Source organism: Helianthus annuus, chromosome 4 (genome assembly GCF_002127325.2).
Source record: "Helianthus annuus cultivar XRQ/B chromosome 4, HanXRQr2.0-SUNRISE, whole genome shotgun sequence".
In the NCBI taxonomy this organism is placed as follows: Eukaryota; Viridiplantae; Streptophyta; class Magnoliopsida; order Asterales; family Asteraceae; genus Helianthus; species Helianthus annuus.
In genome coordinates, this window is record NC_035436.2 from 190,723,353 (window position 1) to 190,794,061 (window position 70,709).

Below are 70,709 nucleotides of genomic sequence, written 5' to 3' on the forward strand. Positions count from 1 at the left end.
ACTCTAAAACTGGATGACGTGATAAATAACTGATTTTAAAATGTATTTATATACCACATAAAAATTTAAATAGTATACTTTTATGTTGTTCGTATTTAAAAAATAAGCAAATGTTGTTCTTTATTTAAAAATAATAATGAAGAGATTTTTATGAATGTGAGTATTTAGTTTCGGCTAACCTTGAATTACAATACTTGCATCTTTCTAAACTTGATATCAAACATTATTTTATTTTAATATTTTTTTTTAGAGAATGACTAATTCACATACCACTAATCGTGTTACAAAATTTATATCATTGTCCACTACACGACTAGAACCCTCAATCCAATAAGGAGGGATACCTTTTTATCGCAATTGGGGTACTACAAGGCTACAATCTCTTTGGTAAACAATATAATTAAAAAAAAACCCTTAAAATCGGATCAATCGTCACTCTTCAATAAAGGGTTGGCCCAACCAATGTCGATTCAACCCATGTTAACCGAACCAGGTGTGTGGCTCAGTTCCTAGTCAGAAATGTAGGAATCCGTTCGTGCAAAAATAAATAAAATATTTTATTAACTTGAATTACAGAACAAGAACATAATGAAATAGAAAATACGATACAATTACAATTAAAATAAAAGAAAACAAGAACACAAATTACAACATAAAAGACGTTCTTGGCTGAGGATCGTGTTAGACACGGGTCCCTTAAAATAAATTTCGAGTCTCCCAGGAGAACTCGTTTGTTTCCAGGATACAACAGCCTCAGCAGTTGTACAACCGGACTTGACTAAAACCCGAAGGTTTACCTTGAAGCAAGACAGAAGAAGAAGATGATTATGTAGAGAGAAATTTGCATGTATTGGTAAATTTCGGTGTGTCTTCTGCAGCAGGGGTAGCTCCTATTTATACTGAAGATCTTGGGATGAAACTAAAAAACGAATTAAATGGGAGAATTAAATTGCATTAAACGTCTTCAATGCACTTTAATTCGTCATTTAATTCTCAGTCAAAACCGTTGACTCGTCATTTTCAAATGCTGAAACGTAACTGCTCTGTCATTAATGTATGGAAGCTTCTGCGCGCGCGCACGCAAGACAGACTGGTGCGCGCACGCCCTTTTGGCTCATGCGCGCGCAGGTCTTGCACACTCATGCGCGCGTGCGCCACATTGGCTCACTTCCATGCGCGAGCTAGGTCCTTGCGCGCGCGCTGGTTTGGCACACTTACATGCGCGCGTGCGCCAGACACCAGTGAACCTATACGAGCACGCCACACAGTCGCGCCGTATTGGCTCACTTTGGTGCGCCGCGCACGTCACATCAGTGCCCATGCTCCATGCGCGCAGACCCACCTGGGCCTGCTCCAAGCGTGTGCCTGCCATGCGCCAATGCGCGCACCCGTGCGCCTACCTGCCACGTCACCATCCAAGGTTAACCTACCACCTGGTTTTTGCAGCCCATGTGCTTCACCACGCGCAAGCGGTCAAAAACACAAAGTACACTTAGTGTCTGCTTCCATGAAACAATAAGGATGGAGAGTTCCCACCTAAATACCCCTTTAGGTTTATCTATCCTCCTATGTGGGACAAGGTGCCACTTTCCCAATTTTTAGCATTCAATGTTTGAAACACCAAACTTTGAGCATTGATATCTCATTCATCTTAGCTCCGTTTTGGACGTGGTTTAGTTCGTTGCGAAGTTCTTCCAACATAGAACACAAACCCACAAATAAATATTAAAATATATAAAAAACCCTCAATTTCTTATTTTCTTCTAGTCCAAAAATAGAAAAAATGCATTTCTATATTTATAAAAATTGCTATTTCCACAAATTTCCAACAACAAAAGCCTAAATAAACTATTTTATGACTAATAGTAGCACATAGCACATGCTATATATTCTTTATTCAAACGCATATGTCAAACATTAAAAAATGGTTGTTTTCCGAAATTGCCCTTTTGTCACGCTCAACACTAGTCTCTAACTAAATCTCACTTCTATAAATAGCAATCTCCCTTTATTCCTTTTACAAACCAACTAGAGAGAGAAATATCAAAGATATATAGTAAGAAGAAGATGATGATGCTTATGAAGATGATCAAAGGGCTTGCAATGATGGTCTTCATAGGCTATCTTTTCCTATGGGTGATCACACCAACCTATGTTTTTAAGAAAAAGTGGATCCTTAGGGTTCGAGCCCACACCACTTCTACTTACTTTGGAACTCAAGGTTTGGTTCCACCTCGCCAACCACCATTATCTGAACCGACTCCGATTAATTTAACTTAGTCTAATTACGCTATAATATAAAAAACAATGCCATTTATCATATGTTAACTAGACCATTTTGTTTGTTTTTATTATAGGTCCAACGATGTTGCTCTACACATTGCCCGTTTTGATCATGGCCGTCTTGGGAAGTGTGTATCTCCATTTAAGAAAAAAGGCGAACCAAAACCGCGACGAAGGGTATAATAATCATTTCAGTTAAATATTTATATTCGTTTGTTTTTATTATTGCATGATATATAACTAATATATGTTATCTTCTTAAACTTTAGAGATAAAGAAGCTACTTCCGATAACTTGAGTATATGGAAAAGGCCAATGATCATCAAAGGTCTCGGAATCGTCTCGATAATCGAGCTCGCTTTCTTCGTTATGTTTATCGCTCTCATTGTCTGGTCTTTCACAACATACTTACATGTCAGTTTTGCCGGTATTAACCATAAAACAGCAGCAAAAAATGGAGAAGAAGTGTAAGTGATCAATCAATATCTTGACATGATCATCGTATTTTTGTTCGACATGGTATAGTTAAGTTGTTAACCATAGATTGTTTTGGTTGACAGTTGGCAATCAAAGTTGAGTTCAGTGGCTCTACGGTTCGGGTTAATTGGTAACTTGTGTCTAGTATTTTTGTTCTTCCCAGTGACTCGAGGATCGTCTATATTGTCGCTGTTCGGGCTAACTTCTGAGGCCAGCATCAAGTATCACATATGGCTGGGCCATATTGTTATGACCCTCTTCACTTCTCATGGTGTTTGTTACATTATTTATTGGATAGTAACCAAGCAGACATCAGAGGTACCATATATTGTTACATTATTAATATTAATTTATATATATTGCTTACAAACTTTATGGCTCAGAAGGCTTGAAAATATTCCAACAGTGAATTCAGAAAATGAAGATAAAGCTCATAATTGTTAGAATATTTTCCACTTCAAAAGTCAACTTCTGTGATGGTCCAAAATAATTGACCAGCACAAAGTTATGTTAATTTACTATTATCATATGATTATATTCATTATGTAATTGAATAGTGTTATATGATGTTTAACTTAGATGGTGAAATGGGCAAAAACCGACATATCAAATGTAGCCGGAGAGTTGGCTTTGGTAGCAGGATTGATTATGTGGGCAACGACGTTTCCTAGGATTAGACGAAAGATGTTTGAGGTTTTCTTCTACACGCATCACTTGTACATCCTATTTGTCGTGTTCTTCGTGTTCCATGTTGGCATAGCATATGCCTCCATGATGCTTCCTGGATTCTACCTTTTCATGATTGATCGGTACTTGAGATTTTTACAATCAAAAGGGAAGGTTCGTTTGGTTTCTTCGCGTGTTCTTCCATGTGAAACTCTCGAGCTCAACTTCTCCAAGAGCCGAGGTAATATTGAGCACCAAAGTTTAAATAACCTAACGTTCTGATTAAGTAATTATTGTTGTCATTGTAACATCTTGACACCTCATACCAACAAATATTTATGGAAAACCGAAAACATAAACGTTCTAATTAAATGATAATATTCAACATCTCATACCAACAAATATTTATGGAAAACCGAAAACATAAACGTTCTAATTAAATGATAATATTCAACATCTCATACCAACAAATATTGTCCGCTTGATATGTCACATTCATGATTTTTTTTTTCAAACAGGTTTGAATTATACACCAACAAGCATCATATTCATCAATATCCCAAGCATTTCAAAGGCTCAATGGCATCCATTCACCATTACTTCAAGTAGCAATTTGGAGCCTGAAAAGCTAAGTGTTATGATCAAAAGTGAAGGGAGTTGGTCTAGGAAACTCTACCAAATGTTATCATCCCCGAATTCTATAGATCGGCTTGATGTGTGCGTTGAAGGACCTTATGGACCCGTTGCAACCAATTTTCTAAGGTAAAATGTTTTTGAGAATGTTTTGTGTTAGGTTAAGTTCAATTTGAATATACTTAAATCAAGTTATGGTTTCAGGCACGATATGCTAGTGATGGTGAGCGGAGGAAGTGGGATAACACCGTTTATCTCGATATTTAGGGAGCTTGTTTACACAACCGAAACCCTAAAATGTAAAGCTCCAAAAATTCTCTTGATAAGTGCGTTTAAAAACTCATCTGATCTTACCATGCTAGAATTGTTATTACCATCATCCGGTTCACCTATAGAGTTTTCAAAACTAGAGTTACAAATCGAGGCCTATGTAACAAGAGAGAAACAACCCGTGACCGATGATAAGAAACTAGTGAATACCCTTTGGCTTAAACCAAACCCCTCCGATGCGCACATAACTCCTGTTTTAGGACAAAATGGTTGGTTATGGCTTGGCGCAATTATTGTATCTTCTTTTGTGGTTTTCCTTGTGTCTATGGGACTTGTAACGCGCTTTTACATCTATCCTATTGATAAGAACACAAACAAAGTGTACTCACTAGGATCGAGGGCCGCGTTAAATATGTTGCTCATTTGTGTGTCGATTATGGTAACATGTTATATGGGTTTTTGGTGGAATAAGAAGAGAAATGCTATGGATTCAAAGCAAATTCAAAACATGGAGGGGGCGACACCCGTTAACTCACCCAACTCATGGTTTTATAACGCGGATAGAGAGCTTGAAAGCATGCCTCAACAATCACTTTATCAGTCTACAAATGTGCATTTTGGCAAAAGGCCGGATCTTAAGAGTAAGACCAAAACTTATCCTTATGCATCAAAAGTTATACATTTTTATTCTTAGTTTTGATCTTATTTTATTTTTTTTCTGTTTTTGTTAGGAATTATGTTTGAGCAAAAAGAATCAAGTGTTGGAGTTCTAGTTTGTGGGCCAAAGAAAATGAGGCATGAGGTTGCAAACATATGTTCATCTGGATTGGCTTCAAACTTGCATTTTGAGTCCATAAGCTTTAGCTGGTGATCGACTGGTCGGCTTTTGCAAATTGCAAAACATGGTGTGCGACGAGTTGGTTTTTCTTTTCATATTCGTCACTTACAAGTTTTGATGATTCAAAGTTCAAGGTTTCAGTTTTGTTCCGATAGAGCGTCCAAAATATAGAAATGTGTGTAAATCGGATACAAGGGTGCCTTATCTTTCCTTTTGCTTGTAAACTTGTAATGCATAAATAAACTGTTTATATATCAAACTTTTTGTATTTAAATTATTTACATTATATGTGGGGCCTTAAGTGTATCCATTGATAAAAATAAAATTATATAACTCGAATTCAGATACTCCGGTTGGATTGGTACGGAAATCACAAATTTGAATTATATTTGCTTTGTATTTTAATTTTTTGAGTACAATACGAATAATGAAGGATGAACTAATTAATTTTTACAAATGATGATGAAATTCTTACATAGTACTAATACTAACATTACTAGTTTATTATTATTGTTATTGTGAGTTGAAGTAATCCATTCTGTCCTTATTCAACTTCTAACAGGATAAAATGGTAATAAAAAAATGTGTATATACTTTGAAATGTGAAACCAAGAAGATGGGAAAAAGAGATATTCCTTGGTGGAAAAGTCAGCTCTATTATTTTTATAGAAAAAGACATCTCCATTCATAGTAGTGTTGGTACAGGACCATACTTGACAGAACCGAAAGTGAAAAGAAAAAAAACAAAAAAGAAAAAGAAAAACAAAATGATCACTCAAACCAAACCACTAAACCAGTTTAAACAACTTGTCACGGCTTCATGTTTCGTTTCAGTTTAGAATACTTTGGTCTAAATTAGACCCTTTACGAAATTAAATCAAATTGAAATTTATGTTTTACAATAAATCTCTTTGAAAATTTTTAAGATCTACTTCATGAGTTCAATCAAAGAATTAGTTACACATACACCCCTCCCTTAACACCACTGTTGTCAACATCACCATTCCCACCCCCACAACAACATTCAAATTATTTTAATAAGTTAAAGATTAAACATATCATTTTATCAACTAAATACATTACATGTGCTAATTTCTATCCAATATTTCAATATAGTTGCTTTCGATTTTAATTTTTATAAACTCAAAAGCAGACTACAAACTAAGCACACCCAAGTTATTCCGCTTTTGAACAAGACGAGGTCAAACTAAGGAGTATCTCATTTGCGATAAGAGGAATAAATATAAACTGATTTAATTAAGTTAAACATAAATCTTTTATCTATGTGGTCAAAGGCGATCGCCTAGTGCACCAACGTGAGTCAACTGGTGGCAAGCAAACTTGGTCTAGTAATGTACCAAAACCCGCATGGAACTAAAGCGAGTTGATCCACCTTATGAACCTTGTTAAAAATTATTTTTTTATTAACAGTAATAGCCTCCATGTCAGTAGGTTCATAAAACCTTTTTTAGGTTACACTGGATGTCTTTTTATTTATCAAATTCTTGGAACTTTTTTTTATTAAATTATCTAATTTACTTTAAGGTTATCTTTTGATTTTTCTTTTCTTTTATTGGTATCTTTAGTTCTTTAACACATTTGCTTGTCTATTTAATTAATTAAGTTTTAAAAATTTATATGCTTATGTATCCTGTTAGCACGCTTTTCTTGTCTCAAACTTCTTGTCTCGAACCATCAAACGTGCGTTTCCTTCTTACGCTTCCTACCTGTGCCTTGCGTCTTTGACTAGCTAATCATAGCCATTCATCCAGAATTTGGTAAGTTTTAAGCAGCACTATGTGTGTCTCATTTGGCATGAGAGGAATCCGGAGTGACCACACAATTATTGTTATTGGGTATCTTTTAGTGCCACTAAAGTGCATAGACAAACCAATTATGTCCAAACACCTTTTTTCCTATCATCTTTTATCCTAGATCAAATTGCATATACAACAATCAAAAGAATCACAAACTTACAATACATTAAACAAGTCCATGAAATATAAACTTTCACATTTGTTTTCCTTCTGGTTATTGAATTTCATAGTTTGAAGAAAAAGTCTTATATACATTATTATATTATCATTTAAAAAAACTACATAAGAGTATTTTATTTGTTCAACTTCTGGTTTACAACCCACCCACCCCCTGATGTTCTTCTCATAGTCAGAAAACCAAGAAAAGAAAAAGAAATACAAAATGATACTACTTATGCAAAAAAAAAAAAAAAAACATGGAACAACAAGCTTGGAGGTAGAAAAGAGACGTTTCGACTCGCTAACGTACGGCCATATAAATTACTTGTTTACCTCATGGACGAACGATTCATCCTTTTCTTCGGGTGGTAAAATCTCCTTTTGGACTGAAGATCTCGCTTAGCTTTTTTGAAGATTTATGGTGCAGTATGTGTTCCCGTCAGGTCTCTTCTGTTATTTCATTGGATGAAAGTTTCTCTCCCAAGTCTCCGAGTAAATCATGGTATTCAGAAAATGATGGATGTGACTGGCCCATGTAATTCAAATTAGTAAGTGTTCAATTAAATGATTAAAGAAATAAAAATACAGGTGCAAAACGGACGGATTGGGCTGATGACTCATAAACACATATAAATAATGTGCTAGATGTGATTAGAAAATATATATTTGTACAAAAATGAAAGTAACATTATTCATTGAAAAACTTCAAGCGACGTTCAACCCATTTAGTTAAATCCTTGAGCTGAACCCATATGACCCGTTAAGAGGATTAAATAACCCTAACCAACCCATTTGTAAGTAATTAGGCTAATACTGCCACCTCTAATTAAAGATAACTGAATGGTAATTTAAAGATACATACCTGCAATGTTGCGCTGTATGCTTGCCAGAGCCGCATATCATGGCGAAATAAATCAATGAGAACCTGTACCAAGATCACGTAAAGTAAAATAGATATTTCCTATGTACATTATTAATTTATAGAAAAGTGCGATACTACTACTATAACAAATGGATTACAAATTACAAGTTTCTATTCTATATATTTGAACATTACAAGTTGTATGTACCTCTGATCGCCTTAAAAGGGTTGCCAAAACTACAATCCACTCTTTAAACTTGACTGAGCACATGTGGGACAAGAGGAATTCTGCATCCAATCGGCTTTGCAAAGTTCCCATTTGAAGCTGAAATGATATAAAAGGTAAATTTCTTAATATGATTAGAGAAGAACTATCATGTTGGAACAGATATAACAATCCAAGAAATGTTATAAAATGTATACTTTCGCAAAATGAAAGGCTAACGCAAAGGATTTTCCAAATTTTAAGCTTTAGAGTACACTTTACAAAAAAAATAATAATAATAAATAAATAAATAAATAAATAAATAATTAATAATAATAATAATAATGATAATAATAATAATAATAATAATAAATCAGACGTCATCAACCTGATTCAAAAATAATATATACAGAAGTTCACAAAATGGTAACTTCCGACTTATAAACTTTTAATGCATACAACATGATAATGTGAAGGAGTACCTTCTGACTTATTAACTGGAGCCCAGAAGCAAAATTCTCCAAACGAGCGCTTCCAAATTTTTCGCGTTGAAGATATTCCTGCCAATATAATTTATAAATGAATAACAAAATAAGATACACATTTTTTTATCAATCTATTTAATGATGCCTTTTTTCTAAAAAAAAAATTAAATAAAAATAAAATAAAAATCGTACCACTAGATCAAACTGTGTGCCTTTAACAAATGCAACAAGCTTGGAAAGTTCTTTCCCAGACATCAAGTAGCTAGCATGACTTTCTAGAATATTCTTTACAGAAGCAACATGTGCATTCTGCTCTTTGAATGAAGGGCTGCTTTGTCAATAAATGAAAAAACAGAAAAGAAAATTACTCAATAGTACACGGGAATCCATCACATGCAAACAAATGATTAATCGGTTACCTTTTTGGCTCTGAAGACTGTCTCCTATAACTAGTAGGAAAAAGGAAATATCCTAGAAATCTGGGAGATAGTTTATCTGAATCTGTAGTTGCGGGTTCATATTCCCTTCCTGATCTCAACAAAAATCTCACCTGGATAACAAACATAATATCTCTATTAATCCGTGCAACATTAAGGTATATTGAATAGAAGTGATAAAAACAGGTGGGTCGGGCAGGTATGATATAGGGTCAAAAGTGAGGTCTGGGTTAGATCACGGGAAGTTCATATACGTACCAGCTCCCCAGCAAGTTCGTATAAAGATTCATCCAGTGTTGCCTGTAATAAGCGTAGAGCGCAGTACTGACTGACAGGTGCTCCTTCCAGTTTTGCTATAACCTAAAATATTGGAAGGTAGAACAAGTTAAGACATTTTCTCAAACTCCTATGAACAAAAACATATTAAGTAAATAAATAGAACTCAAGAGTTACAAAACAAAAGTGTTGAACTCGACACTTACAAGTATATAACAAGCAGCGGTTTGATACCATCTCCTCTGGAAGCATTCTTCAAACAACCTGAATGATAGGCCAGTTCACGTTACAGGTTCAATATCATGACACATTAGAAAACATGTAAGTCATGAACTGACAAATTTATAACTAACATAGTTGGCACACCATACGATATAGACAGAATCCAGTTACTATATATTCTGAAAACTAACACGGGAATAAATGTATATCTTTTTTGCTGTCATTTTAAACCAAAAACAAAAATACATAATATACATTAAACTTAAACTGGCAATTCATCAGTCAACAAAATAGAGCTACACTTTATGTTCAGTTTCTCAAGTATGCTACGTATAGTACATCAACTAAAGTTAGCTCCAGAAGTGAAACTGAAACATAAGTCGTCTTTGAAAGAAGTAAAACTTACTCTGTTGATCTTCCAGCAGCAGAAAACAAATCTGCCCAGTGACGGCCATCTGTCTTTCTTGCCACACTAACCACAACATCAAAATACTCTGAAAAGTGCTTTATCAAATCACAAGTTTTCTCCAAAAGAGAAGGGTTGTCTTTGTTCACATTTTGCCTGTCAAAACAAGTTTCATTAAAAGAAACTATCATAGGAGATATTCTAACATGGAAATAAGGGTAAGATGCTAAACATTTGTACAAATATATGGGAGTACATGAGTAGTGTAATATATGATTTCTCATAAATGAACATGGGAACTCAAACATCCAAATAAGCACATACTGAAACTGGAAGCATGTCAATTTTTATGTAAAATTTACCTGGAAATTTCGGTTTCAAAGACGGTAAAAAGAAGCCACTCTAAGCAATGGGAAAAATGAGGCTTCTCCTCAGACAATCGAGCCAGTTGTAAAGCCTCTTCACTCTTATCTCTCTATATTCAGTATAAAAAACATAAAATAAGTAGATTTCATTTCAAGTAATTGTAGGCTAGTTTTAAAAGTACCAGCAATTGTTGGCTTGTTGCAGCATCCATTTTAGTATAGTATAAATTTGATTTACAATGAAGGGAAATTTGAAAGTGGTGCATTGAAATCTACCTGAAGAAGATGGCGAAGTAGACAATGTAGTATTGTTTGAGCTTGAGGAGATGGCTCGAAACATGGAAACTCTGTGCATGCAGAAAACGATAGTCTTTGGGTAATGCCAACTACAATTCCAGCATTTGGAAGCAGACCAAGTGGATACACCTCACGATCAAATTCAAGCTCAGGGTCCAACTACAAGTATAGATCAGGTTTACTTATTCACTTAATCTTTTGTAAAGTCATCAAATGCGTTGATGAAATATGCATTTAATCTGCTTACCTGCAAGAATTCTTCCTGCTTATAGGGGTCCACACCTGAAGATGGATACCAAACCTGTAACCAACAGCTCATATATACGTTAAGGATAAAATACTAAAAGTAGGAGGTGCCGCTTTTGAACCATTTACTTATAAATGGGTCGATTTGGGCTGTGTTTTTATCTAAAATGAGTCATCAAAAACTTATCTAATATTAGAATGGGTCAAATCCTAAGTAGTTAATGTGGTAAAAAATTGGATATTGGTCAAGGACCGATATTTGAGATATCAGTAATCGTGGTGGGATATCGGTAATATTAATATCATGCTGAATTTATATATATATAGCAATTTAACACTAACAATTCAGTATACTCTCCTATCATTAACAAAACCTTTTGCAACTTGCAAAACGCTAACAAAGTAGGAACTGATTAAGCAACAACAAGAAGAAAGACGAATGCTAGAACTAAGAAGAAAGATCCTGATATTGGGAAAATCGGTGATATATCGGTCAATATCGCCGATAATATCGGTACCAATATTCTGACCAATATCTCACCAGGGGACCGATAACCGATATATCATCGGTGATATATCGCGATATTAACTACATAGGTCAAATCAAACATCTTTAAGTTGCCCTTTTAAAGTCTTTCTATTCTTACAACCTCCTCAATTGTTTAATTCAAGGATTTAGATTTGGATTACTTTTTCCATAATATTTTTTTTGTAATCATAAAACGCATTATATATTTATAGAAAACAGACAACTTATGGTTGTGGGTTAACCCGACCAATACTAAAACTGACCCGTTCGGCCAACCTTGCCACCTTTAACTAAAGCCTTAGAATTTCGTTAGCTAAAGAAACAGTCACCTGCATTCCCCGATGACCGTAGTCTAACCATGATACTTCCTCAATCAAATTTGTCGTCACTGACCGCCCACAGGTAACCCAAAACAACTCTATAGAATCTGTAAGCTCCCTTTCTCGACCATCAATTAAATCAAGTAATGATAGTTCCCCATTTGCTCTTAGTATTAAACATCTGAAATGGGAAAGGCTATAAATAACGATTCAAAGTAGGCAAAAATTATCATTTACATGTTCGAAAAAGGAAACACAAACCTAATGGGCTCTTTTTCTAATGAATTTGGAGATGATGAAGCATCTTTAATGGAAGCATCACTTTCATGTTGATCTGGTATAAAATGCATTGCAGCAGGATGGCATTTTGCAGTCATGATGGATAGCTCTCGTACTGTAGAAAGCTGTTTGTCATTTTATTACTTAAAAATGCAGGACGAAACTTTAACCTACAGTAATCCTCGCTCACCATACGGTGTGCCGGTAAAAACGAATGATCAGAAACAATCTAATCTAACGATTTATTTACCTGTATATCCGGATTACTGGAAGGAGTCAAGTCACCAGATACTTTTACATGATATATATGCACATCAAATGGGTGGTAAGTGACAAGTAAATAGTCGTTATAGACATCCATCACCATGGGTTTTGCAAGCAACGGTTTCTGATAAAGAAGTGAGCTCTGATCAAGATGATATCTTGGGTAGAACAGCAACTCATACCTGCAAAAGGTAGATATGATTTTAATATATCGACTTAAAAATGTTCTATAACTGACAATGTTACGAAAACAATCAGACTCCACAACTCAACAGTTTAAAAGTTGTGACAGGAAATCATTTGTTCACATGAAGGTAGGCCTGTAAACGAACCAACCTTTCACGAACTGTTCGTGAACATGTTCGGCAGGAAGTTCGTTTATTTAATAAATGTATGAATATGGACACAATTTTTTGTTCATTTAACTAAACGAACGAACATGAACACACGTTTGTTCGTTCATTTATGTTCGTGAACGTCCGTTTATGTTCGTTTATTTACATTTGTTTATGTCCGCTTGTTTACATTTGTTTATGTCCGCTTGTTTATGTTCGCTTCAATTTAAATACACAAGTAGTTATATTTATATAAATAGTAAACATAAAAGGAAGTTTCTACTACTTATATAAGTATAAATAATTGATAATTGAGCTTTTTAGTAATAACAACGGGTTTTCCAATGGAATTTATCGTAATTAATCACTAATTTGTATAAAAATTTACTTTATGTTCGTTTATGTATAGTCAATTATGTTCATTTGTGTTCATTTATGTTTGTTTAATTATGTTCATTTGTGTTGTTTATTGTTTGTTAAATTTCTTTTGTCTACAACTTACCCTCCTCAGACCCTACCTTAGCCTTGCTATTGGTGGGATTTACTGAGTATAATGATGATGATGAAATTATGTTCGTTTAAGTTTTTTGTTTATGTTCGTTTACGTTCGTCAACTGTCCATTTAGGTTTTAAATGAACGAACAAAAACGAACACGAACATGACCATTTTCTTAATAAACGAACATGAACAAAAAAAATGTGTTCGTTTGTATGTTCGTGTTCGGTTAAAGTTAAACGAACAAGCACCAACATGCCTATGTTCGTGTTCGTTGGATTCTTTACAGGTCTACATGAAAGGATATAGCCGTATATGTAAAACAATTATCATTTATCAATTAGACATGAACCACGAAAAAAGTCTAAATGCGTATGAATAACTCACGTGTTGGATGACTCGATGTAGTTGCAAACAACAACGATTTTCCCCATCCATAATAATCCTGTGCATTGAATCTTTTGTTCCTGAGTAACATCACCAAAAAACCTCCATCTACTTAATCGAATGTCATATAAAATCAACCCATGAAGACCAGCAACGGCTAAATACATTCCATCCTCACTAGCTGCCACATGAAGAACAGGCCAATTTTGGGAGATATAGGAAACCTGCATAAGACAAGGACAGTTGTAAAAAGAATATCATTACATATCTAATTGGTGATTTCGACCCATTTACTTATGGACAGGTCAACTCATGTTAAAATTCAATTTCCAACTGGTAAAATAAAAATGGTAATCTAATAAGGAAACGAGTCAAATGGGTCGAATCTAAAGTCACCCAGTTTTTATTTATTTTACATTCGTGAAACCTCCTTAAATATCATTCTATTCAAGAAAATAAACTACAATGAAATTAAATTCTTGTAATATTAGTTGACACACCAACTAGGCAACTATTTATAAAAAAAAAAAACAAAAAATTAAATGACAATAAAGTGTTTCAGGGCAATCCAACCCGACCTAAACTGTTTTGACACATACAAAAGATTACATGTTGTGACCGGAACCAGTTTTAACCCGTTACCCGCCGATGTTGCTACCTATGATTGATATTACACTTAACTGGAAGGTTAAGATGTGTTAATTTCAGTTCATCTGTATCCTCAGACTGCACAACAAGTAACCGATCTTCACCATATATAACTTGACGGACATGAGTTTTGCCAGAAACCCCTCTGTTTAGACAACATTTTCCGAAAGAGAATGCAAGTATTCTTTCTGAAGAACCTGCTTCAATTGCATAAAGTCTATAACCATATTCATCCCACTGCATAAATGAAGTGCCACTCATCAACGGTTCATAATTGCCATCTTGGTTTTGCTTAACCACTGGAGCAGATGCAGAATTTATACCAATCTGACGTATTGTAGACATTAATCGACAACCGGATATAGACCACACCGTAAGTCCTCTTAACTTCCACCCAACTGCAAAAGCAGAGCTATCGGGGGTCCATGCAATAGAACTAACCGCACCAGTGTCATCCATTGAATATCTACAGTATATACTATGAGTTATTTGACCCATTTAAGATTAAAAGATATAACCCAAATTGACCCATTCACAAGTAAAGGGTCAAAATTGCCACTTCTACCAATAGGGCGTCAAACGAACCAAACGTTCAGCGAACAGTTCGTGAACCGTTTGGCGGGAAGTTCGTTTGTGTTCTTTCGTTTATTAAACAAACGAACACGAACAAGAAATTTTGTTCTTTTAGTTAAATTAACAAACATGAACAGAGGCCGCGTTCGTTCATTTATGTTCGGTAACGTGTTCGTTTATGTTCGATAGTTCATTAGTGATTTTAAGTTTTATATTTATTTAAATAAATACTTCTAAATTCTGACAAATAAAATATTTAGTAAGTGTCAGTGTATTATACATTTTGTTCATGAACGCTTGTTTGTGTTCGTTTGTTTCCGTTTGTGTTCATGAACATTAGTTTGTGTTCATCAACGCTCGTTTTCGTTCGTTACCTAAATTTAACAAACGAACACGACACGTTCATTTCCTTAACAAACGAACAGGAACATAAAATCTCGTTTGGTAAGTGTTCATGAACAGTTCATGAACAAATATATTTCCTAACAAACGAGCACGAACAAGGCCTTCTTCGTGTTCGTTCAGTTCATTTGCAGCCCTATCTACCAAGCATGACTGATTTTCTGGAAGTGTCATAAGAAAAAGCAAAGCTTACCCCCAGTCATGTAATGATACGGACCGAATAAGTGCTACAGGTTCACTAATTTCATACAACTCTACGACACCTCTTCTGGTGCCAACGGCAAGGATTTGTTGGTCTGGTGAAACTGAAGCACATACTGCATCATCAGATCCTAACCGATATTCAGGTTTAACAGAATCTGGTTGCTTTAAACCTCTTTTACTAACAGAACATAACACCAACTGTCCATCAGAGAATAGAACAAATAACAGCCTCAACGGAAAGCTAAAGTACAAATAAGTGATTGCTGGCTTTTTATACGAAGAATGACTAGATGATATAACACCTTGAGTCCCTCCAGAAGCTACACCATTGGACAATTTTGTATGGCCATTTTCATTATATGAATTGAAGTCCAGATCCAAGGATCCATTAAACTGTGCAACAGTAAATCAAAAATAGAAGTTATAACTAACTAGAACATTTATAATCTATTTTACTCAGCAACACTGTATATTTGGCTTGCATTACCTCACCCTTCCAAGACATATTATACAAAGTTCCGTTAGAGAGTCCAACCAGCAAGTTTTTGTTGTCGCAAATGATATTGCTCCTGTCATAAAGGTAAAAGAAGAGTTAGATTATACTATGACGAATGAATATGAGTAAGTGGAGAACATTATATAGATTATTTTTCCTTGACAAAGTCGATCTAACACTTCTAAATAGAGTTAAGAAAAAATTTACTTTAAAAATCATTAGTGACCACAAAGATGATAATATAAGGTTGATATAGGATAATAACATTATTAGCAACAATGTCCTACTTCAAATTTTAGGGCATAGTTGTTAATAGCGAATAGCGACAAGGGACCTATATGCTACATAGCGAATAGCAACCGCTAGAAAAAGAATTTTGAAAATTTTTATATGTATATTATATCAAAATACCCTGGTATATATGCTATTTTACACGTATATTTAACAAAAACCTATAAATCCAGCTATTTTATAGCTATATCTAATTGCTATTTACATAAAAAAAAAGTCAACTGTCGCTATTGGTCGCTATAACCCATATAGCGACACTTCATCGATTCGCTACATAGCGCGCTATAGCGATCGCTATAGACGCTAATGACAACTATGTTTTAGGGCATGTGGGTCCACCAGAAAAGATTAACAAAACAGAGCACATTCAATAGTGAATATTTGAAAATTTAAAAGGATCATAAAGTTGTGGAGCTGAAGCAAAACTGGAAAACATGATGACAACTAAAAGACGGGGCACCCTCGTTACAGGCCTTAACTCAAAGAGTACTGATGTGATCTTTTTGTGGTAATCAAATTATACTGACAGTTATTACAGTCAGATTATATTATATTCAGTAATTATGCGGATAATGGATGTGGAGGCCACCCAAGTATTCAGATTTGTTTATTAGGTTCATCCATCTGGTTGCAATCTTCATAATGCGATAGCTCGGTGGGATACACAGTGTCAGACTGGTGCTGAAACGGTCTTGTTGCATCCGTTTTCGCCAATTTTGATTGCTTCAGATGACGGTGGAGGATGCATCAGGTATACGAATTCTCTTTCCTGATTAATAATAATTATGAATTTATGATATCTTTGTTTTCAATGTTTTTTTAGATTCTAGTTTGATATTGTTGGAATAGCAGTCATCGTGTTTAACAGGTTAGAGACAACGCGATTAACACAAATATTAAACATGATTATGGCTTGTTTAACTACTTTATATGTTTATAACACAGTTGTATGTTTTATGTACCAAGAAGGAGAAATGATAAAAAAAAATATATGTAAAATTACACAATATATGTACTTTTTATTACGCCCCGCTGGCGGTATTCACATATAATGTATATATGTGTGGGCGCTCGGGGGGGGCAAAAGTGAAAGTGCACTAATTTTAACGTTATTTTACTAATTTCGTGAAAATAACGTTAAAAGAGGGGGATGGTTAATCATGCATCATGTGGTGGCGTTGATAGCCGAAAGACAAGGGACTACATGCACTAATCGGTCTTTGTCTTAATTGCTGAGTGTTATGTGCCTTATGTCCAAGGCTTGATGCAAAACTACTATCGAGCTGGGGGTCTCACTGGAAGCAGCCTCTCTATTCCTAACGGGTAGAGGTAAGATTGTCTACATCTTACCCTACCTTAGCTTTGCTATTGGTGGGATTTACTGAGTATGATGATGATGATGATGATGATGCTCATCCATCTATTAGAACTATCATACAAGCCACCCAAGCATGTATCTGAGTCGCATACCAATTTCAACCACAGACATGCATGAATGACAAGTACGACCATACGTTGTTTTTGATGCATTACTATATTTGATAAGTTGTTTAACGTATTTTATGTTAAATTGTTGTCTTTTCTAAAACTAACCAGCATTTTCATCATTTAACTTGTTTATGGTCAAAATTGACATAAGTGACAAAAGACACATGCTTGGGTGGCCATCACATTATCACGTAACATTTTCCCTTATAATTCTAATATAAAACTTGTACAGAGGCAACCCTACTACCAGTTTGTGCAAGGTACTCAAATATAACATGAGAACTAAAAACATAATCAAAACCTTTAAGAAGTTAAAGATGGTACTTACAACGCTAAATCCTTGCCTGAAAAAGGGACCTCCTCGCTCATAAGTAGAGAAATAGTAGCAAGAGACAGATTGGACGGTTGCTTGCCTCCTATGTGTAATTTTTTCTCAGAAAATTGGACTTTAAAAATGTGAAGAAAGAATGAAGATGTCTGCAAGCAAAGGCAAACGTATAGAACTTACATTACTCCTCACTTGAATCAAAATCAAACAATGCAGAGGTTTGCCAATTTCATACTTACCATAACAGCGATTAATTTAGTATCAGGGCTCCAGATAGCCTGCAAGTTCTCTCCCTCTCTTGCTATTGAATCCGGATCTCTCTTGTACTTCCCTAATCTTACCCTATGCTGCACCAAATCATTATACCGAAAAAAGTCAGCTTTGATAATACAAATCTCAATTTAACCCTACGGCCTACACAAACATATAATGCACTTGACCAGCCTCAAGTAAACAGTAAATGCACTTGTATTTATCTTGAACCAACTCAAACACAGGCATGAACTAAAATTTCATCCAGTAACACTCATTAACAAATACCAGCTTCAGTCTAAGAATATGAATTGATAATTCATATGCACACATGATTATACATACATGTGAATACCCTACTGCAATTAACGTTGAAGTACAAAATAAATGCCTTCAGCTATACACTCCTTCCATTCACAATCTATCAAATAACAAGCACAAATTTTTTATCTATGCATACATTATTCAGTTGTTTGTAGTACTTCATTCCTAATGCTTCTAAAAGAATATCAACTACAGTTTAACACTCAACTGTCAACAATATTCCTGTGCATAAAGCATACCCATCGATAATGTGAATCAAAGGCCTCAGTCTTCCCTAAAACGCATCACTGTTTTCAGTCAGGCACTCAGGCCAATTGAAAACCAACTTAAATCTGGTTTGATGATGTGTTGCATCTTCTAAATCTTTAGCTATACACTCCTTCCATTCAAAATTTACCAAATAAAATTTATAAATTTTATCCAAGCATACATTATTAGTTGTTTGTAGTACCTCATTCCTAATGCTTCTAATACAAACTCAACTACAGTTTCACACTCACCTGTCAACAAAATTCATGTGCATAACCATCAATAATGTGAATCAAAGGCATCAATCTTCCCTAAAACGCATCGCAGTTTTCAATAAGACCAACTAAAAAGCAACTTAAACCTGGCTTGATGAAGCATCATAGTTGTCAATAGCGATCAGTACGCTCGCTATAGCGAATAATGTAGCGTATAGACCTAGTCTCGCTATAGCCTCTGTAGCGATAGATAGCGATGGTAGTGACCTTTAATTTTTTTTGTTTTCGTAATATAAATAGCTATTAAATATAGCTATAAAATAGCTGGATTTTAGGTTTTTGTTAAATATACATGTAAAATAGCGTATATACCAGGGTATTTTGATATAATATACATATAAAAGTTTTTTTTAAATTTTTTTCTATTGAATCACTGTTTATAAAATAGCCGCCCACCATTTATCGCTATTCGCTATGTGGCATATAAAAACCTTATCGCCATGGTTGTAAAAATCCCTACTAGTCTCCGATTAGTCGCCGATTAATCATTAATCGGAGGTTCACCGATTAATGTCCGATTAATCACTAGGCGGTCAATGGCGGTTCTATTCTGGCCAAATTTTGGCCAGATCATGGCCAAATTTCGACCAAACCTTATAAATTCCCGTCAATTACTTGAGAAAATGGGTCAATGAGGGGTTAAAACATCTCTACTTTAAAAACTTACATATAAAAATGTGTGTGTGGTGTATAACTAAAAAATATATATAAAAATCCCGATCCGATTAATCCCGGTTAATCGCTAGTCGGTACCCCACCGACTGACTAGCGCCTAGCGACTCTTAGAACACTTTTATCGCTATTCGCCATTCACAACTATGTGAAGTATTGCATCTTCTAAAGCTTATACCGGAAACTTAACTACAATTCGTTAAACAAACGCATCAATCGTTCCTAAAATACAACGATTTTTTAGTAATACCGATTGAAACAACAGCTCGTTAAACAAATGCATCAATCGTTCCTAATATAGATCGATGTTTTTAGTAATACTGATTGAAACAAGTAACTCAACTACAGTTCCACACACAAACATCAACAAAATTAAACTTAATTACTCATAATCATCAATTCCTATAATATACATCAATAATTGTAAACAAGTGACAGACATTAGTGACTACTAGTGTGTAATTTCAACAAACATCAAACAATATATACACATAATAATAATCGAAATAGACCTGAGAAGAGCTCCATAGCTCAAAATGAGAAGGACAAACAACGAGCAATAATCGATCGACAACTTTGAGGTAGATGATCTGCTGCGAAGTAGGACACAGGCCTGATTCCAGAGGGATCACCTGAGGCCAGCCGTACGCCATATACATCTTCGATTGTGGTTGTGATTGCAAGTATGATAGTATCAGAAATTGAGTTGATCTATGGAGAAGATGAAATGCTAGGGTTTTACGAATGAATTAGGAATCATTGGGGGAGACGACGAGCATGATTCGGGAGAAATAGAGTGCGGATCTGAGATTTTGAAAGAGAGAAAATCTGGATGAAACCGAATTTGAACCTCTTTTGTGGCCGGATTGAAAGTTTTGTTACTAAGAGGGTTAATTTAATAATCTCAAAGATATCCATATTTATTTACAACTAGCTTTATGCCCGCCTGCGTTGAATGTTTATTAGTTTGATAACATGTATGTATGTTTTTCGGATACTTGTACATATTATTCATAACACAATCTCAATAAAAATTTCATCGAGACATAGATAAAAATACGATTGTTAAAGAAGTTTTCTTACTAAGTTTACGAATTGTAGAGTAACTTTATTAAAGTCCAGGAGTAGCAGGGTTTGTCCATTAATAGGAAACGGTCACTATTCTCCAAGGTTGGTTCGTCACGTAGTAAGGGGAAAATGCTAAAAGATGAAATACTAAGAGGATTAAAAGTAGAGGGATTAAACATGTATACTATCAAAATTAAAGCAGATGGACTAAACACGCAACGCGCGTTGCTATGCCGGTTTTTACATTTAGTTTTTGCATTTTTCATTATTGATTTAGTGTATTACGGTGTTGGTATGGTACATCCAAAGTTTGTTAAAGTTTGTAAAATGTTAAAAAAAAAAAAAAAAAACAAAGCAAAATCAAGAAAAGAATTACTTTATTAAGCTTTGAGAATTATAAAGTAAACTCTAAAGTTTAATGGTAGTTAAGGTAAATTATTAGTTTTGATTGTGTTCATATTTGTTCCCGTGGTTCTCGTCATAAATACTAGTTTCTAACGGATCTTCACCCTATATACACATATATAATTATCAAGTTCTATACTTCACTACTAGTTCCTAACAGATCTTCACCTTATATACATATACACACACACACACATATATATATATATGGTAAGGTTCATGTGAGAACCACCTTTATTGCGAGAACCAATGTGAACACAACAAAAAATAGCTAAAAAACCTAACCCCCCCCCCCAAACAGAAAAAAAAAAAAAAACCTAAACCCCCACCCCCCTAAAAAAAAACCTACCCCCCACCCCCAAGCTAAAATGGTAAAAACTAAACCCCCCAAAAAAACCTAAAAAAAAAAAACACACACACAATTTTTTTTAATATTTTTTACATTAAAATACCTACTTTTAGTAGCCAAAAATTTTTTTAACTTTTTTTTTGCTACTAAAAATAACGATTTTTTTATAAAAAATATTAAAAAAAATTGTGTGTTTTTTAGCTATTTTTGGTTGTGTGCACATTGGTTCTCGCGGTTCTCGCAATAAAGGGTGGTTCCTAACGAATCTTTCTCCTATATATATATATAGGGTAGGGATATGGTAAAAAGTGTCTAAAATGTAAGAAGGGTAAGAAGTGTTTTAAACCATTGGATATTTGATCTAATGGTTGAGATCAATAGGGTATAAAATGTAAATTGTGTTTTAATTAGAAGGACCTTATGTAAAAATTGAAGGGCAATAGTGACTTTTCCAATATTTCAAATATGGTAACCGTTTCAAAACCACCCATCAAACTCCTAAAGATCAGCGAATTATATGTAACCGCCATCAATCTCCAAAAAAAATCAGCGAATTTCTTCATACTTTAAAACATTCCCAGATTTTTAAAACGTAATCGCAGATTCAAGTCATGGTGTTTTATCTGGAGACATTGTTGATGGCGTGGTGTTTTATCTGGAGACATTGTTCATAGCGTAGTGTTTTATAAATACAAAACATTCCCAGATTTTAAAACACCAAGACTAGGATTCAAGTCATGGTGTTTTATCTGGAGACCTTGTTCATAGTGTGGTGTTTTAAACATCTATGATTCAAGTCATGGTGTTTTATCAGGAGACATTATTCATGGCGTGGTGTTTTATCTGGAGACATTGTTCATAGCGTGGTGTTTTATCTGGAGACATTGTTCATAGCGTGGTGTTTTATCTGGAGACATTGTTCATGGTGTGGTGTTTTATCTGGAGACATTATTCATGCCGTGGTGTTTTATCTGGAGACATTGTTCATGGCGTGGTGTTTTGTCTCCGGATGTTTAAAACACTATGCCATGAACAATGTCACCAGATAAAACACCACGCCATGATTCAAGTCATGGTGTTTTATCTGGAATCCCCAGCAACCTTCTATGAATATAACACCATACAACTTAATAGAACACCAGAATAAAACACTATGATACACATTAACCTGCATCGCTGGACTCCATTGAAATTGATATAAAATACCAGAATCGAAAAAAGGCGCAGACGTTAAACAACTGGAGTGGGGATATCGATTTGATAATCCTTTATGTATTTATAATTAATGATGATTGAAAGATACGTATAACACAATCGTATTGTATCTTGCAGGAAATTACAAAATTCGTTCAAATCCCTAAACAATCTCATGGACGGTTATTTTTGGATCAGTTATGTTGAATTTGAATTAAATGACAAAAATGTACAATTACAAAACTACCCTTTTGAATTAATTAAGAGGATGGACACTTGTCATTCCAGGAATATTTCTTACACTTCTTACAAATTAAGCACTTTGTACAGGATCCTAAACCTATATATATATACACATATATAATATTATCAACTTTTGTACTTCACTACATATGTTGATTCAAGTATTTTTCTATCTTCAACTTCTATTGCAAATATTATGTGTCTACTCAAGCTAAAGGGTGTGTGCATGACTCATGACTCTCCACATAGGCGTCATGTCACCCACCTCTAATATATCATCCAAAACCATTACCTTAAGTGTGTGGTTATGACCCAAACCACTATCTCCTTTATTATTTTAATATATTTTTGTCTCAAGGTCATCAAACGGAGGGCCGTCAGCCCCAGGTAATCGTGGCTTAATTCATGCCAACCACCATCAATCAAAAGAGGGAATGATGTAGCCTTTCATTCATGTTCATGCGTGGTGAATCATATTCCAACCATAACCCAACACCCTTTAGCCTCATAGTGGATGTCCAAACCACTACAACAAACCCATTTAAGCAGCCCAATCATGATTTAGCTAAGGCCCAACATGTGAAAAGGTTTGTGAGAAAAACTATCACTGGAACATAAGCAAATGGAGAAGAAGGTCATGGTAGTTTTTATGAATATTGAAAGTGTGAATGTTCTTTTCCCATCTAATTCTATCTTTATTCCCATCTATTCTTCTTGTGGCTTGACACAAGCTACCGGTTGCAGCCATGATTCTGAGCCACTTTAACAACAATTTAATGTTTTGGGGTATCTTTGTTTTTAATCAAGAGACTTATTTTTTCTTGTATATTGTTTCAGTTTGTAACAAAATGTCGTCTACAAGCGAAGACATTAACATGTTTCAAAAACTTCAAAAAATGTCTCAGGATATAATCAATCTAATCGTAGCTAACAGAAAAAATTAACGACCTGACGGAAAGAGTGGCTAACATACGAAAAACTCAAGCAAAGTTACAACTTTCAAATGGAAGGCCAAAAGAATAGGAAAACCTAGATTCAGGATTAGCATGTTGTGCCTTCGGATAATTGATTGTCGCTTTTGTATTATGTTAGCATACAATCAATGTGAAGGCCTATAGGCTATAGGTTAGGTTTTATTATGGGTTATTGTAAATTTTGTATCGGGAAGGTAACATACCCACGGGGCAACACCGCGCGTGTAATATACTAGTATATGTTAAAGCAATAACCTTTGCTAACCCAAAACGATTTTCATAATTTGGTATTTTTTTCGACTAAAACTTGAAAAAATGGTGTACATGATATATGATCATTATATGTTTAGTAATTACATGATAGGAAACAAATTATATTTTAATGATTGTATACTTACAATGTACATAATTTTTAATAATCATCTTTTCTCCAACATGTAACTGAAAATAGAATATAAACATGGCATTTTTATATATATATATGCTTCAATTAAAAGCTCATCCTCCGTTTATAACACTAACTTCCATAAAACAAACACTTCTTTAATCATATTCATTTCTTATTTTAAAAAACAAAACATTGTTAACAAACATAAGGATTTCACTAATAAACATCATCACAATATACATACATCCATATGTATGTATGTATATTCACTTGGTACCATTTGTGGATCTTAAAAAGGTTGAGCATAATTGCAAGTTATAAAAATCCCATCATTTTTCAGGCAGTGAGACAAGGCACACCCAAGGCGGATCGAGGTTTTCCCAATAATTTGAGTATAATGCCCACACACCTTTCCAGGTGCGCATGAGTCCGTCTCGTAATTGTAATCAGCCTTCTCGCTAACCCACATGTTTATAGCATCTAAAATGGTCATCGCGCCAGCCCCTGTAGCAATATTCTCACCATATAATGGTGTATTCGAGTGTTCGAGTGCACAATCTTTCTTCCTTTCATTCGCATATTCTTTTGCAAATTTGGCGACAGTAGTATTCCATACCATAGGCTCGAGACCAGGTATCTCTTTACGAACCTTATTATGGGCATCCACAATGTCTTGTGGCGAAGGGTCTGTCGAACGAGGCGCGCTCAATACCCTTCTGATACCACTATGTGCGTTAATACTGTATTCTTCTGGTTGGTTGCCTGGTTGTTCATCCTCATGAGAGAAATGTAGGATTGCCATGCATAAAACAAGAACGAGCGCAATTTTACGCGAAAATCCCATGGTGCTAGTTATTTGATTGATCGATATCGTTTAAATCACATGAAGGGTATTTATAGGGAGGAGGAATAAAAAATAGATACTCATATTGACTTGGTCCAACAAACATTATGAGCCTCTTGCTAGGAAAGGAAATGAATGGAAAAATGATTGTTTAGCCGTTACAAAAAAGTGGATGAATAGAGGCATAATAACTGTAATTAATTTGTTGGTTAAAATCATTAAAATTTTCTATACTAGGAAGATTGTTTATCCATCGCTATGAAAGGAAATGAATGGAAAAAAGATTATTTATCAGTTACAAAAAAGGTGGGAAAGGTGAGTGAATGGAGCCATATAAACTGTAATTAATTTGTTGGTCAAAGTCATCAAATTTTTTTCTATACTAAAAGATTATCTATCCATCGATATGAAAGGAAATGAATGGAAAAAAAAGATTGTTTAGCCGTTACAAAAAAGGTGGATGAATAGAGGCACAATAACTGTAATTAATTTGTTGGTTAAAATCATTAAAATTTTCTATACTAGGAAGATTGTTTATCCATCGAAAGGAAATGAATGGAAAAAAGACTATTTATCAGTTACAAAAAAGGTGGGTGAATGGAGCCACGTAAACTGTAATTAATTTGTTGGTCAAAGTCATTAAAATTTTCTATACTAAAAGATTGTTTATCCATCAGTACGAAAGGAAATGAATGGAAAAAAGATTGTTTATCCGTTACAAAAAAGGTTGGTGAATGAAGCCACATAAATTTTAATTAATTTGTTGGTCAAAGCCATTAAAATTTTCTACACTAAAAACCGAATAACCAAATTTGTCACATGTATATATACTAGTATATGCCCCGCCCGCGTTGCGGGGTGCATATTTCTCAACCAATTAAAACAAAAAAAACTATCATAGTTTTGCTAAAAGAAAAACAAAAGTGATGAAAAATTTGTAATTTTAAACTGTGGGCCAAACTGTAATTTGTCACGACTAAAGAGCGAGCGCTAGCGAATAAAATTACATCGAGTCAACCAATTAAAACAAAACAGTACCATAGGTTGGGAAAAAAAATGATTGCAAGAATGTAATTTTGAACCGGAGGAAATCGCAAGGTTGAGTGGGGTTAAAATCGTTATTTGTCAAAAGCTACTATAATGACAATAATGTAATTTTGAACTGGGGGTAAACTCGTAAATTTGGTTGAGGTAAAATCGTAATTTGTAAAAATCTATAACGATGGCAAGACTGTAATTTTTAACTGGGCAAAAACTTAATTTTGAGGTGGGGTAAGATCGTAATTCGTCAAAATCTACAACAATGACAAAACGGTAATTTTGAACCTGGGGGAAGAAACGTAATTTTTAACAGAGGTTAAAATCTTAATTCTAAAATGGGTTAAAATTGTAATTTGTGCGGATCAATGGGAAATGGTAGGTTGCCAGGCACTATTCCCCTCCATAGATTTTGCGTGCGTTGTGTCGGCGTCAAAATATACACTAACAAATTTACATAGTCGATCGAAAACAAATTATATTTTCAACTGGTTTCCTAAACAAAGACTAAAAATTAATAATAATAATAATAATAATAATAATAATAATAATAATTATAATTATAATTATAATAATAATAATATTTCTTATTGTAAACAAAAATAGTTAAATGTGAGTGAAGATAAAATTTTGTTTAGAAGAAATATTTCTTAGCATTTATTTTGGCGTGTAAATGTAAATTTACAAAAGTTATTTATAAACCACTTTTAGACCATAGGTAATTGTTAATGCCTACTAAGGGGTATTTTTCACCACATCGTCATCATAATGTCCTTTTAAAAAAGGTGTAATGGTTAATGCCCATTTCATTTATTACTTTCCATTATTTTTCTTCTCTTTGGGCATTATTATAGAAATGCCCCTCACTCTTCATGCCCCTATAATGCCTATGAGTAATGGTGTAAGGGCATTATTAAAATCTTTCATGCCCTTATAAAGCCCCATTAGATATGGTCTTATAAGATTAAAAAATGTTTATTAAAAGGATGAAAATAATTGGAATCATTCCTGTATGAGTTTATAAACCTTATTAATGGAGCTTCTTCAACCCTTTTTCACTCTCTCTGTTCGGAGAAACCTCCGACCACCTGACCGTCACCACAACGCCCGTGCACCACCACAACACTACCACCAAACCGCAAGCTCCACAACACACGACCTGACCCCCTCTCTCTCATCATCAACGCTCGAGTGGCCAGAAACGTATTCAAACAGCCACATGGTCACCGTCGAGGCCGAATCTTGTCTAGATGGCAACATGCAGTCCCATATCTATATGGTAGTCGTCGAATCTTCCGCTCATCCGCAGCAACCACGGTGTTGGTGGCGCTTGTATAGGGACTGCAGCGGAGACAGTTGTGGTAGCGGCATGTGGTTAGCGGGGGAGGGAAAACCCTTCGTCGGCGGCCGAAGGTTGAGCGGTGGAGCCATAGTCACAGGAAACGTAGATCCCCCCTCGAATCTCGAATTGGTTCGGCCGTACCAGAATCGGGTACAAAATCGTACCATTTGGCCTGGGTTCGCGAACCAGATCGGAAAAAAGACCGTACCCGATTAACACAATACTCGTTCCGAATCACTGAAAAACGTGTTTCCGATTGAAAAAATCGCCGTTTCAGAACGATTCGATTCGCGTACCAGGCTATAGATGCACGAATTGCAAACCTGACATTTTTCCCGCCTTTTTAATGCAGCCTATACGCCGACCTGTAACTGATTGCATTATTTTAGGAGATATATTTGTATTTGATATTATTATTTAGAAGATATATCTAACAGATTTTAGGATAGGTATTAGGGATTATAATTATACGCTATAGATTATTAATATATATTGTAAACTATATTGTAATAATTGTTTTATATACGATATGACGTACCAAACTATATGGTACGCCGTACCGCGTACCAAATTGGCGTTCCGAATGAACCTACCCCTCGTACCGAATTTTAAAATTTCACGAACTACGTACCCGTTTTTGTTCCCCCGTACCGAATTTTAAAATTTCACGAACTACGTACACGTTTTCGTTCCCCGTACTGGACCGAACCGCGATCCATGTGACTATGGGTGGAGCGATGACCAAAGAAAAAAAGGGGAGAAAACAGAATTGGTGGCTCATGGGTTTCGAAACCGGCTCTTTTGATCTGCTTGATAACCAATAAACCACTGCGTCAAAAGCCTTTTTGATATTGCAATTTGATTTCAATTCTTTATATGCTTTCGGGGACCGCCTTTTTTGACCAATTAGAACCGCTTACTATTCCCGGCCATAAGAAGTGTATATTCTGAATTCTGAATTTGAATATGCTTCAATTAAAAGCTCATCCTCTGTTTATAACACTAACTTCCATAAAACACTTCTTTAATAATAATCATTTCTTATTTTAAAAAACAAAACATTGTTAACAAACAGACAATTTGATTTCACAAATAAACATCATCACAATATACATACATCCATATGTATGTATATTCAGTTGGTACCATTTGTGGATCTTAATAAGGTTTCGTGTCAATATAGTTTCCTGGAGGATAATAATTGCAAATTATAAAAATCCCATCATTTTTCACGCAGTGAGACAAGGCACACCCAACGGTGGTCGAGTTTTTCCAAATCACTTGAGTATAATGCCCACACGCCTTTCCAGGTCCGCATGTGTTCGTCTCGTAATCGTAATTGTCCTTTTCGCTACACCACATGTTTATAGCATCTAAAATGGTCATCTTGCCAGCCCCTGTAGCAATATTCTCGCCATATATTTGTGTATCCGAGTGTTGGAGTGCACAATCTTTCTTCCTTTCACTCGCATATTCTTCTGCAAATTTGGCGACAGTAGCATTCCATGTCATTGGCTCAAGACTAGGTATCTCTTTACGAACCTTATTATGGGCATCCAAAATAGCTTGCTGTGAGGTGGTGCCTGTCGAAGGAGCCGCGCTCAATACCCTTCTGATACCACTATGCGCGTTAATACTGTAGTCTTCTGGTTGGTTGCATGACTGTTCATCCTCGTGAGAGAAATGTAGGATTGCCATGCATAAAGCAAGAACCAGCGCAATTTTACGCGAAAATCCCATGGTGCTAGCTATTTGATTGATCAATATTGTTTAAACCACATGAAGGGTATTTATAGGGAGGAGGAACAAAAAACACAACCGCTATACTAAATACTAAAAATAGATATTTACTCATATTGACTTGGTCCAACGAACATCATGAGCCTCTAGCTATCATAGGAAATGAATGAAGAAAAAGATTGTTTGTCCGTTATAAAAAGGCGGATGAATGGAGCCACATAAATTTTAATTAATTTGTTGGTCAAAGTCATTAAAATTTTCTATACTAAAAGATTGTTTATCCATCGCTACGAAAGGAAATGAATGAAAAAAAGATTGTTTATCCGTTACAAAAAAAGGTGGGTGAATGAAGCCACATAAGGCCATCCGTAGTCATAAAGCCCTTTGTGGGGCGTTATGCGACACGTGTCGTGCCACGTCACACATGGGCTTTATGGGACGTTATATCACTAGAGCCCGTAGTCATAAAGCCCCTACCCATCATAATTTTCGTTTTTATTAATTAATTATAAAAACCCATGTTTTTTTGTGATTGGTCCAATTTTGAAAAGCATCTCCAAAACGCCGTGATAATAATGGCGCCTCCCCCAAATTTCTTAAACATGGCGCCCCTCGTTTTGGTGTTCGGGGCGCTATGGGGGCTTTATGAAGGAAAAGGGCGGTATATGGAGCCCCATTACACATGCTCTAAACTGTAATTAATTTGTTGGTTAAAGTCATTAAAATTTTCTATACTAATTTGGCTAAGCTTATTTAAAGTCCTTTTAGGTTTGCCAAACACAAAATCTCCTTATTAGCTTTTTGAAAAAGCTAATAAGTCAATAAGTTGGTTCAAAAAGCTTAGCCAAACATGCCCTAAAAGATTGTTTATCCATCGCTGTGAAGGGAAATGAATGAAAAAAAAGATTGTTTATCCGTTACAAAAAAGATGGGTGAATGGAGCCACATAAACTTTAATTAGTTTGTTGGTCAAAGTCATTAAAATTTTCTATACTCAAATCAATAGCGAAGGTAGCTCATTAACTTAGGGGTATCACAAAAATAAAGCATGCAATCATACAGTAATAAAATAAACGATAATAAATAAAGTAAAACAAATACGAAATAGATTTTAACTTATCTAAACATTTAAAGTCTTAACTCTTAAACCTTAACAAATACAAAAAGTAGAATTCTACGTAAACAATAACACCAAACAAGAAATCATAAAAGGTAGAATTCTACATAAACTATAACACCAAACAAGAAATTCAAAGGACAAGAAAACTCACAAATCACAATAGCACCCCATTCAAACGCATTCGGTCAACGCCGACGATTTCAGCAGGGACGATCAGCACCGGCATTTGTTCGACGTTTGGTTTCCAATTGCCACCCATAATCAAAAGGATTATTTTATTGTTTTGGGTTTTGGGCTAAGCTTTGTCATTTACCAATTGGGTCTCCTTTCAATTATATTATTGTTAACTTGGGCTTACTTTATCATTTGGGCTTAATTATTCTACAAGTTTTGGGTTGTAAATGGTTTGTGCTTATAAAAAATTGGGATTTTAATAATATAAAGCATCATATTTTTTTGTCAAGGTATACTCGTATTCATTTAGTGTATTGAGTCATAGCCCGTACTACCCCTCTTATAACACTAGCTCTGCCCCTGACTCAAATAGTCAAAAGCATATGCCATTGTATGTATTTCCCCTTGTTGGTAAAAGTCATTAAAATTTGCTATACTCAAATTTTCAATTAAGTTTTTCTTCAACGATCGATTGATCAACACGGAAGATGTCTTCTTGTTTTACAGAAACTCTAGTTCTAGACCTATATTGATCGGTCGATTTTTGAATCGAAAAAGAAATGATTTAGACTATCTGGCTGATTGATTGAAACTGAAATTTACCAAACTTGGTCTCAGATAGTTAAACGTTTTTAGTTCCGACCCATTGCACACCCCTAGCAGCACAAGTGTGAGAACCGTGCGGAAAAACATTAACATCATACAAATCAAAGGAACAAATGACATTTAAAAACTACATGAAGTACAACAAAGCTATGTGGCGCTAAAAAACCGAAGAACCAAATTTGTCACGTGTATATATGCAATAAAAAGCTCACATACTTGTCATGAAGAAAATAGCCAGGCATTGCCTTTGGTGTCGCCAGAATAACAAGTATGTTTGGCGCAAAGCAAGGACTAAAGACTAGACTAGCGCGTCTTCTTTTTGGGACTGAGTTTTGCTTTGGTTAGCAAGGGCATCCGATATGGCCTTTGGGAGCAAAAAGCCAGGTCTTTCAAGAAACGGTGCACGATCAAGTACTAAGGGTTCTCGAGTTGTTATCTCAATGCCATCAAACGTCCACAATGTTAAGGTAGCTTCACCTTTTAAACCCAAAGAAAACCATCCAAGACCCGCAGCCGATAAGTCAACACTGTTCACGTCCCAACTTGTTCCAGACACTTTGACTTCCCTTGACTCCCATTTCCCTAACTCAGATAAGCGATCTACACCAATCGGTGGCTGAAACAAAAAAAAAAAAAAACACACATTATTTTTCATAAATGCATAAAAGGTGGTATTTCTTACAGAAATTTAGCGTTTTGATACATGTTTTCTCAAATAACATGAAATGAAGCAAGAACGAAACACGTACTTGTAATCTAACACCGGCATGTTTGTTCCAAATTTCGTCTGCATTTTCAATCTTCCCAAGATGTAGAGAAACATTCGGGGAGGCCCAAACTGTAACATATATTGTCTGCACGGATGCTTCATTTAGGTCCAGTCTCATTAGACCACCAACGTGTATCGCCTGCCCTTGCTGCAATATACCAACACCATACATCAGATACCAGATACAGTCTGTTTCTTCATAGGTAAAGTTAAAAACTTATGCCAACAGAAACGGGTTGAAAGTCACCCACAGTGTATTCAAATTCATAAAACAACAATAAAAAGTACTTGCCTTGATTCTATAAGTTCGAGGGCGTAACTCCTTTCGTATCTCAACCATCTTTTGCTCCTCTCGAGTCAATCTCATAGACATCAAATACGGATGCAACAACCCCGGTGTATCATACATTTTCGCTTTAGCAGATAATACCCCTCCAATTCTCAAAATACCAAGAGTCGTCCCAGGAACCGCAGCTTCAGTAAGCTTAGTCGCTTTCACCCCTCCTTTCTTAGCAAACGCATTAATCAATGTCGATTTACCAGCATTTTGTGCCCCAATCACCCACACATGCCCTCGAGGTCCAGCCAAATCCTTAACAAAAGTCAGCAAATTTCTAACACCTAAATCCTTACGCGAACTAACCAGATACACCCCGTTTAACCTAGGTGCACCATGAGCCCTAGCACGGTGCCGAACCCATCTGTCTAATCTAGTGGGCGATATCTGCGAAGGCAAGAGATCGACTTTCGTAGCCACAAGAACCAGTTTAGGCAACTTTTTGCTTCTCTGCAAACCGTCACGACCACCTTCTAATGACTCAAACAAAGACTTAGCAGCTCGTTTCGGAAACGAACCGTCAAAATCCACACAATCAACCACCATTACCACAACTGTGGAATCTGCATTTCCTGTCGGTTTCATCAACCGGGTACTAATCAATTTGTCGAAATCAAAATCGGGTATTAAGTTCTCAGCAAGTTGATTCTTAATCTGACCATAATTTCTCAAAGAATGACATCTTGCACAAACTGTAACCTCCTCTTTCTCCATCTGAGCTTCTCTAGCCAATCTTTTCCTCTCTGATTTTGATACCCTTTTCTTTTTCGCCTTTTCGAGTACTTCCTCAGTGATATTACCATACCCGACACCCGGAGCCGTAAACCCATCTAATTCCTTCAAATCATCTTCGTCATCTTCAAAATCTGATTCCCAGTCAATCTCATCATCAATCTCCCAATCATCATCAGAAATATCATCAAATTTACTCTCGATTTCGGTTTCCCCTTCATCAATATCTTCTAACTCACCTTCTATATCATCCAAAACAAACTCATCTTCAAACACATCTGTTGGTTCTACTTTCTTTTTCTGATAATACCCAGGTTGAGTAGGATCATCGTCTTGCATAAAAACACCACATCCCGGACAAACAAGCCCTAAAGCTTCGTCATCGTCTCTTCCCTCGCTTAAAAGTGGTTGCTTTTTATGTCTTTTTCTTGAACTTTTACCTGAATCGTTGATTGTTTGTGTTGCTGATGAACTAGAGTTTGCTGATAATGTAACATATGGGTTTTTGTTGTTGAAGGGTTTATTGTTTAAACCTTTAAGAGGAGTTGAACGAATAGAGGGCAAGTGTGTTGTTTGATTACCAGTAGAATTGAGCGGAATTGATGCGTGGGATTGTGAAGTGTGTAGGTTTAGAATGAGGGTTTGAGTTCTTGAAGAAAGAAGTGGTGAAGCAGATAAGAAAACTGACATTTTCTTTCTCAGTTGCAGTGTAGCTCTGCTGAACCCTGTAGGAGCAAACCAAAGGGGTTAGCCACTAATGTAAATATAAAAATAAACAAAAGTTGTAATATAAAAATAAAAAGTACCTATTATTGTAACAAAGTTGTAATTTGTTTTAAAGAATCTCTCGTATATCTATGGATTTTAAGGGTAGATGCACGATACCCCTGACCGCGGAAGGGATCCCCCTTCCCAAGCTAGCGACCCGACAACGCTGCCTGGCGGTGAAACCCCTGCCAACTCAAGGGGAACTGAAGAGCCTGTAGCCAGGATTCGAACCCGAGACCTCATGGATCCTTGAGCCGGTTTAAGGTGGGGGTCGGTGGCCACTGGGCTGACACCCAATGGTTTATATCTATGGATTATAGTTAACTAGGAATTTTGGACGGAGTTAGACAGTTGGACCAAAATGACAAAAAAATGAAAACGTTAGGGACCCAGGGCAGAAAAAACTATTTGCACTAGAGTGACATTTCTGATGAAACATCAGGAACTAAAATAGCAATTTATTCATACAAAAACCATCATACAAGTTTGAAACCTCAACATACATCATAAAACAAATACCAAAATTAAAAAAAAAATGTATTATGTTAACATAAAATCCTGACGAACCAAACTCTCTTCGTATTTCTTTTCTAAGGTTTTCTTTATCTATAATCACGAGCAGAAAAGTCTTGAAAACAGGTAACTATGGCAACCCTGCACGGTATCAAGCAGCGGGCATGTTTGGCATGCCTCGTCCACTCCTCTGTTCTTCCATTTTGTCAACAGTTCCTCTGCAACAAACGAAACCTGGTGTTGCAATACAGCAGCACCAAGGGGTCCCACCAGGTTGAGTCGGGTTGCAGCTGATATAATATCTCTCATTGTTATATACATGAACGCCCTCTGGCAAGTTTCACTATCCAACCCGACTAGTCCACAAACGAGCCCAAAAACCGGTGCATGGTGGAAGCATACATCCCCATTGCTCAAAGACGCGTTTCTCATCATCTTTAAAGACGGAATCTCTGAGAAAACAGAAGAAGATACCCTCATTAATGCAGATCCTTGTGAAACCGACGCCTTACGGCTTACTTCATTTGTTAGTGTTGCATCTAGAATCATATCGAGGTGTTGCCATGTTTGGAGATCGGGTGATGTGGCTGCTGAGTAGACAAAAGGAAGAAGCAGGCTTCCTGTATTCTCCAAGGTATGGATGATGTATGATTGAAGGTCTTGAGGTTGAGAGACTATGTGTGCTTGCATTGCAGCCTCTAAACCGAAGGAATGAGCAAAGCCGCCTGTTGGAAGTATGGAATCGAGCAATTGCCATTTGCTCCATTGAAGGAAATGCTCTGATTCTCGTGATGGAAACCGACTGGTCACGTCTTTTACCTCTTCCATCGCGGTGAAAAAAGCACTTTAAATCTGGCATACACGGTTGAACAGATACTAAATAATCGGTGTCAAATAATGGTCACATGTTCATGTGCTTGACAAATTCATCAAATGGATAAATAGGTTAGCCAAGGTAATACATAAGTAATATATAAGAATTCTATTAATATATAATTTATCTATACGTACAACCTAAAATGCTATATGTAGAGCCTAAAATGCATGGAAACTCCTCATGTACATAAGGCGTGCCTCAAGCCGCTTTTCTGTGCGCCTCATCAAGTCAGAAGGTGAACCAACTTGCGCTCGTGCCTCATGCACGCTTTTTAAAACCCAGACTAAAATATGGACATAACAATAGTCCTAAACTCCTAATTCATTCAAATTTGACACACGACTCTTCTATTTTCCTTCCTCTCATATTTATTTACTTTTGATTTAAACATGTCTCGGTCTCTTTGTTACGTTCATTATTAGGTCCACTTAGTCATGCATGAGTACACAAACCCGGTCCAAAATGTTGATTAGCATGATTTCTCATCTATTTTCTGCCTTCTAGCCGCCATCATATCACCGAGTATCAGAAGCTTTGCCTCCTTACTCAGTCATCTGCTGCTCTGTGCCACGCAAACTCTTTTTTTGGCAACAGCAAATTCTCTGTAGCTATGTATGTGTTTACTTTTGTTACACGTTTCCTCTGTTTTTCGCTTCTAAAGAAAATAAATTGCAATGAAGATTTATTAAAAAGGAGGGTAGTTTAAACTTAGTATGGGCTCAAAATTCTAAAGATGTAACACAATGTATGTTTATCGTTGTGACATACGAACAATTATAAAAAAAAAAAAGAACTCCTCAAACAAAAAATAAACATTGGAGAGTAACCCCCCCCCCCCCAAAAAAAAAAAAAAAAAAAAAAAAAAAAAAAAACAGAGTGTAAAGAAAACATTCGGATCAAAATGTATAGTATGAGTACCAAATAGGTAAAATTGGTACAAGTACCAATACGATACGGGTACAAAATAGGCAAAATCAATACGAATACCATAAATACCTTAATACAAAATAAAACATAATTAAAAAAAACTTTTAAAGGTCTATCTAAAATTCGGTACTAGTACCTGTTTTTACCCGTACCTGCACCAATACCGAATACCAAAATCAATAAAACTGGGTACCGATACATGTACCGAATACCTAAAATCGGAACGGGTACATGTACATGTACTGGTACACGTACGGTACGGGTATTTGGGAAAAAAAGCTCATCCTACTCCAACCTATAGTCAAAAAAATATAATTCTAAGCTATATATTCTATTCTATATAGTTGTCAGGAATTAACGGTAAAAAATAAAAGAAGCTTGAATGGTAAATGAAAAAATAAATAAACCCCAAATTGTTGACTTTATCTTGTATTCAATTTACATATAAGTTATTAATCAACTCTAATAAAAAACGTAATGCTTGCACCCGAATCAAATTGTAATTATATTAAATTTAACCAAAATGATTGAGAAATTCTATCTCTCATCTCTTTCTCAAACAATGTAACGCCCCAAATTCCAGTAACACTTGGTTGTACAAGTTGCATATTACGTAAATATAAGGAAACGAGTTGTCAAGAAACTTTGAGACTTTATTACATTAAGATAGAAACATGGAGGTCCTTTATGTGTATTGTCACAAAGACAAGTTGGGGTTGTGGTCACTTCAGTGACTTCACGATCGAACGTGCAATTAACTCAACTTGTCGTCATACATATTATAAGTCAAAAAAGAGGACCTAATTGAGTTTATTTCAGTTTAGAGTGTTTTTGTAACTTGTTGTTTTGTTGTTGTTTCAGCTTATATTTCCAAACGTAGATTTGGATATTAAGTATTATGATTTAGGAATTCAGAATCGTGATGCTACTGATGATGAAGTTACTGTTGAAAGTGCTCATGCTGCTTTGAAGTAAGTGATGGTTGTTTGCTTTCGGTTTGTGTTCTGTGTGAGTGCGATCTGTTTGTTGCTTGTTAAAATCTATACCTATTATATATGTGAATGATTATTGTACCAGCTTACAATTTCCACTGCATGGTTGTTTTAGAGGCTGATAATTAAGTTGAAGCTAAATATAAGATCTAACTTGGCTCACAGTGCTAATGCCTAGAGTAACAAGCTTGGTTTTAAAAGTGCGCCTTAGGCGCGCTGTGCACACCCTAGGGCTTTTTTGCTCAGCGCCTAGGGTAATTACAAGAAGCGCCATAAAGGCGCGCCTTTTTGGGATTTTTCTGGGCTTTTTTGGTTATTGAGAATCCTTAATTTCAGTTTACTGTCTTTCACTATGCTAGTTAAATATCAGATTTTGTAACATGTTTCTAGTGTTGCAGACGAGTCCTAACATGTCTCTACAATCATTGTATAGAGAAACACAAAACAAAGGAATAATCATACATGTTTGTCTACTTCTTTAGCAGCCCTTCGAAATCTAAAACCTGAGTTTTATATGATGAATTAAGACTCTAAACTCAAAGATAAAAAAATTTGAATAGGAAAAAACTTACAGCAAGCAGAGGGATGGAGATGTGAAGGATGAATCGATTGATAATAGCAAAATCCTTTTCAAATCGGAACCCTAGTTTCCAATATCATCGCATATGTTTACAAATCCGAACCTGTAAAGTGGGAATTTGTTGCTGGTAGTCAGTGTATGAGAAGATGAGATAAGACGTGGTTGATGGAAATGGAGAGGGTAGCAAGCCAGAGCTTGATTAGGCTTGAGTTCGAGATGCTTGAGCTCTCGATCTCGGCTTTTAGATAGTTTTTCAAGCTTGACTCGACTCGTTTAATAATTATTAATAACTAGAATTACGACCTGTCGCAATGCGACGGAGATTTTTTAGTTATAACTAAGTCGATTTATGACGCGCACGTTATGTTGAACCTGTCAAACGGGAAAAAATAGACGAAACGTAAAAACGTTAAACAAAAGACGCACGTTGCGATGTGTTAAGTCACAAAATTTAGAACGAAGTATAAAGCGAAAAAATTGCGGAAAACAAAAGCTATAAAGGACCAAAGCTGAAAGTAAAAAAAAGTTGTGATGATAGATTGCAAAAGATAAAAAGTTTTGTGTTAAAAGTAAAAAAAACAAATAGTTTTGGGTTAAAAGTAATTTATGAAATACTTTTGGGTGAAAAGTAAAAAAATCAGTTTTTTTAAAAAACCCCCAAAAGCCAACGTTTTAACAACCATATGCATAACCATTTTTTGTTTGAAAAACCCCCAAAACGAATATTACCACACATAAGTAAAAAAAATCGAAGTGGTTAAATTGCAAAAGATGGAAACTTTTAAATTAAAAGTGAAAAATCAAATTAATCAAACGGGTTGAATCGTATAAGATAGAAACTTTTGAATTAGAAGGGAAAAATCAAATTAATAAAAAGGGTTAAATTACCAAAGATTAAAACTTTAAACTTAAATTATCAAAGATTAAAAGTTTAGGGTTAAAAAGGAAACAAAGATTAAACTTAAAACTTAAATTGTTAGAGATTAAAAGTTGAAGGTTAAAAAGGAAAATTCTAGTTTTTTTTTTTAAAAACTCCCTAAACACATGTTACAACACATGTATGCATATTGAACTTGCTTCTTTATAAGAATAAAAATATTGATTTTATTAAAATATATTTAATTTAATATATTAATTAAAAATTATATAAATAGTGAGTTTATTTAGATTCGTGACTGAGTTGGCTCGATAAGTGCTTAGGCTCGTTTCCTAAACGAGCTTATTTTTAAACTCGGGCTCGATTTTGTTTATGCTTGGCTCGTTTTAACTTTTTTTCGAGGTGTGCTCGAGTAGCTCGGCTCATTTGAACCCCTCCTTTTTATGTATAATAAGTTACTGTAGCATTTTTTAAGATTATGGTAGAGATATTGTGAAAAGGCTGGAGTAGGTTTTTAAAAGGTTTTTATATATTTTAAAGGTAGGGGTTTTTTTGATGGAGTGGATGAGAATGCTCTAAATGTTAGTTTTGAGAGCTATAAATTTGTTGTATTTGAACCGAGATAAACCTATTTATAAAAAGCTATAATGGTCATTAAAAAAACAAAAAGAAAAGTTGATCCGATGTTAATGGTCAAAAAGTTACCAGTAAAAAAAGTATCACTCTAACTTATAGTTAAAAAAAAGAGAAAATGCCCGGATAGTTCCTGTGGTTTTGCATTTTTTCACCTATAGTGCCCAACTTTCTAAAACTACCTGAATAGTCCCCAACTTTTCATTTTTTGTTCCCAGATAGTCCCTGGGTCTAACTTCAGTTTGTTTTCTCTGTTAAGTGGGTGTGAAATGACCAATTTACCCTTTCCTTTAAAAGACCAAACCACAGGGACTATCCGAGCATCTTCTTCAAATGGCCTTAGTTCTCTAACCCTAATCTAAATACACACATACATCCACAGACACACCACAACTCAGCCAAACACACCTGCTCCCCTCGAGTTTCTCCGACAAACCCCTCCCCTCTCTGGTGGAATCGAAGACGATGCAGGTGGATTCTCCGACGAAACACCCCTGTTACTCTGACGACCTCACCACCCACAGCCACACCCCCTTTTCCCTCGAATTTGCTGGACGGCCGACCACCACCACTGTCCGGTGGCGGCAGCGGCGACGCTACGAGGCAGAGAGAGACACATGGCGAAGCGAGAAGGAATCACGGCGGCGGCAACGACGGTGGTCGCACGGACGGCAGCGACGGCAGTGGTGGCCGCCTCATTTCAATTTGGTTCGACCCGATTCCGGTGCGGTTCAAGTTCCAGTTTTGATTCGGGCTCTAGCTCAGTGCAGGTCTGATTTAACCCCTGTTTCAGTCAAACCACCACCACGATTTAACCCTTCACCAGTTCCACCCCTGTTAACTGTTGTCGGATTGCACTACCATTAACCTAAAACAAATTAAAAACGAAAATAACCGGATTAAGTTTTCTTCTCTTTGTTGAATGCAACTAGTCGCCAATTAAGAGCAAAAATGCTCTTTTGCCTTCGAAATGAGACTTCAAAGTTCAGATCATGCTAATTTAATTCTTTTTTCTTTTTAGCCCATAACTACCTTCAAAATGAGACTTCAAAGTTCATGTAGTGGGGTGCTCAATACATGTATTTGCATTTAATTCCCAGCTCAAGATTTAAATAAGTTTAGCCCAAAGGAAATTTGTAAGTCTTCTGCGATGACCAAATTAACTCGGGGCTGCTAATTAATTTGATTTGTCTAAAATGGTGGTGGTGTTGAATGGTAGTGGTGGTGATAGACGACGCATGTGGATTTTGACCGGATCACCGGAAAAGCAAAGATGGTCGGTGATGTCGTAGGACTGTCACATCATTGACGGAGATGAAGATTTTGGTTGATTCACCGACAACAATATCAAATTTGCGATCCACTTTTTAGTTTACACAGAGAGATAGGATTGGAGGGAGAAGAAGACAAGAAGTCCCTGTGGTTTGGCCTTTTAAAGGAAAGGGTAAATTTGTTATTTCACACCCACTTAACAGAGAAAACAAACTGAAGTTAGACCCAGGGACTATCCGGGAACAAAAAATGAAAAGTTGGGGGCTATTCAGGTAGTTTTAGAAAGTTGGGGACTATAGGTGAAAAAATGTGAAACCACAGGGACTATCCGGGCATTTTTCTCTAAAAAAGTTTATAATTCTAAGCTATATATTTTATTCTATATAGCTGTTGAGAATTAACATTAAGAAAATAAAAGAAGGTTGAATGGTAAATGAAAAATAAATAAATCCCAAATTGTTAACTTTATCTTATATTCAATTTACATATAAGTTATTAATCAACTCTAATAAAAAAACGTAATGCTTGCATCCAAATCAAATTGTAATTATATTCAACTTAACCAAAATGATTGAGAACTCGTCTCTTTCTCAAACAATGTAACGCCCCCAAATTCCAGTAAACACTTGATTGTACAAGTTGCATTATAAGGCCATGTGTAGTCATAAAGCCCCTTGTGGGGCGTTATGCGACACGTGTCGTGCCACGTCATACGGGGGCTTTATGGGGCGTTATATCATTAGAGCCCGTAGTCATAAAGCCCCTACCCATCATTACCTATCTAATACTTTTCAATTTTATTAATTAATTATAAAAAACCCTGCTTAAATTTGATTGGTCCAAATTTTGAAAATTTCCCCATACCAGCGCTATATAGATCACGTTCCCCCACTTTTTTTGCCTCATAACGCCGCCCGTAATGGTGTGCCAGGCGTTATGAGGGCGTTATAAGAGAAAAGGGCGCCATATAAAGCCCCAATACGCATTACCTAACTAACTACATATAGCAGCATAAGGCACCATTGCTATGCATGATGTAAGAGTAGCGATGTCGCTCGTGACATCGGCAACAAGAAAACCATCGAAGGAGCTAGCGTTACTAAATATATTGGCATTTAGGACACATGGCATGATTTTATTTAATCTAGATATGGGCGGACGACTATAAAACATGGGCTTTGTTGCCCATGTTTGAGATGACATCTTGTTTCATTGAAAACTAAGGGACATTTTTAACCCACCGGGACATATTTTAATTAACTAAGTTTTAAATAAGTTAAAAAGTAAATAAGTTATTTACAAAACTATTTTAGTTAATTAATAAAATAGAACTTTAGTTAAGTAACATAAGAAATAAAAAAAAAAAACTAAAATTAAAATATTGTAAAGTTTTCTTTAAATAATTTTAATAAATTAGGATAGTTCACACTTTTACATGGTTTTAAATTAAGATTTATTAAAATAGGACGTAACTTTTTCATAACTTTCAATATATCATCACCTTGTGTTCTTTATTTACGTTTCAAAGTGTAAAACTGAGACATTGCAAAATCTTTTTCATGGTTCAACGGCCCCACCACAATATGGGAGTTTGCTTTCACTAGTAACAAACTACATATGTGTACGTTTAATTTGCGAGTTTGCGTTTGCTAGCTCAACCGTGACCCACTGAGTGGTGTTTTATACACGATTTATTAGATTTATTAACTAAAGTGATGTATTTGTATCTTTGGTTGAACGGCACAACCTTATCGTTTCGTTTGAGGGTGAATCTGTATACAAACAAGCCATAGAACTATCCTTAAATTTTATCATTTGTTTTAAACATGCGTTGTTAGGGCCTGGTTATTACAATAAATTAATCCGTTTAAGTTCCCTGAATGTTTCCTTCATTTTATAAACCTGAATACCTATTAGAGTAAATTACAACTTTTGTCCTTTATGTTTACACCAAATTGAAGCCGCTATCCTTTAGCGCAAAAGTTTACGAGTTTTGTCCTTAACATTTCAAAATCCTGCACGTTATGTCCTTTAGGCCAAACCCAATTAGATTTTTTTGTTAAATCTGGTCATATGTGTTGCACATGAGGGTATTGTTGTCATTTCATCTTCTAAAGGGCTATTGTGTAAAAAACTTTTATTGAAGGACTATTTTGTAACAAATTAAAAAAATAAAAGGGTTATATAATCGCTATCTCATCTGAAATCTCTCTTTATCTAATGCTTGTGGATAGATCTCTCCATTTCTCTTATTCATCTCTCTCTATAGCAAACACCGCCACCTCAAACCGCCATGACCAGCAACCACCGCCTAAAACCGACACCATTTCCGGCCACAATGGACCAACCGATGTTTTCCAACGATCCAAATCTCCTACATCTCCTGATTTAGCTAGATCTTTGATGAACAAACATCATCCAACCGAGTGTCATTACGGTATTGATATTGTCGCAACGCACATGATAAATACTAAAGTTATCACACAGTCCTTAAACTTAAATAAAGTTAATTTTTTTTCTTCTTTTACAACTATACCGAGTGCCGGTGTGAACTATACCGATACCACATAACGCATGAGATAAAATAACTAGGTGAACACTTGATCGGTTTGTTTACCCGTAATCGGTTATGATTAATAATGGGATCTTTTTAATCGGGTTCGGGTAGATTCGGGATACCCGCTTGACCTTGTTACTCGTTTGTCAAACAGGCCTTCTAAAACCCGGAAACATGATTAAAAAAAATAACGTTAGGGTTTAGGAACCGTTTTCTCGCTCATCTACTGATTTATTCTAACGAAGAGCTTGCAGTTTGCAGATATGGAGAGAACACCAGCAGCTTGTGCCATGAATTGGAGCATTCAGCTTGACAAAGCCATACGCTCCAACAACACCCGTGAGCCCCTTCCTTTTACTTTCTTAATTATCGTTTTGTTTCAGTTTATTCGAATTCCGTTATGAGTTTCTTGCAAATTCAACACCTATTGTTGTCATACCCTTGTTAGTATTTCGTTGAATAATTAAGGAGATTTTAAATAGTTAGTAATGAAGATTTAGGAATTATAAAACCATATTATTTAAATTAAGAAATAAAATACTATCAAGAATTATAAAGGGAAAAATAATTTTGGGCTCAAATCATAGTTATTAAAGGCGTTAGGCGCACTCAAGGTGCATAGGTCTCGCCTGGGGCCAAGGCGCAAGGCGCAAAAAAGCGCGGGCCTGAGAAAAAAAAGCGTACAACAAAAAAACTAAAATATTTTTATATATTAGAAAATTAATACTATTCTTCAAAAAAATGAAACTAAAGCTATCATATAACATTTAATATTGTCTATTTAGTACCAAAAGTTATAAAATGCTAGTTTATTAGTGTAGAAAAATAGTTTCCGTTGGATAAAAGTAGAAATCTAGCTGGAATCTTGCCAGAATTTAGAGAATTTGGCCGGAAACTCTCCAAAATCTAGGAATCTCGTTAGAATATGCGCATGAACCATCACTCGGAGAATTAAACCGCAATTGTCTTGACTTAAGGCGCAATTGCCTCGCCTTGCTAGGAAATTGGGCCTAAGCGCAAGAGGCGATGGCTTTTAACAACTGTGGCTCATATAATTGTGACTTGTGCTAACCCAGTTGCTTATTTATTAGGTATATATTTGGTGTAATGTTGAAAGAATAACATGTTTTGTGAAGGAGTATGTATGATGACTCTGAAGCTTCCTCACTAATTGGATGCAGTTTTAAGGGTGCTTTTTTTTAACTATAACTAGATTCTTGTGGGTCCTGTAGAGAAAATCAAGAAGTAAGTCCAATGCACTAACACTCACCCTTTTTTTCTTACATTTGCAAAGCGATTGAAAGACGACTCAATTAGCTAAAATATGCCTCTTTTCAAATGCTGAATGAATAACCTAGGGGTGACACAGTGTTAAGTGCATAGCTTCCACATTTTTTTGCCTTCTACCCCTTGAAAGCGACCGACCCATTCGTGCATTTTACTTGGTCTTATTGGTTTGCAATGGTATTGGTGGGGAGTCACTTGAGTTTTCTAATGACGGGTTCTCATTGATGGATATGTTTTTGTCTCCTTGTCCAATTTAGTTGTGGAATTTATATTTTAAACAAAGAATAAATCATCAATGAGATGTTGATGGAATTTTTTAATTTTGTTCGAGTTGATAATTTGATATTCATAATTAAGTAAAAATGAAGTAGGTTGTATTTGTAGGACCATTTATTAAGGTTAGTTATTTTTGTTAATCCCATAAGTCTAAAAGAATGATCATCAAATCATCTGTTTTCAGGGAAACGCACAGAAGCTATTAAAGAAACCGGGGCCAGGCTGGAGTGGTGGAGCACGGAACCCGAGCTTTCTATGGCTGAATATGACATGTTTGGCTTAATCCCTGGTGAGGATAAGCTATTCGCAAACGCCATTCTTTTGCGGCTCGCTGACACGTTTGTGTCAGGTGACAAACACACCAAACTTTGTGTCGTAAAGATGTTCTTGTCTGAGTTGAAGCACAGGAAAACTAAAAGTTCCAATAGGAACAGCAAAGGTTTTTTCTCGAAGCATAATATACCAAACCACTTGGAACTATTGAGGAGAATAAAGTTGTGTTTCAACTCTGGTGACGAGGAAGTTAGAGCGATGTCATTAGTACTTTTTGGCTGCTGGTCTGATTTTTCTAAAGATAATGCGGAGATTCGATATCTGGTGTTTTCTTGTATTGTATCATGCCGTGTTCTAGAGGTAATAGACTAATAGTTAAGACCGTTGTTTATTCTATAACATAAACTAAAGATTTGATGTATGATTAAAGTTTTATATAAATCTTTATTTAGGTCAAGGCCTCATTATTTGCGGCTGGATGCTTTTGTGAGTTTTCCGATGACTTTGCGTGTGTATTCCTCGAGATGTTAGTAAAAGTGGTTTCGTGTTCTGACATGCCATTTTCCGGTAGGCTAGCGGGAGTTCGCGCGTTTGCAAAACTAGGAAGATCTTCGGCACTATCTAGTAGGGCTTACAAGGTTTTATATATTTTCTTTTTATTTTTTTATTGAAAAAAACTGGCATGATATACGGTTATACATCACTGTTGTCAATAGCGATAATAGCGTTCGCTGTAGCGCACTTCATAGCGGAGTAACCCTATCTTGCAATCTGATTGTTAGCGACTCCATAGCGTGAAAATAGCGGAATTTCAGTTTATTTTTGGTTTTAAATCTTTTAATATATATAGCGGAATTTTAGGCTTTTTCTTGTATTAATCTAAATATTTATATAAATTGCGTATTTAGATGGAAAAACAACGTATTTTGATAAAATATACATATAAAATATTTCTAAAATCGTCTTCTAGTGTATCGCTAAACATAAAATCGGACCTGCTATTTTCATCGCTATCGCACGTAGCATATAGGTAGTTAGTCGCATCGTCCGCTATTCGCTATTGACAACTATGATATACATTAACATTTTTTCTGATATGATTGTTAGCTATATATGACATTTATAATACGCTCCAAAACTCATTATTAATCACTGCAGGAGGGAACAAATCTGATTTTAGGTTCAGTGGACGATGATATTGTGACAACTATGCTGATTTCACTCTCTATAATTGCGTCCAGATCAGCACTCTTGATTTCTAGGCAGGTATTACTCTGTTCCTCGTATTATTTTACATGTCTTTTAAAATTGTTTTAGTTTACTCGATAAAGTTAATGTCTATTTTGCTTCCTGGTTCAGGTAGATCTGCTTCTAACGTTTTTAAGCGAAGATAAGTCATTGTCACTAAGAGCAACATCATTAAGATGTTTAAACATCGTTTTATCAAGAAGTCGGTTTCGTTTTTCTCCTCCTACAAAGCTGATGACTGCAATGTTCAACACATTAAATGAAGAACTTCAACCAGTGATGCAACACGATGCTGTTCATATTTTGTATGAGGTTGGTATTGTACTTTTGAATTGATCGATTCGGGTTATGTTTATTAGCTTAGAAGGAAACGGGTCAAACAAGTCAAACGTCGGATAAAGTGTATTGTTAATGCATAAAACTTTCTTAAAGTTTTAATTCTAGGATTGAGATTATTGTAATTGAATTACATTAGTTTTGGTCAAAAAGTGTTGTTAGTCAACTCGACCCGTTTTGAAATGTACAAAAGTTTACCCGTTAAGCCATTGCCATCATTAATATAAAGTACACGGATGGTCCTTGTGGTTTACCAAAAATTTGGATTTAGTCCCTAGCTTTCCAAAAGTACACGGAAGGTCCCTGTGGTTTGCACATTGTAACACAATTAGTCCCCAGCCAACAAATCTAAAGGTTTCAATGTGCAAACCACAGGGACCATCCGTGTACTTTTGGCAAAGTTGGGGACTAAATGTGTTACAAAGTGCAAACCACAGGGACCATCTGTGTACTTTACCCAAAATATTTATTGCTATTGTATTCATTTTATATGTATTTGAGGAAATTTGCAGATCCTGATGTCCAAGGTGTTAAGCATCAATAATTCGGAAATAAATGAATGTTTTACCAAGATATTAACCATCGTCGAGACTGTAATGCAATCTCCATCAATATCAAATCGAATCTTTGCCGTTCATTTTCTAGCAAATATATCTGTAAAGTTCACTAGAAAAATAGACATGACATACGATGGAAATGATAAAACTCTCGCAACCCAAGCGATTTCATTTCTCGTGGATCGCATCACTTTGCTGACAAACTCGGTTTTAAACCGTAATCAACCCAACTTAGAAACGGAGCAAGAAATTCAGAGCTTATTTAGAACCATCAAACTTTTGCTTCACAAATGCCCTAATCTCGGTGAGTTTGCGTTAACTAAGCTACATCTTTTTGTCAAATGCCTGTTGCATAACGATAATGGAACGATCGGGTCAAAGCTCGCGGTCTGTGTATCAAAAGTGGTCAACTTGTGTCTAAAAAACACGGTGACATATGGAGCTTCGAGTAGCGAAATCCGGAATGTTGCGAGGCTTATGATTGAAGATGTATGTGGATGCGGTTATTTCAATCACTATGTGCACGTTATCTATCATCTCCTGTTACTTAAAAAAACAGAAGAATGCAATACAGATCATGCGTACGTTATCGAAAATGAAATTTTTGCACTTGAGAAAGCGAAGAAGCTTATGGAAGTGAAAGACTATTGGTCTGCTTACAAAGCTGGAAAAACCGCGTGTGTTCACGGGGCGTGGTTTACGGCGGCGTTTATTTTTGGCGAATTATTGACAATAGTTCGTTCTGATTCCTGCCATCAATGGTTAACATCTTTGACTTTATTTGCGTATTCAGAAATAAAAATCGTGTATTGCAGCTCACCGAAAGAGCGGTCAACTTTGTTAAATTGGTTAGTTGGTAACCGATCTTCTTCTTTACCGATAATAGGAGTTTTAGGTGAAATAAGCAAAACGACAGATAACGAGATAGAAAACCTCGATGCGATTCGTAAAATTCTTCAGGTTTCAAAGGAAATGCTGTCAGCGAATGACGTCACGTCAAGTGGCCGACACTACTTCCAGATTCAGTTCCTGGCTCTAAGGGCAAATGTTATAGAAATTGCAGTTCACGTCTTTAATGAAATTAGCAAAGGGCAAATCAGTCATTTGCAACATGGTGCATCGTTGGTTCAACCACTTACACAACTATCCACACGGTTAATGAAATTGGCACATGGGTATGATTTAGTTGCCACATCATTTATGAACATGGACCCCACAAGTACAACCATCATTTCTGCTCATGCGCTAAGTTGTTCAGTTTTGGCCTTTATTACCAGATTCTCGCTTTTCTTTCAGTTCGAAAATGTTGATTTACAGAGCGATTTACACGCTATGCTTATAAACGATCTAGTGGGTCGGCTTTGGTGTATAGACCGGGAGACTAGCAAAGAGCTTTTGTTGCTTTTAAAGACTTGTATTGGTCAACCTAATAGCTGCGTTGGTCAACTGTCCAAAACTCAGAGGCTGGAAAATACATATGAAGTAACAAGTATTATAAAGAGTTGTCGTATTGCTGTCGAGAGAGTTGTTGACATTCAAAATGCGGCAAAAAGAATGCATGAAAATGACGATGAGATTCAATCGCAAATAGTTAACGATGGATTGGAGCTTCTGCTAGATGTTTTAAAGAAGTGGTTAAATGTCTCTTTCATGACGCCAACATATTTTTTCAGTTTAAGGTATGTCCAATGATTACATCATGATATTACTTGATACGTGTGATTCTAACAGAGCGTGTTTAGGTTTTGAGAGACCATAATCGTGACCCGGTTTGACCCTAAAACCTACTGACCCGCAGCAAATGAACCAAACGTTTAGCGAACAGTTCGTGAACCGTTCGGCGGGAAGTTCGTTTGTTTATTATTAGACAAACGATCACGAACAAGAATTTTCGTTCATTTAGTTAAATAAACGAACATGAACAGAGGTCACGGTCGTTCATTTATGTTCGTGAATGTTCGTTAACGTGTTCGTTTATGTTCGATTGTGTTCGATAGTTCATTTGTGTTTTTAGTTTTTGTATTTTATATTTTATTTAAATACTTCAATATTCCGACAAATAAAGTATTTAATAAGTGTCAGTGTATTGTATATTCTGTTCATGAACATTCGCTTTCGTTCGTTGCCTAAATTTAACAAACGAACACGAACAATTTCGTATCCTTAACAAACGAACACGGACATAAAATTTCTCGTTCGGTAAGTTTAAATGAACAGTTCGTGAACACATATATTACTTAACAAACTAACACGAACAAGGTCTTGTTACCAAAGAACCTCCCGGTTGATACTGGATATTTCGTTTTTTTTAAAGTTTAAATCCTGTACTAATTAAATTTACATACAATTTACAGGCCTTGTGTATCTTGCCAGCTGTTTGCCATGAATCGAGACTCTCAAAACGGTGCAAAGATCTCTGTTCTGCTAGGACATCAACTTCATCTAGATCTATGTCTTCAATTAAACGACGTTTTACCAGAATCCCGAGCTAGGATCACCAAACTTTATTGCATCCTTCAGTGTAAAATATCCTATCGGCAACCTAGTCAAAGTCAAGACTGTAAAAGTCAAACAAAGATCAAAATTCATGATTGGGCAGATGATACCGTTTTAGAACTAAACGACAAGCTAATCAAGTATGTCAACAAGTGTGAGAAAGATATTACAGAATCAGTAGTTTGCTTTAGACCTAATGAAAAAGGCCAAGGGTACTCGACGTGCATGCTTAATGTTTCTATGTTTCCTTTGGGTTCGTATGAGATTAAGTGGCGTGCTGGTTGTTTGGATATTGATGGTTGTTATTGGAGTCTGAATTCTTCGAGTTCTGGTCCAGTTTTTACTGTACAAAAACCTTGTTAAATGAGGTGATTTGGGGGGGGGGGGGGGATATATACTCAAAAATTTGTATACGAAAATTACATACTCTCCGCTACTTAAAAGCTTCGCCCATGCGTCTAGTAAGTGAAAAGTTCCGGGGGGGGGGGGGGTCCCTTCCCACCCTATAAAAGCTTCGCCCATGTGTGTAGCAATTGACGTAGATTAGGACCCTTATGGTCTTTGAAGATCGGTTCACCAATGGTGACAAGGGCATTTTCATACTCTGGAGTGCATTGTTTTTAAGAAGTTGCGTTTTTAGGGTATATACTCTGTAAGAATGTGATGTAACATCTTGAATTTTTATATATTATTTTGGGACTACTGTATATGTTAGAATACTGATAAATTTTGTGTTCATGATGTATTGACAAGGTTTCGTTTTATTTAATTGTGGAAACCTGGACTAAAATGTTGATAAATGTCAAAGCTAAGGTTAAAAAAGAAACTCTTTATTTTGGTGTTTAAAGTCTTGAGTTTGGGCAGTTGACTATCTATTACGTTTAGTATTTAATATAAAATATATACATGAACAGTAATAATAAATAGAAAATGTTATATAAAAAACATTGCATTGCTAAAAACTAATAAATGTTAGAATAACTATGAACACGAACTTATAAGGGTGATCGGGGCACTCGCGGGGAGTGGGTGCGGTGACCCAATTCACCGCTTGGGAACAGCGGCGCCATCGGTGCGGAGAGGGGGTGCGGGGAGGGAGATCGAGGAGGTTTCACCGAAGAAGGAGAGAGGAGATGGTGGGGTCACCCTCATTTTCAACCAATCAATTATTTTTTTTTTAATAAAAAAACAAGTCACCTAAGAGGGGAGTGCCGCCATCAAATTGGGCTGTGAGGGGAGTTGACATGGCATCCTGATTGGGTGTGCGTAGGGGAGTGCCCCTCTCACCCTAAAAGTGGGTAATCTAGTTGTTACCTATTAGTCATACTCCCAACTATGGGTGATGAGAAGGGTAAGCACCTATACTACACACATTTCCTTAATCGTCGCTTAATATATAGTATTTAGGAATTGTCAGAAACATTCCCTCATCAGACGAAGCTCGATATATATTTTGCAATACTGGGATATATCAATTAAAACTTAGAATGTTATACTTAATATAAACTTGTTTCTCCCTGCGTAAGATCTTTGGTTTGTTGTTGGCTGACTTAGGGGTGGGTAAAATTCATTTCGAATTCGAAAAATTCGAAATTCGTTTAAATTCGATTAGATTATCAAGAATTCGTTTTGATTATAAGAATTCGAATTCGATTCAATTCGAGTCAAGTAAATCGAATACGAATTTATAATTTCAAATTCGATTCGATTCGAAATTCGAATAAAAATTATACATTTTTATTTATTATTTTTATATATAATACATCTATAACTTTTATTAGGCTATACTATAAATTATTTTCAAATTTTTTCCAAGTATTAAAATTACCCATTACCAAACCCCAAACCCACTACATGACCAATAATTAAAACCTAAGTAACAAATCTATCAATAGATTTCTAAGCGTAAAAATATTAACTTGTAATGTGGAGTGGTTATTCCCGACTTCTCGTTTTGAATTTTAGACTTGTGGTACTCTATTTGGAACTTTTTAATGTAATATCGTGGTTTATGGCTGCTTTAAAATTTATGTTTCATTTTCAAAGTTTTTTTTACATGTTTTTAAGGAATCTGAATTAAATCGAATTTATTCGAATTCGATTCGAATTTTTAATCGAATACGAATCGAATATGAAGTGGGTTTTTTATTCAAATACGAATTCAATTCGAATTCGTTAGGTTTTAATCGAATTCGAACCGAATACGAATTCAAGGAAAAATAAAAATTATTCGAACAATTCGATTCGAATAATTCAAAAATTCGATATTTGATTCGATGAACACCCCTAGGCTGACTGGCTCTTTGCTAGCAGTTTTTATATAACTTAAGTCATTAAAAATGTTATACTCAACATAGAAATTTGATTCTAAAAATGTGCATTGTTATGGCATCGTCATATATATGAAACTAAATGATCCAATAAAAACCATCCTCCACGAAGACAGTGTCGTAGCCAACAATAAGGGATTCAGCATGGTCCCGGTCGCTGCAAAAAAAAAAAATAAAAATAAATAAATAATAAATAAATAAATAAAGCTGATTAGTTATTTTAAACAATAAGAAAGATTAATGTGGCGTTGTCCATGTAGTTATAAATATATGCATGCATGACGGTTTTTATATGATAAAAAACATGGATGAAAATTGAAAACAGAAAGAGAATAAAAAAAAAAACATACTATTTCCAGCCTATTGGCATACTTTCGCTGAAGCAGCGACACATCGTACTAATACCACCCTCAGCATGTAAAATAGCACGACGAGCCGTGCTATCACTGTGCCAGTTAGGATCTTTCTTGATGTCAACAACATCTTTAACCAGTAGATATAGTATTTTTGGAATTGCAGGTGGAAACACTATATATACACAGATTTCAAATATTAGAAAAAGTGAATCATCCTTCTTGCAGCAAGGAAGCATTATTTGTAACATTTAGCAAGCATGGCCAAAATAAAAAAAAATGGAAATTACCCTACCATCAGCATGAGAATGAGAAGCTCCTGTCTTGGCCACCTGTAATTGGGCAAATACAGTGGAATTATAACATTCATTTATGTGCTTAAATAAAATTAAAAAAAAAGTAAATGTATAGCAGCATGCTAATGCGATAAAATATCGGATATCGGTCAAGGAAAGATATTTAAGATATAGGTTATATCGGTGGGATATCGTTAATTTTAATACTGTATCAAGTAAATTTATATAAATAGCAATTTAACACTAATAGTTAAGTGATATATCGGTCAAATATCGCCGATAATATCGATACCGATATTTGACACCAATATTTGACTAGGGGACAGATATATTGCATAGGCAGCATGAGCATGCACTGATATGGAAAGGTGTTCTTACGTCCTCCTTGGATGTGATCTTTGGACTCCTCTGCTTAGTAAGTGATGATGCCTTCTTACAACTGTTCCCCAATATTTGGATAGCCTCACTTTGGGATGCTGTAAGACGCATCTGGGCAAACCTGTCCGATAGCTGAAGAAGAATTTGGCGAATGAATAACAACAACTAAAGTCCAAAATCTACTTGAGAATTTTGTTAAAAACTTTTCTTTGACAGAAAAAAAAAAAATCTGTGTCGGACGGATGGATCGAAAATCAATAACCCTAAGCTAACCCTAACAAGCGACGTGCGTATTATATATGTTAAAAACAAAACGATGATATAAGCTTTCGTATGATGATGATGATGTTCTTACATCCTGAGATGAGATTTTCACATCCGGCCTGCGAGGGCGATAAGTGGATGCCGGTATACCCTTCTTCCTGTTCGCCAACAAAAAAAAAAAAAAAAAAAAAAAAAAAAAACCAAATCGCAATTAGTGCGAAATCAATCAATAAAATACAAACACGCGTTTGAACATGCACATCACGTACCTGATGTTCTTGGGACGAGCCATGGCATGGACCAAAGAAAGGGAAGGGGAATCTTGATCTTCTTGAGAAAGAAAAAAAAACCTAGTTGGAATTTATTATTTATACTCCCTAGATAAAGCTACCCGAATATACACATCCGGTTTTATTTCCGATTATATTTCTCTATGATATTAAGCTATACTGTGTGAGGATGAGTAATGATTTGCTACATAGTTCTATTATTTATGCCCTATACCACCTCTCATTAAATCATGATGATTCGTATGGATTAAATCACGACAACCACGTCCCTCTTTTTTTTTTCCATTATTCACGCAAACCCTAACCCCAACATTAAAAAAACAATAGCAACAACAAATTATTTCAGCTATTCATGGCCATCGGAGATCTTGGGATTTTCTCCCAGTTAGGGCTTCGTTGGGAGGGGTTTGGTGTAACATTGCTAAGGTGGTTTCGAGTCCTATTGTCTCCGGAGTTCGGTTCCGTGATTTAGTGTGTGGGGAGGTCGGTAACGGTCGTGACATTTCTTTTTGGCTGGATCCGTGGCTTGATGTGGAGCCTCTGAGGTATCGCTATCCTAATCTTTTTAGTATTGAGCAGGATAAGAAGTGTGTTGTTCGGGAGAGGATTATCAGCCCGTTTTCCAACCCGGGTGCGGCCTGGCAGTGGTGTCGGCCGCCTTCCTCTAATGATGAGATGGCAGAGTGGTTGGATTTGAACCTGAGGTTACGTGATGTGATCCTTTCAGGCGACAGTGATAAATGGAGGTGGAGGGGCGATGAGTCGGGGGTGTTCACCGTGAAGTCGGTTAAGCAAGTTATCGACTCGGATAAAGATTTTAGTGACAGGTTCGTTTGGGATTGGTGCAAGTGGATTCCGCTGAAGTGTAATTTGTTTGCTTGGAGGGCCGAACAAGAGAGGTTACCAACCAAAGTGGAACTTAACAAGAGAAATATTCCGGTCGGGGATGTCGAGTGTCCTCTGTGTTCGTCGGCTAGTGAGACGGCTATGCATTTATTTACGGCTTGTCATTTCGCTACTTCGGTTTGGTTGAAAGTTAGCCAATGGTGCAAGGTGCCGTTTCCGGTGGCGTTTTCGTTTAGGGACATTTTGGAGGGTGACTTGTTCAGTGGTTTAAAAGGAAAGGCGTTGGTGTGTTATAAAGGTATCGTGATTGTTACTTGTTGGCAAATTTGGAAGGCTAGGAACGAGCTTGTTTTTTCGGGAAAGACCCCGAAGGCGGAGGAGGTGTTTAGTGAGATTAAATCTATAGGTTTTCTTTGGTTTAGAAGTAGATCGATGTATAAAGATTTGTCTTGGGGCGAATGGTGTAAATTTGTGTAGTTTCTTGTAGTTGGTTTGGCCGCCCTTCGGTTTTTTTTTCGTCGGGTTGGCTGTTTTTAATGAAGTTTTCCTTTCAAAAAAAAAAAAAACAACAAATTCTTTTTCTTTGTTTGTGATAATCAAGTTGCACAAGAGAAGAATAGCATATATTTTGTTACATCTCAATCCACAGGTACTTGTTTTGCTTTGATCTATAAATTTTTAATTCACAATCCTAATAATAAAGGTATAGGGTGTGGTCATGACCCTCATGACCACCATGATCCTTCACGTGAGCGCCATGTCGTCGCCCTCTAATTCACCATCCAAAATCACTATCCTAAGGGTGTGGTCATGACCCAAACCACTATCCACCATTCTTTTGTATGAAATATATTTTATTTATTTTAAATAAACAACAAATAAAATTAAATAAATTTTAGTAATAAAACTACATAACATTCAAATTAATAAAAAAATAACATCCAAATTTAAACTACATATTATAAATTAAGAAAAAAAACTGCTCGTTGTTGTTAACCAGACCAAATTGCCAAACATATTCAATCAAATCCGAACGAAGATGGTTAGGCGTAGTCTTGTTGTATAACGCCCACATGTTAGATTTTTGTTGCCCTTCATCAACTGGTACAACATTCTCATGAATGTCGTTAGAATCATATTCACATATGGCGTTACCTTCGTCTTCGATAATCATGTTATGCAGCAAGATACAAGCATACATACAATATCTCAATGTTTTGAGTTCAAGTGCTCGTGCTGGGTTTGCAACTATGTGCCATTTTTCTTGAAGAACCTCAAATAGACGCTCAACATCTTTCCTAGCAGATTCTTGACATTTTGTAAATTTCTTTCTTTTTTCATCTTCTAGATACGGTATAGTTTTAACAATAGCTGTGTATGTTGGGTATATTCCATCAGTTAGATAATACCCATGCTTGTATTCTCTCCTGAAACCGAAAACCTAGAATCAGGCCCCGTACCGTTAATGATATCACTGACAATTCGTTGATCTCGTCGGAAGAAGTTGGTGACGCCATGGTGGTGGGATAACATGTTTCTTCTTTTTCTTTGCTACTGTAGGTACAAATAATATAACCGATTTAACCCAAATTACATGAGAGATCTATAACAAAGTTGTCCAAAAATTGAAAAAAAAGTAATTTAATCCATAAAATATAAAACTGAATCAATTTCGTTACAACTATAAAATATAAAAAACGATAGCGACATAAATTAAAGACGAAACTAGAAAATATAAAAAATGATAACAACATAATTTAAAGACCCCATTTTGAGCAATTTTCGCCTTCATTTTTTGCAACACTTCTTTATCTTTTTCCGGGAACGAGTCGATGCTTGTCGCCATTAGCTTAAAGTCTTCACGATCGGCCGCTTCTTGCATTTCTTTTTCTTTCAACTTAAGTCTCGCCGCTAGTATATCAGACAAGTTAAAAGAGGGGAGATTGAGATGGTTTGGGCATGTGAAGAGGAGGCAGTTAACAGAACCAGTTAGAGCAGTGGAAACCATAACAGTGGAAGGAAGGAGGGGTAGAGGCAGGCCCAAGTTGACTTGGGATGAAAGACTTAGGAAAGATTTGGTAGAGTTGCACCTCTCTGAGGACATGGTTCAGGATAGGAGTTCGTGGAGACGTAGGATTAAGTTTAAGGACTTGTAGGTGAGGGTATAGACATGCCCTAGCATTGCTTTGGGAAGGGGTGTTACTTTTCTTTTACACTTTAGGTAGGTTAACATATGATGATTTTCTTGTCTCTATACCTATGTTTGACCTCTACCGGTGGTTAAATTATCTTGTTCCGGCCTCTTTGAACGCTTTTTTAGATGTTTTCTTAGAACTTTGAGGTTGGGTTTCGGGTACAACGTCAATGACATCCAAATCGTCTAACGAAGGGGTATCGGGTGTCAGTTGCGATTGGACTTTCGTATGAATAGGCCGACTTTGGCTTTGTTGGAGCGTTTTAAGTTGTTGCTGATATTGTTGTTGAAATTGGATTTGTTGAAGTTGAAATAAACTAGTAGGTTGCAGGGTTTGAGTGTAACAACCCGCACTTCCGCGCTTGTTACTATCGTTACTCTCGTTACGCCCAGCACCAGAGATTTGGATCATAATGTAACTATATCGCTTACTACGCTACTTCACATATTTTCGCATTACAACGCATACTTTCAACACGCTATATCGCACATCACAATGCATACACTAACGCTAACGATGACATCGCGTGAGTACTTAAGCTACTCCCCTCGCTCGTCGTGATGCGACGCAAACGCAACGGAAACTCGAAACGCAGTTACTTATGCTATGAACAATTATATATATATATATATATATATATATATATATATATATATATATATATATATATATATATATATATATATATATATATATATATATATATATATATGTATAAATATCAAGTGTTAAAACTTGGTTGAAACGCGCACTCGTGGACACGCGCAATTCGACTTAACGCACTGAAACGCAACATAACACAATGCTACTTATCTCGCTAAAACGCTTAAAGTATCCACAATGGGTAACGCAACAAAATGCACCAGACGAAACGAAAGTCGGAAAACTAACGAACGTAACTAGGCTGATCAGATGAACAACCGACCGAATGGACAACCGTCCGGATGACCATCGCTCGGATGGCCATTCGGCCGGCGGGCCATCCGACACCTCGCATTCTTGCACCGCCTTAACTTTCACCCTCACCTATAAATAAGGCCATTGTGTCTCATTTCAACACTTTGGTACTCCCATCCGACCAACTCGCTCCTAAGTCATTCACAGCCACTCTTCTCTCGATTCTAGACTATTTCGTAAGTATTTCTCCTCAAATCTTGTACAATCATCATCTCCAAATCACTTCTACATCATTTTCTCCATCAACATCACACACAAACACTAGTTTTCTGTAACACCCCGAAAACGGGTTGGTAATCAAACCACGTTAACACTAAAAGACGGGTAAATTACCGTCAATGGTAAAAGTAACCCGATGAATATTAGGATTTTTAAATAAATAAGCCTAATATTTATTAAAAGCTGAACGAAAGCTTTTGAAGAAATAAAGTTTGTAAAAAGGCCCGAGTTAACGGGACTTAAAATAAACTGAGTCGTAATTTCCCCGAACCCACTAATTTAACTAGGAATGTTTAACCTAGTTAATGAGTAGAAATATTGTTAGAAATAAGTAGGTTGTAGCCTACTTAATAACTAACCAAACAAGAGGGGCCAGATTCGGATAAATGGAAAGTTTAATTATAAAAAGAAACTTAAAACAAAACACACACATTTAGTGTGTGTTCTGTGATCGACCAGGAAGCTCCTAGGAGCTTCAAAACCCTAGTTTCAACATAATCATCAAATTGAAGGCTCAATTGATGCTCAAATTCATAATTGAACGTGAATTAACGATCACCCAAGCTAGGGGATCATAAGGTATATGTCAAATTTTGATGCTTTATGAAGTTGTGAAATTTGAATAATCATCATAATCATGAATTATGAATGATTTATTGAAGCTATGATTGAATTAGTGATGTATATGTGCTTAGGAATCAAACCCTAAGTGAAAATTTTACATATGATGAATTTGATGATATAATTATGATTAGAATCATCATATCTGATAGGAATCAGGAAATACTTGAACAAATTATGTGTTTGAGTATATAATCATACTTACTAGGATATGAGTTTAGTAGGATATGATAAAAATTGATGATATGTTCATGTTAAATGATGTTTAAGATCATCAATTATTAATTCAGTAACTTATAGTTACAAGAACTTGGTAAATACGTGATTAAAACGGTAACATATGAATGATGCTTATCGGATAGTTGGCCAAGTAATTAAACGAGTAGTTAAGCTACTTCGTATAATTAATTATGCCAATAGGCAGTTGACTTTTAAAAGTCAAACTGACCAACGATATGATCAAATGATAAATTCGACATAAGAATCATAGGATGGAATAGTCGTGAATGATCATGACTAATCTAACCATCTTACAACTTACAATGATAGTTTGACGCTTGACAAGCTAGGTGAAAGCTTGGGAAGGAAGCGGGTCGAATGAATCCAGAATGACGGAAAAGCATAACCTGGATGCTAGGTAAGTACAACTTACACTCTTTGTATTAAATATCTATTGCTGTTATAGGTTACGAATAATATAAAGTCTTGTTTGAATTATGATGTTCCGACACGATATGTGCGGTTCGGAACAAAAGATAATGATAATAAACCATGTTTAATGGTTAAAAAGAGTTAATACGGTTATTTAGTCATGAAATGACTAAAAGATAATGAGTTTTGAATGATTACCTTATAAGTTAAACTAATGCAAATAATAATGGTAAAACGGTAATTTGGTCACTCGTTGACTAAAAACGTTAGTTTTGAAAGACACTTTATGGCATAAGTCATAATGGGTCAAAAGAGTTAAGAAAATTGTTTATAAGTAAATTAACCATACGGTGTAAACCGGTGCGAGTTATGTAGACGAGATGATAATAAATCCATCTCGCAAAAATATACGGTCATTTATACCAAACGGGTCAAAGGGGGAATTATCACCCTTTGACAATATCGACTAATGGTTTGTCGAGTTGTATGATTATAGGAATAAATATCAAATGGATATTTACATCGCTATTACTTAGCGGCCACTAAGGCAAGGTATCGAAACGGGTCAATATATTGATCCGAGCCAGGTATGTATAATAGGTTAACTACTCAAATTGAAACTAGAGGTTCATTGAAATGTAAATGAAGTCAAATAGACATTTGGTTACTTTGATAAGCAAACCGAATGATTCATATGATGGTTATTGTGTTTTGAAAACAGAATGACTTTTCAAATTAAAATCATAGTTTAAAAGAGGGATTTTGGGTCGAGAATGCGTTTAGAAGTCCTTCATTTTAATGAAAGGTGAAAATGGACCAAAATGCCCTTGTAAGCTAAATCGAGCGAACGACCTTTAAAGGTAGTTCGGAAACGAGTTTTATGATTAAATAAATACTTAGAATAAGTATCAAAAGCGAAAGATGACAATCTACGCTCAAATGACTCTATATGAGTCTTTGTCGCAAAATGATAATCCGAGTGGTAAAACTCGGAATGTATAAAGCACCACATTAAATCCGCCACAAATATAGTTGTGGAGGAATATTACTTGATAAGAAATGTGGTAATATAATGCTAGAAACGAATGAAAGTGATTCGTGTCAAAAATATGCTTAAAATCCCTTAACGGGTCAAAATAAGCATATGAATGAAAACGGGTTTAAAATACTTAGGAAACCCATGATTTGAATCTAATATGTTAGAAAATATCGAAAATATAAGGTTCGTGATAAATTGGGGTTCAAACAAACATGTTTGTTTGACAAACACATGAACGGGTCAAATTTTGATAAAAAGATAATAAGCCGAAGGCTTAAAAGTCTCAAATTTATTTGATCCGGATGTCGGATTTTATCTCCATATGATGGAGAATTAAATTACGATCACGTAGGAGGAAACGTGACTCAAATCGGATAAAAAAACGAGCAAGTTATGCTCGTTTCCGAAAAATTTGGGTTGGCTGAAAATATGCAGCTTTTAGCTGCAAACATTCTGAGAAAAAGAGGGGGTCGCGCCACACGACGACAAAGGCAAGGAGCCGTCGCGCGACGCGACGGTGTCCAATCATGGCGAAAATTATTTATTTGATTTGTTTGGCGCTACGATCTCGTTTAAACTCGTTTTAAACGTTATACGACTGAAACGTTTCATGTTTTTAGAAATGTAGGTATAATAGATGTACCGGAGGACGATCAAGCTCATCAAGAAACCGAAACACGATCAGAATCAAGCTTCCGCGAAAAAGTTTCGTCGTCACTTTTAAACGACGAATTTATATATGTGCTGTTAAAATGTTTTTAAAGTTTAAAATGTTTTTACAAATGAGTATTTTAAGTATATGTTTAACTGTAGTACACTATTAAAGTTGGATTTTATATGAAAATTGTATAAACGGACCAAGGGTCTTACATTTTCTCCTTAAAATCCTCTGATTTGGGCCTCTTGAAGGTGGTCTTCACTTGTTTGCTTATGCAACAGTTAGGAAACACCATTTGATCGAGAATGGCTCTAGATCTAAAGGATTTCACACTTTTCAACTTGAATATCAACAAGATTTCGACACTTGTCAATTATTTTCCACTTTTCTTCAAACTTTTCTACTCAAAACCGATGGAATCTGGAATCAATCTGACTAGTAGACTCGTTTCTTTGTCTAGAGCCGACTTGAAAACAGATTTTCACCGGAGAGATGACCGAATAACGGGTTGAACATGAAACTCCATCAAAGGACAGTAAGTCTGATCGAATGGGGTGATTCCCATCCGATCGACTGAGCTGGGTCTTGGTGTGTTTTCCGTTGTTTGGCACGTCATCACGCCGTCTCCGTTAAACCAACAAACTTTTTAACTTGGAAAATTTTCATCAAGATTCAAACAACAGACCATCTGATCGAATGGCCATCCATTCGGATGACCATTCGACAGGATGGACTGCCCCTTTATATATACAAAGTTTCAAAACTTAAACGATTTGACCAAAACTTCAAACTGCCAAACTCTCGATTGAATAGCCATCCGATCGAATGGCCATCTGTCTGGATGACCATCCGACCGGATGACTTGTTTAAATACTACAACAAAAACTTCAAAAGTTTTCAAACAATTTACAAACACCCCCATCACATTCGAATGGCCATCCGTTCAAATGGTCATCCGCTCGGATGACCATCCGCTCGGATGACCATCCGATCGACTGGGTACTCATCCGTTCTACTCGCCACTCGACACTTATCACATCCGATGCACTGTTTACACGATGTTCAATGCTTACGCTACTGTTCTATGCTCAGGCTAGACTTCAACGCGCTCCCTTCAATCCAAGTCTGTGTTTACTAGCTAAACACGCACTGTGTGTATACTTGACCCCCTTTTAACGCTTTAAACACTTTTGGGGTGTAACATACGTTTATATCAAAGACACACTTATCAAAACACAGTACACAATCTAAACGATTATCACATGCGAATAACTGACGTACATATTTACACGTGATGCTTGATACATATGTGCTAGGACAATTACTCGTGACGTTCCAACTTAACTAGTATAGTACTATAGTTAGACTCACACCCGACGGGGTCTAGTTAAGACAAACTCGCACTCACAAACATCTATCGCAGTCGTCTCGGGACTTAGCTAGTAGTTTTTGTCTTGTAGCTTATATATTGTGTATCATGTTTATGTATGTGGAAATTCGCAACACTTTTATCTACTTTATGCTATATCAAACCTGTATACTCCCAAATACATTTTTGTATTGACATTATTTTACATATGTTGCGGGTTAGACGCAGATTATCTCGAATCAAGATAGGACTACTTTAGAAACTCACCTAAAATCTAGGTTGTCGGATTTGTATTGTTTGAGAGACATGAAATCTGTGATAACCGTTTCTGAAATATTTGTTTGTTAGTATGGGATAATGAACTGTTTAAATATTGTCGCTAAATAGTTGTTATGGATTCTCTTGAGCAATCTGATTCGCCTGGTGCCACGCCCCGATGATTCCGCCATCGGTTGGGGTGTGACAGATTGGTATCAGAGCCATCACTATAGGGAAGTAGATCGAGTCGTGTAGAAAATCGACCTAGTCTATAGTCTAAGTACCCACATACCAGCTTCATGCGAACCCTGTAGGGGTTTCGTACGAGCCCACTTTTGATACTCTCATTCGAACTCGCTAAAACTACATCTTCGTGCGAACCCGCGTACTACAGCTTCGTACGAAGACAACCTTTCCTAAGGCTGAAAATCTACTTTGCCTTTCCTAAGGCTAACACAATACACACGTTTTTGAAAACACTCGCATAACACAACCGAGTGATTGTGTCAAGATTAGGTGTGGAAACCAAGAACTCTCGATAAAATGACTCACTCAACGCATTATTCTAGCACGAGGACCTTTCGTTGAGTTAGGAGTGATATCCACATCTCAACGGAAATCTCCATTTCTATCTAGTGGAACTCCCGAATTGATTCGTCGAACACAACCACAGCTAGGAGCGAAGTTGTTAAGTTAGGGGTGAAATCCGCATCTTAATAACCCGTTCCACTCTTTAAAATGGTTTTCAAAAGCTTTCACCAAAGTCTCGGCTGTATCAATGACTCGAGCCGCGTAGTAACTGGAAGGACGAATGCTGTAGCCGCATCCCGGTGGAAGCATAGTCTATTAGGCCAAAGCGTGTGCTCGAACTTGTTGAGAATAGTTGAATCACTTTGGGTGGTCGATGTCTAAAACCCAAGACACTCTATCTATTTTCTAGCCTGCAATCGCCGATTTTACGCGTCATCAAACTTATTACGTTACTATGTGTTTTCGATTGAAAATTTTACACCTATTCGATTTCTCGATTTACCGATTTTCGCTCCTCGCTTTATGTATGCACAACTCGCACAGCCATCGCAATAAAAAACAAAAGCCGAATGTTCGCAACAAAACTAAAGACTAATAACTCGCCCTCTCTCTTCATCACGTCCTCGCGCTACCTATACAAACATATATGTACGTAAGCATATATATTATTATACAATTACATGTGTTATACGTGAGAACTTAGGAATCTCGTGTCTCCTATGTGGCTCTTATGTGAATACGTATTACTATACTACCTTTAACAAGTTTTAAACGCGCTCAAACGCATCGCAAATCTCAAAATCATTATGATCGAATCTCACTCCAAGTCTCTCTCTTTGTCTAGATGTCTTCGAACGCTTCCCCCTCGCAACGCGTAGCCAGGAGAAGAGCCAGACAAAACGCCGATAAGAGGATCGCCTCACTCGTGGCCAAGGAAGTGGCCAGGGTTATTCCTCAAATCGTCGCGAAGGTTCAATCTCTCAGCAACTCTCAAACTTCAGAAGACTCTAAGACCAATACGCCGAAGTCTACTTTCTCCTACAAACACTTCAAAGCCTGCGACCCGATGGTCTTCTGTAGGTCCCCTTGATGTATATGGATCTTTACAGAATCGTCTTTCCAATCAAGAGTGCGGAATCCTCTTGATCAGAATTAGCAGAAAACGTGTAGAAACAGAAATCAGCAATCACTTTCAAACCGGATCTTTATTGATTAACTATCTAGCTGATTACAATCAATCAAGATCCTCACACACTTAAATTCGTCCAAGACACTAAGCTCTCACGAAATTCTCTCTAACAAACTGTTTTGGCTGATTAACCTAAACCCTAATGTCTAACCTTGTTTATATAACACAAGGTTTACAACTGGGCTAGGTCAAACATCATGGGCTGCGAATTGGACAGGCCCAATTCGCCCCCCATCACCCAATTCTTTGGGTTTAGTTAGCCCAAACATTACAACTAACTATTACAAAGCTAAACCCGCTAACCGTTTATCGTTTAACCAATTACAAGATATCCAAAGACCAAATCCAAGCTGTTGTCACAAACATGCACCAACAAACTCCCCCTTGACAATAGCTTCTTAAAAACTTTGTCTTGAGTCAAAATTTTGTCTTTGGTCTTCTTGCAATCTTCAAGTAGTCTTGCACTGTCTTTGGTCTTTGGATAGCTTCAGCTTCAATAGCTTCTGTCAGCAACAGACTCCCCCTAAGCTGATGCATCCAATCACCAAATCTTCAACACGTTAGCACTTGAGTAAACTCCAGTTTAGCATTTGCACAGCAATCTTCAAACACTTCACTTTGTCTGCAATATAGAAAGGAGGTTCTACCATGCATCCAATCAAACTCTCATCTTCACACTTCACAGCAACTTCTCAGCAACAAACTGCTTCAATCTGTATACTATAAAACAAACATCTCGAGAAACCATAAGAATTTTTCAACATAAGTTAAATAAATTATTATTTTTCAAGAGATTAGTCAAACTGTATAACAGATTAAGCATTTTCAATTTCATCACCAACACGCAAAACTTTTGTCCAACACATAAGAACCTGCCTGATGAAAATTTTGAACTCACTTTCTGACACCGTCTCCCCCTATCAGTGACAATTCCTCCAAGAATAACAGTTTTTCGTACGTTAAGAATTTTAAACAGAAAAAGACACTATTTTTGGATTTTTATATTTTTCTGAAAGCAAGTAAATAACAAAAACAATAAACACTCTATTTTTGTGAGAATCACTGGTAAGAAGATCATATCAGCACAATCAAACTGTTTCACACAATTAGATAAATCTTTATTTAATTTTTCGTGAAAAGCAGTTCAAGACGATTACCAGTATGTTTGTCCACTTAAACAAAATGCATGAACATTTCAAGTACCATTACCATATGATACGTTAAGGTAATTTTATTTTCTGAAAGACGAGCGTGTCCCACTTCAGGATATACCCCCACGATCAAGGTATGCACAAAGATTCATCGTAGTAGGTGAGTATACTGATGTCATACTTTAAGATATACTGACTGTGTCTAGGCCTGCATATAATCTGTTTTATCATGTTTTGATTGCTTAACTATGAACACCCAAATAAATACTAATCAAATCCTGGAAATATAAACAGCACACTCTATCATGCAAGTATCTTCCCTACCACATATTTCACAAGTCCAATCTAGATTTCTGAAATCTTAACTGGGAATAGGTTGAGAAGAGAACAGAATAGATCTTTAGGGGAGATGGTATAATATACAGATCAAATGAGATTTTCTCAGTTTGATATAGGTTTCTTGGGTTTCTTTTGGGCATTTGAGGGCCTCTTTCGGGTGTATTAGATCTATAGCGCGACAACGAACAGCTAGGTCAACATGTATCTGGATGCAGTAGAAGCTGTCGTTGCCTAGCACCTCCAGGTCAGCATATATCTGGATGCAGCAGAGGAGGTACACGACTTTTTTCAGAGAAGATTTCAGAATCAGATCAAAATTGTGTGTATCGGGAAATATACAGACATTCAAATAGAAATGAGCTAATTCTAAGTGACTATCTTTCCTGGGGTCATGTACAATTTTAGTTCTAACAGACAGACAGCCAAGATATCCCTAGTTGAAACAACAGTATAAAGACCCAAAACTTCAGATTTTGGCAATCTATCAACGCAAGAATTAAGGTCATTAAACCATACATCACTGATATGTTCCCCACTCATATTTAGTTCATTTAAGTTTATATCACATTGGTAAGTTGATTATTTCATGCTTTTGCCTACTGGTACATCGTATAATGAAGCTGCTATCACACTTAAGCAATTTATGGTTCAACTTCAGTGTGACAGTCTAACTTGCCGATGTACTATCATCTCTTCTTTTTCACACAGTGATAACTCATTTTTTATTTTCTATTTTTTTTATGTTTTTGATTTTTCAATTTTTCAATTTTTTTTTATGTTTTTGATTTTTATGAAAAGCAGTAAACTATTTACAAAAATTCTTATGAAAAACCAGTTATTCAGGATTCCTCATCCCGTTGAGTTCGACTAAATGTTCAAAGCGAGCCCTGTCAAATGCTTTAGTATAAAGATCTGCCAGGTTATCCTCTGTGTCGACTCGATGTAATTCAATTAGTCTCTTTTCAGCACAATCCCGTATAAAATGATGACGTATGTCAATATGTTTTGTGCGACTGTGGTTCACGGGATTATTAGTTATTGAAATAGTGGCATTATTGTCTATCCTAATAGGAGTACGAGTGAAATCCAAACCGTAATCGTGCATTTGCTGTTGTATCCAGAGAACCTGAGAGCAGCAGCTTCCAGCAGCAATATATTCAGCTTCACACGTAGAGGTAGACACACATGATTGCTTCTTGCATTGCCAAGACACGATCCTGCCTCCTAAGAACTGACAACCACCTGTTGTAGACTTTCTGTTCAACTTGCATCCTCCAAAGTCTGAGTCAGTGTAAGCAACAAACGTCAAATCACTATCAGCTGGATACCACAACCCAAGTTTAGGTTTCCCCTTCAAGTAACGAAGAATCCGCTTCACTGCTTTCATGTGTGACTCTTTAGGATTCGCCTGATATCTGGCACACAAGCATACGGCAAACATGATGTCAGGTCTTGAAGCAGTCAAGTACATCAGAGAACCAATCATTGCCCTGTATTGAGTAGGATCAACGTCTTCAGTACTTTCATGATCTGGGCCAAGATTGTGATTTTCACATATGGGTGTGTTGGAAGTAGTGCAATCATTCATTTTGAACCGACTCAAAATGTCATACACATACTTTGTTTGATGAATAAACATCCCATCCGCCTTCTGTTCAACTTGTAATCCCAGAAAGTAAGACAGCTCACCCATAGCACTCATTTCTTTTAGCAAAAAAGTTTGACTCTTTTATGCTAGACATCTCGCTCACCAGACTTTGATTTTGAGTTGACAGCCTGTCAACCTCACCCTGTAGTTCACGACATCTCAAACACACAGAATTAGATTGTACCTCTTTCTCATGAACTTCTGTGGTTTGAACAGCAACAACCTGTTCAGCTTCACTCTCTTTCTCTACTTCAGCATCCACTTTTACTTCAGCATTCTCCACTTGAGATTCAGCATCACTCACACTAGTTTCAGCCTCATCAACTGGCACTATCTCTGCCATGAATGCCTGAGTGACACTCTCATTTCCCTGATATCTCTTTTGTAATGCATCCCACATATCCTTTGAATTTGTGTACTTTGTAAAGGTATGTTTGATGCTATCAGGTAAGGATGTCTTTATTGCAGCTAAAGCTCTCTTTTCAGCATTAACCATAAGTTTCTCAGATTCATCCATCTTATCATAAGAGATCACTTTCACTCTTCCTTCAACATGACGTTTAGGAGCCACATATCCATCTATCATACAAGTCCACATCCTTGCATCCTGAGATTTAATGAAGGATTTGAAGTTGTTTTTCCAAGTAAGATAGTTCTCCACCTTCATCATCTTAGGAGCATTCAAGTTGGCCATGTTCGACATTTTAACGTTAACAGACTGAGAAAACCATACAAAAGTCGTCCGAAAACAGTGGTTACCAAATTACACTGTTAGAATCGTCTCGAAAAGACGAATCCAATGATATATAATGTCAAAAACCGAATTCGGGATTTTCCAGAGTTATGGATCACTTTCTATTCACGAGTCCAAAAATCAACCGAGTCCAACGGTGTAGACGGTTTCGTCAAACGAGCTATGGATCACTTTCTATTCACGAAAACGTTAATTCCTCTATGCGTATCTAGTTCCTCCACTCCACCTTTTAATTTTGCTGGCAAACCAACTTAATTTCACCGTGTCTCGCTAATTATGCTGGCAAACCAAGTTAATTTCACCGTGTCACGCTAATTTTGCTGGCAAACCAAGTTAATTTCACCGTGTCACGCTAATTTTGCTGGCAAACCAAGTTAATTTCACTGGTAGAGGAATTATAAATATGCTAGATTTTTAAATTCGCTGGAATAAATATGCTAGCTGATCAAATTAATTTTGCTGGTTAATTTCTCTAGATAACTTCGCTGGCAAGTCAATTTCGCTGGCACGACGGTTAATTTCGCCGATCACCGTAATAATTTCGCTGAGGAAAATTATACGGTTACCAAAGTCGCCTTTGGATTTAATTTCTCCGGTCACCGAAGTTAAATTCGCTGGATCAGATAATTGGGAAATTTAATTTCACCGGTCACCGAGGTGCTAGGTCACAAATTCGCTGGTCTGTCAGAGTATTTATCCGAATTCAGCAAATTTGCTAGAACCAAATCTTTCCAAAGTTTAAAAGATTTTATTCTGATTTCCTAACAATTTCCCGCAGAATCAAAATAGCAAACTATTAGTAATTTTCAAGAAACAACGAAGAACTGTATGAAGAACACGAAGAACACGAAGAACAAATCTTCGAATCTTCAAGTTTTTCAGCCAAAATTCTTCAAACAATCAACCAAACCTGCAACCAAAAACACTTAAACAGCAAAATTAAATACGCAAATAGATCAAACAGACCAAAAATTTTCGAAAATCCCAAGAACACAACAAAAATTTCGAATTTTTTTTTTCAACCACAATTCAAAACCCTAGTTTTCTGCAGCAACCAATTCTGAACCGAGCCTTCAAGAGCCTAATGCTCTGATACCAATTGTAGGTCCCCTTGATGTATATGGATCTTTACAGAATCGTCTTTCCAATCAAGAGTGCGGAATCCTGTTGATCAGAATTAGCAGAAAACGTGTAGAAACAGAAATCAGCAATCACTTTCAAACCGGATCTTTATTGATTAACTATCTAACTGATTACAATCAATCAAGATCCTCACACACTCAAATTCGTCCAAGACACTAAGCTCTCACGAAATTCTCTCTAACAAACTGTTTTGGCTGATTAACCTAAACCCTAATGTCTAACCTTGTTTATATAACACAAGGTTTACAACTGGGCTAGGTCAAACATCATGGGCTGCGAATTGGACAGGCCCAATTCGCCCCCCATCACCCAATTCTTTGGGTTTAGTTAGCCCAAACATTACAACTAACTATTACAAAGCTAAACCCGCTAACCGTTTATCGTTTAACCAATTACAAGATATCCAAAGACCAAATCCAAGCTGTTGTCACAAACATGCACCAACATCTTCACAGGAGAAGGAGGTGTATCTCAACTACTCCAGTGGCTCGATGCTATCGAGGTTACCCTTCGTCAGAGTGGGTGCCCCCAGCATTTTCGTACCACATGCGTTACAGGAGTATTCCAATCAAGAGCCCTCGACTGGTGGACAACCGAGCGTACCAAACGTGAGAACGATGCAGCCTACGCTCTCTCCTGGGATGAGCTGAAGGAGCTCATGAAGGAAGAGTACTGCCCTCCCCATGAAGTTCAGAAGCTAGAAGACGAATTTTGGAACATCAAGCAAGTGGAAGGTGACAACAATGGCCTCACAGCAAGGTTCAAACAGCTTAGCATTATCTGCCCAAGCCAAGTTGACACTCCCTGTAACACCTCGAAATTTTTTTGTCAAATGAAATAACGACACGTGTCATGTACGACAAAAGTATTATAAACCCGGATTTAGTTAAAAATGTATGGCCGGATTTTTGAACATGTCGACATGTTAATTTATACCTCTGAACGACTTCGTTATAAATCTCAAGACCCTAACATGATTAATAAACATCTAAGTATACCTTTAAAATCCGGTGATTTACTAACAATAATGGATTCCTAATTGCTAGAATGGATCCTATGAAATAATGCTAGATAAACTTTCGTGTATGATTTCTAGTAATGTTCAAACCAATAATTCTATAAGATAGGTAGGCACAACTGATCAAGCATGGGTTAAAAAGGCCTCATACTGTCAAATTCAGGCTTAAAATCATATCATGCAAGTTTCCTGTTCAAAGCTGGAAAGGTTAATTTTTTTGCCTTCTGACAAAGGCTTACGGACCGTAAAGGTCCTGCCTTACGGTCCGTAAGGAGTGCCTAGCGACAGCAAGTTGGCTGTTGGCTGTTATAAACGTTTTGACCGACTTAAAACGATTTTTACACTCTTATGGGCGACCCCTAACTGTTCCTAGGCACTAGGAAACACTTGTAATGATCTGGGATACATGCTAGCCTTGCTTGTCATGATCTTATGCAATCAAGAACACTATAAAAGGCCAATGAGTTGCAACATTGTGTTCACTCATTTCTTCTACATTTCTGGAGCTTCCTGGAGCTTAAGAGCTGATCCTAAGCCTTCCTAATCGTGCATAGGACATCAGTAAGTATGCTTAACCCTTCTTAGTAGAGTTTTTGCTTAGTTTTAGCTTAAAAGTCAAACCGTCGTAATTAACGGTTGACTTAACGATTAATCATTAATGGTC

At 36.2% G+C, this 70,709-nt stretch overlaps 8 protein-coding genes across 12 annotated transcripts; 2 read left to right on the forward strand and 6 right to left on the reverse strand.

Annotated features, from left to right (window-relative positions):
• The first annotated feature begins 2,014 nt into the window (after positions 1-2,014).
• LOC110937641 (ferric reduction oxidase 2) lies at positions 2,015-5,444 on the forward strand. Its single transcript, XM_022180093.2, has 8 exons — positions 2,015-2,221; positions 2,358-2,460; positions 2,553-2,750; positions 2,844-3,078; positions 3,340-3,667; positions 3,945-4,188; positions 4,264-4,970; positions 5,061-5,444. Exons 1-8 carry the CDS (start codon positions 2,068-2,070, stop codon positions 5,198-5,200), a joined length of 2,109 nt encoding a protein of 702 aa, XP_022035785.1. The 5' UTR covers positions 2,015-2,067; the 3' UTR covers positions 5,201-5,444.
• A 1,770-nt stretch (positions 5,445-7,214) lies between these two features.
• On the reverse strand, positions 7,215-20,642 carry LOC110937640 (guanine nucleotide exchange factor subunit RIC1). Its single transcript, XM_022180092.2, has 22 exons — positions 20,269-20,642; positions 18,224-18,331; positions 17,985-18,133; positions 15,869-15,950; positions 15,371-15,774; positions 14,236-14,668; positions 13,555-13,778; positions 12,323-12,518; positions 12,055-12,197; positions 11,803-11,974; positions 10,946-10,999; positions 10,678-10,857; positions 10,399-10,511; positions 10,037-10,192; positions 9,615-9,672; positions 9,391-9,492; positions 9,115-9,245; positions 8,888-9,023; positions 8,693-8,770; positions 8,214-8,330; positions 8,006-8,068; positions 7,215-7,669 (listed from the first exon to the last, which is right to left on the reverse strand). Exons 1-22 carry the CDS (start codon positions 20,413-20,415, stop codon positions 7,583-7,585), a joined length of 3,333 nt encoding a protein of 1,110 aa, XP_022035784.1. The 5' UTR covers positions 20,416-20,642; the 3' UTR covers positions 7,215-7,582.
• Positions 20,643-24,609: 3,967 nt separating this feature from the next.
• On the reverse strand, positions 24,610-25,215 carry LOC110935189 (pathogenesis-related protein PR-1 type). Its single transcript, XM_022177710.2, has one exon. The coding sequence runs from the start codon at positions 25,177-25,179 to the stop codon at positions 24,667-24,669; it is 513 nt and encodes a 170-aa protein (XP_022033402.2). The 5' UTR covers positions 25,180-25,215; the 3' UTR covers positions 24,610-24,666.
• A 3,533-nt stretch (positions 25,216-28,748) lies between these two features.
• Positions 28,749-29,357, reverse strand: LOC110935188 (pathogenesis-related protein 1A). Its single transcript, XM_022177709.2, has one exon. The coding sequence runs from the start codon at positions 29,339-29,341 to the stop codon at positions 28,760-28,762; it is 582 nt and encodes a 193-aa protein (XP_022033401.1). The 5' UTR covers positions 29,342-29,357; the 3' UTR covers positions 28,749-28,759.
• Positions 29,358-31,331: 1,974 nt separating this feature from the next.
• On the reverse strand, positions 31,332-37,949 carry LOC110937638 (GTP-binding protein BRASSINAZOLE INSENSITIVE PALE GREEN 2, chloroplastic). The gene is made up of 4 exons (XM_022180089.2): positions 37,729-37,949; positions 32,303-33,804; positions 31,991-32,158; positions 31,332-31,857 (listed from the first exon to the last, which is right to left on the reverse strand). The coding sequence occupies exons 2-4, from the start codon at positions 33,767-33,769 to the stop codon at positions 31,540-31,542; spliced, it is 1,953 nt and encodes a 650-aa protein (XP_022035781.1). The 5' UTR covers positions 33,770-33,804; positions 37,729-37,949; the 3' UTR covers positions 31,332-31,539.
• LOC110937639 (urease accessory protein F) lies at positions 34,267-37,949 on the reverse strand. 3 transcript variants are annotated; one of them, XM_022180090.2, is made up of 3 exons: positions 37,729-37,869; positions 37,619-37,659; positions 34,267-35,212 (listed from the first exon to the last, which is right to left on the reverse strand). In XM_022180090.2, the coding sequence occupies exon 3, from the start codon at positions 35,186-35,188 to the stop codon at positions 34,460-34,462; it is 729 nt and encodes a 242-aa protein (XP_022035782.1). In that variant the 5' UTR covers positions 35,189-35,212; positions 37,619-37,659; positions 37,729-37,869; the 3' UTR covers positions 34,267-34,459. The 3 variants fall into 3 exon arrangements, with proteins under 3 accessions (XP_022035782.1, XP_022035783.1, XP_035844601.1); XM_022180091.1 differs by lacking the exon at positions 37,619-37,659 and having other exon boundaries at positions 37,729-37,949; XM_035988708.1 differs by lacking the exon at positions 37,619-37,659 and having other exon boundaries at positions 34,267-35,236; positions 37,729-37,818.
• Positions 37,950-43,245: 5,296 nt separating this feature from the next.
• Positions 43,246-50,013, forward strand: LOC110937637. Of its 3 annotated transcripts, none has more exons than XM_022180086.2 (7): positions 43,246-43,414; positions 44,823-45,271; positions 45,364-45,549; positions 46,070-46,177; positions 46,271-46,471; positions 47,008-48,731; positions 49,407-50,013. In XM_022180086.2, the coding sequence occupies exons 1-7, from the start codon at positions 43,339-43,341 to the stop codon at positions 49,909-49,911; spliced, it is 3,249 nt and encodes a 1,082-aa protein (XP_022035778.1). In that variant the 5' UTR covers positions 43,246-43,338; the 3' UTR covers positions 49,912-50,013. The 3 variants fall into 3 exon arrangements, with proteins under 3 accessions (XP_022035778.1, XP_035844602.1, XP_022035779.1); XM_035988709.1 differs by lacking the exon at positions 43,246-43,414 and adding an exon at positions 43,421-44,320; XM_022180087.2 differs by lacking the exon at positions 43,246-43,414 and having other exon boundaries at positions 45,109-45,271; positions 45,364-45,397; positions 45,483-45,549.
• A 1,876-nt stretch (positions 50,014-51,889) lies between these two features.
• On the reverse strand, positions 51,890-53,597 carry LOC110935187. The gene is made up of 6 exons (XM_022177707.2): positions 53,439-53,597; positions 53,261-53,327; positions 52,906-53,037; positions 52,527-52,563; positions 52,229-52,406; positions 51,890-52,035 (listed from the first exon to the last, which is right to left on the reverse strand). The coding sequence occupies exons 1-6, from the start codon at positions 53,459-53,461 to the stop codon at positions 51,957-51,959; spliced, it is 516 nt and encodes a 171-aa protein (XP_022033399.1). The 5' UTR covers positions 53,462-53,597; the 3' UTR covers positions 51,890-51,956.
• Positions 53,598-70,709: the final 17,112 nt, after the last annotated feature.

What these genes read in the sequence shown, in the direction of transcription:
- LOC110935189 (XM_022177710.2), bottom strand. Translation starts at nt 25,179, where the DNA reads ATGGCAATCCTACATTTCTCTCATGAGGATGAACAACCAGGCAACCAA.
- LOC110935188 (XM_022177709.2), bottom strand. Translation starts at nt 29,341, where the DNA reads ATGGGATTTTCGCGTAAAATTGCGCTGGTTCTTGCTTTATGCATGGCA.
- LOC110937638 (XM_022180089.2), bottom strand. Translation starts at nt 33,769, where the DNA reads ATGTCAGTTTTCTTATCTGCTTCACCACTTCTTTCTTCAAGAACTCAA. An exon ending in CTCGAACTTATAGAATCAAG is followed by an intron (nt 32,159 to 32,302) that starts GCAAGTACTTTT and finishes GGTATATTGCAG; the next exon opens with CAAGGGCAGGCGATACACGT. An exon ending in ATGCCGGTGTTAGATTACAA is followed by an intron (nt 31,858 to 31,990) that starts GTACGTGTTTCG and finishes TTTTTGTTTCAG; the next exon opens with CCACCGATTGGTGTAGATCG.
- LOC110937637 (XM_022180086.2), top strand. Translation starts at nt 43,339, where the DNA reads ATGGAGAGAACACCAGCAGCTTGTGCCATGAATTGGAGCATTCAGCTT. An exon ending in TATCTAGTAGGGCTTACAAG is followed by an intron (nt 45,550 to 46,069) that starts GTTTTATATATT and finishes TAATCACTGCAG; the next exon opens with GAGGGAACAAATCTGATTTT. An exon ending in ACATATTTTTTCAGTTTAAG is followed by an intron (nt 48,732 to 49,406) that starts GTATGTCCAATG and finishes TACAATTTACAG; the next exon opens with GCCTTGTGTATCTTGCCAGC.
- LOC110937640 (XM_022180092.2), bottom strand. Translation starts at nt 20,415, where the DNA reads ATGTATATGGCGTACGGCTGGCCTCAGGTGATCCCTCTGGAATCAGGC. An exon ending in TTAGAAAAAGAGCCCATTAG is followed by an intron (nt 11,975 to 12,054) that starts GTTTGTGTTTCC and finishes TTCCCATTTCAG; the next exon opens with ATGTTTAATACTAAGAGCAA. An exon ending in TCCAGTTAATAAGTCAGAAG is followed by an intron (nt 8,331 to 8,692) that starts GTACTCCTTCAC and finishes ATATCATTTCAG; the next exon opens with CTTCAAATGGGAACTTTGCA.
- LOC110935187 (XM_022177707.2), bottom strand. Translation starts at nt 53,461, where the DNA reads ATGGCTCGTCCCAAGAACATCAG. An exon ending in TTCTCATTCTCATGCTGATG is followed by an intron (nt 52,407 to 52,526) that starts GTAGGGTAATTT and finishes GTGTATATATAG; the next exon opens with TGTTTCCACCTGCAATTCCA. An exon ending in ATGCCAATAGGCTGGAAATA is followed by an intron (nt 52,036 to 52,228) that starts GTATGTTTTTTT and finishes TTTTTTTTGCAG; the next exon opens with CGACCGGGACCATGCTGAAT.
- LOC110937639 (XM_022180091.1), bottom strand. Translation starts at nt 35,188, where the DNA reads ATGGAAGAGGTAAAAGACGTGACCAGTCGGTTTCCATCACGAGAATCA.
- LOC110937641 (XM_022180093.2), top strand. Translation starts at nt 2,068, where the DNA reads ATGATGATGCTTATGAAGATGATCAAAGGGCTTGCAATGATGGTCTTC. An exon ending in TACTTACTTTGGAACTCAAG is followed by an intron (nt 2,222 to 2,357) that starts GTTTGGTTCCAC and finishes TTTTTATTATAG; the next exon opens with GTCCAACGATGTTGCTCTAC. An exon ending in TAACCAAGCAGACATCAGAG is followed by an intron (nt 3,079 to 3,339) that starts GTACCATATATT and finishes TGTTTAACTTAG; the next exon opens with ATGGTGAAATGGGCAAAAAC.